The sequence below is a fragment of the Impatiens glandulifera genome, chromosome 4, assembly GCF_907164915.1.
Source record: "Impatiens glandulifera chromosome 4, dImpGla2.1, whole genome shotgun sequence".
Lineage (NCBI taxonomy): Eukaryota > Viridiplantae > Streptophyta > Magnoliopsida > Ericales > Balsaminaceae > Impatiens > Impatiens glandulifera.
Window position 1 is genome coordinate 46243010 of NC_061865.1, and position 72089 is coordinate 46315098.

General features: G+C 30.7%; 2 protein-coding genes across 3 annotated transcripts; both read left to right on the forward strand.

The window, feature by feature from the left end:
• The first annotated feature begins 10706 nt into the window (after nucleotides 1-10706).
• Nucleotides 10707-24696, forward strand: LOC124936914 (ubiquitin C-terminal hydrolase 12-like). Of its 2 annotated transcripts, none has more exons than XM_047477444.1 (32): nucleotides 10707-10855; nucleotides 11154-11220; nucleotides 11380-11524; nucleotides 11620-11777; nucleotides 13799-14064; nucleotides 14140-14358; nucleotides 14438-14546; nucleotides 14627-14742; nucleotides 15068-15166; nucleotides 15499-15608; nucleotides 16408-16482; nucleotides 16668-16746; nucleotides 16818-16964; nucleotides 17053-17133; nucleotides 17246-17365; nucleotides 17769-17891; nucleotides 19061-19138; nucleotides 19258-19346; nucleotides 19466-19574; nucleotides 19663-19731; nucleotides 19840-19947; nucleotides 20700-20755; nucleotides 20911-21088; nucleotides 21165-21266; nucleotides 21349-21420; nucleotides 21889-21954; nucleotides 22668-22733; nucleotides 23042-23128; nucleotides 23606-23725; nucleotides 23820-23894; nucleotides 24000-24083; nucleotides 24197-24696. In XM_047477444.1, the coding sequence occupies exons 1-32, from the start codon at nucleotides 10826-10828 to the stop codon at nucleotides 24236-24238; spliced, it is 3345 nt and encodes a 1114-aa protein (XP_047333400.1). In that variant the 5' UTR covers nucleotides 10707-10825; the 3' UTR covers nucleotides 24239-24696. The 2 variants fall into 2 exon arrangements, with proteins under 2 accessions (XP_047333400.1, XP_047333401.1); XM_047477445.1 differs by having other exon boundaries at nucleotides 23609-23725.
• A 19066-nt stretch (nucleotides 24697-43762) lies between these two features.
• Nucleotides 43763-54337, forward strand: LOC124933464 (steroid 5-alpha-reductase DET2-like). Its single transcript, XM_047473865.1, has 2 exons — nucleotides 43763-44148; nucleotides 53760-54337. Exons 1-2 carry the CDS (start codon nucleotides 43795-43797, stop codon nucleotides 54228-54230), a joined length of 825 nt encoding a protein of 274 aa, XP_047329821.1. The 5' UTR covers nucleotides 43763-43794; the 3' UTR covers nucleotides 54231-54337.
• Nucleotides 54338-72089: the final 17752 nt, after the last annotated feature.

Genomic DNA, 72089 nt, shown 5'->3' on the forward strand with positions numbered 1-72089 from the left:
CATTTTTAATACGTTTAACATGTTTTTCACACGTTTTGATAAGTTTAACATGTTTTTTGCACGTTTAACACGTTTTTGACATGTTTAACACGTTTAACATGTTTTTTCACACATTTGATACGTTTAACACGTTTTTGGCATGTTTTACACGTTTATAACATGTTTAACACGTTTTTGGTACGTTTAACACATTTTGACAAGTTTAACACATTTTTGGCACATTTAACACATTTTACACGTTTTTGGCATATTTAACACATTTTTGGCATATTTAACACGTTTTGAACATGTCACAAGTGTGTTAAACGGCCAAAACGTATTAAATATGTCAAAATGTGGTAAATATGTCAACATTTATCAAACGTGTTAAACATGCCAAAAATGTGTTAAACATACCAAAATGTGTTAAACGTGCCAAAAACGTGAAAAACGTGTTAAACGTGTCAAAAACGTAAAAACGTGTTAAACATATCAAAAATGTGTTAAACGTGCCAAATAAGTGAAAAACTTGTTAAACGGGTCAAAACGTGAAAAACATGTTAAACGTGTTAAAAACGTGTTAAACGTGTTAAAAACGTGTTAAACGTGTCAAAAACGTGTTAAATGTGTAAAAATGTATCAAACGCGTCAAAAACGTAAAAAAACATGTAAAACGTGTCAACAACGTGTTTAATGTGTTACAAAACGTTATAAATGGGTTAAAAACATGAGAATGTGTCAAAAACGTGTTAAACATGTCAAATATGTGAAATACTTGTTAAACGTGCCAAAACGTAAAAAATGTGTTAAACGTGTCAAAAATGTGGTAAATGTGTAAAAACGTAAAAAAAACATATTAAACGTATCAAAAATGTGTTAAACGTGCCAAAAGCATGATAAACGCGTTTAATGTGTTAAAAACGCGTTAAATGTGTCAAAAACGTGAAAACATGTTAAATGTGTCAAAAACGTGTAAATTGTGCCAAATATGTAAGAAACTTGTTAAACGTGCCAAAACGTGCAAAATATGTCAAAACGTGTTAAACGTGTCAAAATGTGGTAAACGTGTCAAAAAGGTAAAAAAATGTGTTAAACGTGTCAAAAATGTGTTAAACGTGCCAAAAACATGATAAACGTGTTTAATATGTTAAAAACGTGTTAAATGTGTCAAAAACGTATTGAACGTGTTAAAACGTGTCAAAAACGTGTTAAACGTGCCAAATATGTGAAAAGCTTGTTAAACGGGCCAAAACGTACAAAATGTGCCAAAATGTGAAAAACGTGTTAAACGTGTCAAAATGTGTTAAAAACGTGATAATCGTGAAAAACGTGTTAAACGTGTCAAAAACGTGTTAAACGTGTCAAAAACGTGTTAAACGTGTAAATGACATGAAAAAATGTATTAACTGTGTCAAAAACGTGTTAAACGTGCCAAAAACATGAAAACATGTTAAACGTGTTAAATATGTCAAAAATGTAAAAAACGTGTTAATTTGGAATTACAATTCCGACCTAAAAAGATTGGAATTGAGAACTATTAAATTACACTATATTAAATTTCATTGAAATTCTAATTCCAATTCTAAATATTAAAGTGTCTAACAAATAAAAGAATTTGAATTTGACCCTCCAATTCCAATACCAATTCTAGGGTTATCAAACACACCTAAGTGTTCTATAAGAAATATTTAAATTATAATCTCCTTACTACTGAATGTATTCATCAAAATAAATTATAAAATAATTTTATACTATTCCTTTTTTGTATTGAAAAAATTTAGAGAACAAATTTGATACTATTCTTCTATTACTTTTTTTATTGAAAATATTTATATAACAACCTGATTAGGCAACAAACATTAAAAATATGACTTAGACCCATTAAACATGTAGCCTCTCTTACTGGACATATTTTAAGTTAGTGGTACGCAATTTCTTCCATTTAAATGAGATTAAATATATGGACAGTAAAACACTTTATATATGGTAAACCAAATATAATAGGGAAAAATTATTAATGAAATTTAAACCCAAAACTTGGGCCGAGAAGGCCCATGCGCTTAGAGTTGGGCCGAAATAGGCTCATACGCAGATTGGGAAAGAAAACCCTACTATTCTATATAAATATGTTTAACTTACGCTAACTACAATCACCCACCACGGCGTTGGTTGTACACCTTAAGGTGTTGCCTACTTTTTTACCACTAGTTATCACGTTATGCTAGCGAGATTCTCAAGTATTAATGTTTGATACTTGAGGTTTCACATGTATACGGTTAGATGTATCATGGTTTTGATGATAAATCTGAGATATGATAGGTTCACGAGTTGTTTGAACACATCGCCGTTTCTTGAAAATCTATTGAAATTTAAGAGTTTATATTAAGACTACATCAAGGGATAGAAGGTATAAATTGTTATGTACTCTTTAGTTAACGTTTAAAAGATTAGTTAAGGAAAAATGAGAGTTCTATGGTTTTAATGTTGATTTTTTAATATTTTTCTATGTTAACAATTTTTCACAAATTATTGTATAATCTCAAATTTTATTTTTGATGATTTGTTACAGGTATTCTTTAGGGGATTTTGGTTTATCATGTTATAATCCTCAGTCTCCAACTTGATTCAATCAAATAAGGGTACTCCGTGTTCAACTCAATATTGTTTTTCATGTCTCGAGAATCAGCGTAGCTTAATGCAACAACTGACATACATATTTATCCCATCGAAAACTTACAAGAAATGTGTGATAGAGTAACAAATATACTAGAATTGTACCAAAATTATTATTATTATTTTATTTTTGTAATAAAAAAAAATGATATATATATATATATTATGTTATGTGCATCTCATCAAACTAGAAACTTATTAATAATTAATAATTTTTAATGAAATTTTTATTTTTAAATATATTTATTAATTTTCTATATATAATATATACTTATAAATATAAATTTTAAAATCAAACAATAAAAAAAAAGTCTCCAGTAATATAACAACTTATATAATTTTTCTTTATACTTTTTAGTAATTAATTAAAAAAACTTTTATCCAACATAATAAATTATATATTTTGGATGGGTTGTAAAAAAGTAATTATATTTTTATAAAAAAAGTTAAATTATTTAATTTAGTCCATTAATTTTTAAGTAATATTAGAATTTTTAAATATATATTTTAAAGTCAAACATTTCAAAAAAGTCTAGGCAACAACTTATATAATTATTTTTTTATACATTTTAGTATTTAATTAAAAAAAATATATTACTTAGAAATAAAGACTAAATTAAATGATTTAACTTTTTTTTCATATAAAAATATAATTACTTTTTCAAAACCCATAAAAAAAATATATAATTTATTATAATGGATGTGTTTTGAAAAAAGTATTATATTTTTATAAAAAGTTAAATCATTTAATTTAGTCTATTAAGCAATAAAAGTTTTTTTTAATTAATTACTAAAAGTATAAAAATATTATAAAAGTTCTTATAGCACAAGTTATATATAATTAGAGCTGGCCCTGAGGTTTGGGTTGCCTTAGCCTCGGTAGAAAAAGTTCGACATATTCTTTGTTGCCCTAAGTCTAGTTTTAAAAATTGATAAAAAAAAATTCGTTTTTAATGAGATTTGAACTATGGGTGTCAATTCAGGTGGGTCGGGTGGGTTCGAGTCGGGTTGAAGGAGGTGCATTATAACAAAATTTTCAACCCGAATCCGACCCAAACCTGAACCAACCTGAAAACAACAAACCCGAACCCGAACCCAGACCAACCTGACCAACCCGACTAACCCGACTAACCCAAAATAAGTTTTTTGCTTAATAATAATACTTTAATTTAAATACAAAATAATAAAATTGGCATAAACATAATAATTATGTTTAGAAAATTCAAAATTTTCAAAAAACAAATATTACACAATGAAATTATGATATCATTATAAAATTAGAGAAAGAATGTATATATTTTAGAGAAGTGAGAAAGATGGAAGAAAATGAATAGTGAGAAAGACGGAAGGAAGAAAAGGAATAAAAATTAAGGATATGAGTTAGGCCCGTTAGTGTTAGGGTTTTTTTGTATAGTAGGCAAGTTATTTTTTTTATTAATATATTAGGTGGGTCAGTTGGGTGGGTTCGGGTTGATGAGTGACCTGATTTTTTAATTCAAGTCAACCCGGGTTGACCCGAACCCAACCCAACCCAACCCAACCCAACCCAATTTTCTTTTTCAGGTTATATTTTGGGTCTGACCCAAAATGATTCAAACCCGAAAACCCCCAACCCTAACTCAATATTCTTCGTGTCGACTCGTGTTGGGTTGGCGGGTCGAGTTCATTTTTGACACCCCTAATTTGAACCCATAATCATATTTAAACTTTAAATGCATATCTTAAACCACCAAACTACAACCATTTATGTTTAAAATTACAATAAATATAACTAAATATTTTGTTATTTTTAACAAATGGACTACTCTAGCCCGAGAACTTGCCGGGCTTACCCAAAGCCGCCCTGTATATAATAGAGTTTCTATTCTTTGATACATTCACATTAATTTTTCATCTAATATATGTGACATTACAAATAAACTGGAAAAACTATATAATTTGGATGAATTTATAATATTATTTTTTTAATATTTTAATAAATTATTTAAAATTAACATACAAAAATATAAAAAAAAAGTCAAAAAATGTTGGCAATTGAATATTAAAAAATAAACTAATTAAATTTATGTTTTTTATTAGACAAGTTAAAAATGTCAAAATTTAAAATTGATAAATATTTATTTTACCTTATTATGGATGTGTTTATCAAATTTTCGTAAAATCATGAATCTTTTTGTAAAATTTTATCCTATATATCTTATCCTTTCTATTAAAAACATCAAATTAAAGTTTTCTTAACAATTTTTTTTTCCAATTTTATTACAAAAATCCAATGATCAAGTGTTTCAATGAGGTTATCACTTATCATCAAGAAACATTTAAATTTACAGAAAATTAGAAATTTTAGGATGAGAATAATGAAGGTAGAAAAGTTGAGGGACTTCCATGAAAAAAGTAATTTACAGTTTATGAGGGAAATTTGATGAAATGGCCCTCATAAGTGGCTTAATTCCAAAAAAGGCCCGCGTCTGCTAATGTTTGCAAAATGGGCCTTTTTACCATGCGAAATGTTCATTTTATCCCTGTAATTGCACTTACGCGAATTACACTTACGCGTATTACACTTACGCGAATTACACTTACGCGAATTACACTTACGCGTATTATACTTACGCGAATTACACTTACGCGTAATATGTAATATGCGTACATTGAAAGACGCATATTACATATACGCGCATGATGTAATATGCGTCTTTCATACTATATAAAGCGTCTAATTTTGATCCTCATTTTAAATCTCCAATTTTTAGGGTTCCGACTCTCTCTCAAACCCTATCCCATTCGATCCCGCTGCTCCGCTAAGGTAAGACATTCTCGTCTCAATGCCTTCTTATGTATTCTAGAATTTTGAATATTATCCAAGTGCTATTATGTTGGATGAGGATTTAGGGTTTTAAGTAAATCTTACAAGTTTATCTATGTAAATGACAATCAACAACACATGGGTTTGTACTTCATTGATCTATGGAAGTAGAAGTTAAACATTTCGACGGATATGGAAATTGAAGAGGAGAATCCGACGGAGCTTAACACTCTCAACATCGGTAGAGGATTCGCTAGCGTAGGCAGATTGATGGATGGAGTAGGCAGAAAGTCAGATTGGACGATGAATCATGAATTCAATGCTCATTTATATTAAAAACATGCTCTTTCATTTTGTCTTCCATCTTCTATTGATGATGAACCTATTCATATTTTGATCTTCTAGAAGGTGCATCCATATATTTTCTGTCAAATTTCCCTTTTGCTGCAATTAAGTAAATAACTTAACATATGGATTAATTACTATGGTACACATTTTCCATTTCCTGGTTTTTTGAAATAAATATAATTTTTAGTTTGTTTGAACATTATTTTCCATTATTGCAGGAGATTCTTGATGGAATTGAGTTTGCTAGGGGTGACTCCAAATCAACCTGGGGTTCTATGCGTGCAGTAATGGGGCACCCATAACCTTTTGACTTGAAATATGTTGCTATTCGAATCATTTACTTGAGATATCATGTTGGCTGCTCGTAGATCTGAAACATTATTTTCTGAATTTGGTCAAAATATGTCCTTCTGTAGAATTTCAACTTTTGATTTCGTTTGTATATTAAGGTTCGAGGTTTTGATTTGCTGACATAGATATATCTTTCATCTTCTTCTGGTAGTTCGGGAAGACGTCATTGATGAATCAATAAGAATCATGTGGTACCCTACATTCTGATAATGATTTCTTTTGTTGAAGTTCTTTGATGTATTTCTTTGTCTAGTGTTTTATTTATTGCTTCGACTCTGTAAGTATGTGAATCGTAAGTTTAGCAATCAGTATAAGGCTACCATTGAAGCTGATTTCCTTAGTAAAGAAGTTCAGCAATTTAAAGTTTGAAGTCAGAGCCTTCACTTTGCAGGTCAGCTTTCTTCACTATTAGATTTTGATTGGATTATTTAATTGGTATGTAATGTCAGCACTAGATTCTTTTTTTCAAGATCCTTAAACACATTAAAAAAATGTATTTGGTGGTCACAAAAGGATAATGAGGTTAAATTTTGTGCCATTTTCTTTAGGGTTTAACAACGGGATTCAAACACCTAATGATTTGCAATGAACAAAATGTTTATGTTGAATATGCCAATATGGTCCTATATACTTGATATAATGGCTAGATGATAATTTATATTCATTTTTCATTCTTTAATAAGTTGAACATGGAAATGTCAGTTTGGTGATGGACTAAATGTCTCACTTCTACTTCCAATTTTCATTACACAAGTTGTTATATATTTAATTTCTCAATATTCTTAGTATAGTAATCAATCTCTGCAGATATGGAACACAACAGGACAAGAAAGGTTCCAAAGCCTTGGCGTGGCTTTTTATCGAGGGGCTGATTGCTGAGAACGTCTATGATGTTAATGTGATGAAGTCGTTTTTGCTTCAGGTACTAACTATTTTGGTTAAAAAATTCATAAATTTACTGAACTAACTATTTTGTTAGTTTTTTGGGGTCTTTTAGGCTAGCCCACATGACCCTGAGAACTTTCCATTTGTGGTCCTATGACAACATAACTAAACTAAACCAATTATTTGATGGGGAATTCTCATTTTTCAGTGCAAATCCAAGGATTGGTTTGGTTGACTATATTTTCTTTTGAACATAGTTGCTTCATTCACTCCCAAAGAAATTCAGAAGAATAAATGGGCATATAACTTGGACAAGCTAAAAAATTGTATTTTTATATAAGAAAAAAGGAATTTTTTCGAAACCGCATAATAACAGAAGTCTACGAAAAACTAATAGATAGCTGCTTAATATTATTGTCAGGTTGAAGAGAGGCACTGTGAGATTCTTGGCCGACTAATGTGCACTGCCAAAATTGTTGCCAAGCAGGAAGGCCTTGAAGATGGCTTTAAAGTTGTGATTAATGATGGACTAGCAGAATGTAAATCAACACCTTCATGTCCATCTCCTTGGGGGGCGTCAAATGAACTGGCCACCAGGCTAAGACTTTATGAAGTTACTTATTAGCTGTGTGAACTCATAAGACACCGACCGACCAAGTAATTTCTGTCATATGATATTTGTAATAATAACATTGTTAAAAATGTTACATTAGACAATCATAATGTGTGATAATGGTCATCTGGTTTGTGATCTTTTGTTTAAAATGTTACTATGACAGTGATATCTTTTCTTTAAGCTTGTGGCTTAATTCTATTTTCTTGTTTGCCTTTATATTTTCCAGAATGACTGGTTTGAGATCATTTCTACATATTTTTTGCCTTTTAAGTGGAAGTACTAAAAGAAACCAGATTAATTTTGACCCTTAAATTAGTATGAGATATTTTTCTCAAATTCAAACATAAACAACAACCATAGAATAAAATAAACATGCATCTGTGCAGTGCAGTCCAAGAGGCACAATCAATAATAAAGAAGTCAAACATATATATAATTAATTAACTACTTTGTAGTGATCATAGTTATACATCCCCCACAATTTTATTACTGTATTTTGAGTAAGATAGATTGAGTCTTTCTCATGTTGAAAGCATTGACTGCAGTGGCGTTGTCTGATATTGTATGCAGATGGTTAAACTGATCAATTGTCAAGTCTAAACATGAAAACGGATGCGGGGAGATCGTTACATCTATTTTCGTGTCTATGTTATCAAACACACTCTGGATTGGAGCCAACTGCACATTGCAACGAACTTATATATGGGTGAAATCCTCCTTAAATCTGTTGTTCCAGATTATGTGTTCCATTATGTACCACCTTCACAAAATATGTTGACTCTTCATTGGGATCATATAAAAAAATAGAGTATCACTTTGATATAAACACCATCATTAGTGTAATAGTATTATAGTAGACAAGAGGTGCATAACTGACCATCAAATAAAACACCATCAAATAAAACATATGTACCTTTTATCATTGGAGTTAACAAACAGAGGTGCATAACTGACCATTGACACAACATCATTGCATTCAAGTATCAAAGGCGAGCAAAGAAAGGTTAAAAATCCGAAAAAGCAAAGAAGATATATAATTGCCTCCTTGTTCATTTTTTGCATATTAGTGGAAAAAAACTATATTTACATATAACCAAGTATTATCATCTATAGGCAAACTTTTAATGATATTTTTTTAGAATTATATAAAAAAAACTGTTCTTTTCTACACCAATAAGGAATCCAGCTTCAGCTAATGCTGCTAGAAGGCTTCCTTGACCAACATCTTTTCCTGTCACGGCGTATTCACTAACGAAAGCCTGAAATAATAGAGTCGGCCTCAGAACCATCTAAATGTTTCTTGCAACAGTTATCTTTTTGTTAATATATATTTATGGAATTAAGTAAATATAAGACAAGATTTAGCGCGTACCTTTGGGCCATTTCGTGATGTTTGATCAAACTTATAAGTCTTAGAGAAAACATCATCTGCATTGTTATAAATTTGTTGAGAAAATCAATCTATTAACAAAAAAAATCTAATAATAGGAAGGAAGATTGTAAGAATATTCCGTTCAAATTCTAATCTATACAAAATTACTTATCTTACATGAAAATCATAAAAATCATCTGGATGATCCAATGGTTGAGAAGAACCGTCACAGATTGTGATTATCTGGATGTCTGGATAGGCGTGTTTTATGGCAGAATAAGACTGGAGGTAATTCCCTGAAACAACATAGGTTTTCGCAATTTCAAATAAATCATGCATTTCATTTCAGAATTTTGTCATTTGATGGTTTCACATTCGCAGATCATTGAATACTAACATATTTTATTACTATTCATAAAATATGGATCTTTTTCAATAAAAAATATCATTGAATAATAACAAAGTCTTCATTCCCAATAGCAACATATTTCAAGTCAAAAGGTTATGGGTGCCCCATTGCTGCACGCATAGAACCCCATGTTGATTTGGAGTCACCCCTAGCAAACTCAATTCCATCAAGAATCTCCTGCAATAATGGAAAATAATGTTCAAACAAATTGAAAATTATGTTTATTTCAAAAAACCAGGAAATGGAAATTGTGTATCATAATAATTAATCCATATGTTAACTTATTTACTTAATTGCAGCAAAAGGAAAATTTGGCAGAAAATATATGGATGCACCTTCTAAAAGATCAAAATAGGAATAGGTTTATCATCAATGGAAGATGGAAGACAAAATGAAAGAGCATGTTTTTAATATAAATGAGCATTGAATTCATGGTTCATCGTCCATATCTGACTTTCTGCCTACTCCATCCATCAATCTGCCTACGCTAGCGAATCCTCTACCGATGTTGAGAGTGTTAAGCTCCGTCGGATTCTCCTCTTCAATTTCCATATCCGTCAAAATGTTTAACTTCTACTTCCATAGATCAATGAAGTACAAACCCATGTGTTGTTGATTGTCATTTATATAGATTAACTTGTAAGATTTACTTAAAATCCTAAATCCTCATCCAACATAATAGCACTTGGATAATATTCAAAACCCTAAAATACATAAGAATGCATTGAGATGGGAATGTCTTACCTTAGAGGAGCAGCGGGATCGAAGGGGATAGGGTTTGAGAGAGAGTCGGAACCCTAAAAATTGGAAATTTAAAATGAGGATCAAAATTAGGCGCTTTATATAGTATGAAAGACGCATATTACATAATGCGCGTATATATAATATGCGTCTTTCAATGTACGCATATTACATATTACGCGTAAGTGTAATTCGCGTAAGTGTAATACGCGTAAGTGTAATTCGCGTAAATGTAATACGCGTAAGTGTAATTCGCGTAAGTGTATTACGCGTAAGTGTAATTCGAGTAAGTGCAATTACAGGGGTAAAATGGACATTTCGCAGGGCAAAAAAGCCCATTTTGCAAACATTAGTAGGCGCGGGCCTTTTTTGAAATTAAGGCACTTATGAGGGCCATTTCATCAAATTTCTCCATGCACGTGCTATTGTAAATTTTCGTTTTTACCTTCGTAAATTTCAGCGAATTTTTTTCAACAATTTAAATATACCGAAACTGTCCTCCCTTGTTAAAACCCAAACAGTCTCTTTCATCGATCGTGCTATATACGTTGCAGAGACCCAACTTTCTCTCTCCTATAGCTAGCAATTCTCAGCGGCTTCTTCTACGATTTGCTGATCGGGAAAGAAATCAACTCAGCTTTGCAAATGACTCTAATGACTCCTCCCCCTCTAGATGTAATTACTCACTATCTCGATCATTTAGATGACATGCATCTTTTGTATCCACCCTCAAAGATGCGCGCATTCACATGTGTATCGTAGGACGGTGACTGTGCTTGTTTACAGCTTCTATTATGATTTGTGTTCAATTATGATCTTAGAGGGAATTTGATCTTGGGTTTTTTGTTTTATCATGAATCCGACTTGAATTTCGATGTTTCATGGAACTAAAGCTGATCTTTTTCTAGGGCTTTTATTTGCGATTGGGGTTCATATTTTAGATCCAAGTTCTGAATTTTACTTATGTTTGTAGCAAGAAGATGATGAGATGCTTGTGCCACACTCGGATTTAGTTGTGGAGGGTCCTCAACCCATGGAAGGTATCTCATCTCCACTTTGTTGAACCTAATTGGATCCATAATTCTTAATTCATGTTATTTGTTGGTACTAGATATGATTCAGTTGTAGGGTTTTTGTTTTTGTCTTTGTCTTTATCTTTGTCTTCTTTATTCTGATTCATTGTTTCCTATTTTTAAAAGTTGTTCCAGCAGAAACAGGTAATGCAGCTGAGGTTCAATCAGATGAAACCCCATCTGCACGGTTCACTTGGACAATTGATAACTTCACTAGGGTGAACACCAAGAAGCTGTATTCAGAGATTTTCTATGTTGGAGGATACAAGTGGTACATATTTACATCTTGGTTATTTCTCTTCCTTAATTTCTTTCTACATTTTGTCCAGTGTATTATTCTTTTTCCATTTTGTTTTATATGGACAGGCGGGCACTTATATTTCCAAAGGGGAACAATGTGGACCATTTGTCGATGTACCTAGATGTTGCAGATTCTTCTACCTTGCCATACGGATGGAGCAGACATGCTCAGTTCAATTTGGCTGTGATAAACCAAGTTCACAATAAATTCACAATAAGAAAAGGTACTGTTTTCCAGTGTATAAGATGCTGGTGTGAGAATACAAGCAAGAGTTATTTTATATTAAAACAATTTCTTGGTAATCCATTTATGCTATTGAATGCACATGTTGATGTAATGTTGGACTCTTCTGTTGTATGAAGAAGGTGTTGTGCATTTCATTATGCAGCTAATTAGCTCCCATAATTAAATTTCTTTTTCTCAGACTATCGTTTTATTTTCTTTATATAGTATAATTGAAAGTTCTGTTATGGAACAATAGAATAACTACTTGTTAGTAGTGAATTTGAATTAAATGGTAAATGTATCAGATAGTCAGATATGTGGATTAACTTTAATTAAACGGTAAGTGATACTTGATTGTACATGATTTTGGAAGTCCAAAGTAAATACAATATTGAATTTGCTTAAAGTATGAGCCTATTTGGAAACTAGTACTTTGTCACAATATGTGTCACAATCACACTCTCATTGGAAAATTGCCAAAGTTAAAATTGAAAGTGATTTTTTTCAGTCATGATCCAGATTATAATGTAATTTGGGTTGCTTCATTTGGTATACAAATGAATTTTTCTTGATAATGATTCAAATTATAGTGTTATATTTTTTGCTTCATTTGGTATAAAAAGTTTGTTTTATCAATCATGAAAAGATTAATTTTTGGATCACGATCATATTATGTTTTTGATCATTGTGATTTTGACAAACATAACAAATGTAGATTTTTCAGATCATGATCATAATGAACAAATAACTAAACAACCCTTTATGCTTATATGATCAAGGTGAACATATAAATTATAAAGATAGTTTTTTTTATATGGTTTTCTTTTGGTAATTATTTGTATCTATCTAGAATCAAAACTACAATCAGATAATATAGTAGTCTGCTGTACGGAATCTTTATGTCACTTCATAATTGTTATTTAAGTAATAGACTGAGTTTCTTGTGGACTGCATAGCATAAGTGAAATCACTTTGAAAATCTGACAATTGCAAACAAAAAACAGCAGTTGTGCTATTTTAGTGTTATGCAGTCCCCCACTGAGATCTTTATATCAAAGAACTTTTGTATGGGTCTTTCACCTTTCTTCTTCTTGCATCTTGGTATTAGGCAGATTGAAGTAGGGTAGTATCTTAATTATTTATTTCATTAACTACCATCTACCTACGTTAAGAAGATGCTCCAGTAAGGTAATTTTCATTAGTCAATATCTTATTGGCCACTCTTCCAATGAATTATTGATACTTGGTTTTGTTTCTTTCTATAACTGTTATTATCCTCGTATGATATTCCAATGTATTGGCCTTTTGCATCCTTCATTTGTCTTTTTCGTTGCTCATCAGCTCTGTGTTGTCCTTAAGTCATCACAATGACTAAATTAATCAAACAACTAGCAACATGCATGTAGGTGGTTGATTTTCAACAATTCTTGGATGCTTTAAATTTTCTTTTATCTATTAGAAAACTTGAGCATGTTTCACTTTACTCAATTGACTTGTTTCCCCCGTATGATTTTCTTAGGACATTCAATTTTAATTTCACACCTTATATGTTCAAGAATTTAGTGATTTCCAGAAATTCTCTACTATGCACTCTAATTAAAAAATATTGCATGTTTTTTTGGTGCTTCTCAATCAGAAGTGACTTAGAATCTTAAGTTGTGAGGGATATGATTCCTTTTTATCATATGGCTTGGTCATCATTTTGTTAGTTGGTTTGTGGGCTATTTCTGTCAGCCTCAGTATTTTATAGAAGAATATATTTATTTTTTGATCATTATTATCTCTTGACAAGATAAAATATTAGTTCCTTCTAATTCTTGATGCCTCACTTATTGGTATGTCCTCACTAAGACTGATGATGGCAGAAATCTGCTACACCTACACTGTCTAGTTAAAGATGAGGATGTTGAGGTCAATTTTTGAGTGTGATTATACTTGTGGAATTGTCTTACATCCCATTTGGGTGCTTGAAGTAGTGTTAAAACTTCATGTTGTTTTATCATACTTTTCTTACTGCAGATACACAACATCAATTCAATGCAAGAGAAAGTGACTGGGGTTTTACTTCTTTCATGCCACTTAGTGAATTATACGACCCAAGTAGAGGTTTTCTTGTGAATGATACTGTCATCATTGAAGCTGATGTTGCTGTGAGAAGGGTTGTTGATTACTTTTCACATGACTCAAAAAAGGAGACAGGTTATGTTGGACTAAAAAACCAGGGGGCTACTTGTTACATGAATTCTCTTCTTCAGACATTGTACCATATTCCATATTTCAGAAAAGTATGGCACTATATATACGCATTTGTTGATTATTAATTCATGAAAAATGTTCTCATTTACAATAACTGAATTCAGGCTGTGTACCATATGCCGACAACTGAGAATGATATGCCATCAGGGAGCATCCCCCTAGCCCTGCAGAGCTTATTCTATAAACTTCAGTACAGTGACTGTAGTGTAGCTACCAAAGAGTTAACTAAGTCATTTGGGTGGGATACATATGATTCTTTCATGCAGCATGATGTACAAGAGTTGAATAGAGTACTGTGTGAGAAACTTGAGGATAAAATGAAGGTATTCTGATCTAAGTATGCCAATCCAGGTTTTTCTTTTTCTTCAGGAAGAGTATTACATTATATATTTTCATGCTCAGGGTACTGTTGTTGAAGGCACGATTCAACAACTTTTTGAAGGGCACCACATGAACTATATAGAGTGCATAAATGTGGATTACAAGTCCACGAGAAAGGAATCCTTCTATGGTACTTTTCACTTAATGGACCAATTCTTCCTGAAATGTGACCAAATAATTCTTGCTAATTTAAATTTATTGTCTGTATAGATCTACAACTTGATGTTAAAGGATGTAAAGATGTTTATTCTTCCTTTGACAAGTATGTGGAAGTTGAACGCCTTGAAGGTGACAACAAATACCATGCAGAACAATACGGTTTACAGGTCAGAACCTTTGAGACCAGGTCTTCAATCCTGGACTCAATTATCTTAGTCAGATCCTATCAAAAGTGTGAATGTACAAAATACTTTGTTTCTTTACAAGCCACATCTTGTTGTTAACATGGGAATTTTTTTTCTTACACAAACACAATATCACCATGATTTGAATACCTAAGCATTGTATTAGTTTTATTCATAATACTCTTATAATTATTTGATGTATGCCATAGCTAGCTACAGAAAACACACAAGTGTTTCTATTTCTTGAGGCACGATTTTGATTTTGTGATCCACTTACTAGTAACTGCTTTTAATTTTGCCAATTCAGGATGCAAAGAAAGGTGTTTTGTTCCTTGACTTTCCTCCTGTTCTCCAACTTCAGTTAAAGCGTTTTGAATATGATTTTATGAGGGATACAATGGTTAAGGTTGGTATTTTCTTGTCTTCATTATATACGATTTTTCTTATCGTGCATGACCATGTCAGTATATTTTGTTTAGTGTCCTTTGTAAGACATAAACTAGTTACCTCATTTCTCTATACTCCTTTCTGAATTAGTATTCCTAAGTTGGACATGATTTTGGATCAAATGTTTTACGTTACGGCTCTGAACATTTACGGAAATTTGTGGCATGTGTAAGATATGATAGTAACCATATTTTCATGTATAATACAGATCTATAATAGATATGAGTTCCCATTACAACTTTACCTTGATGGCATGTGTAAGATAGTAACCTTTCATCATTTTCAATACAGATCAATGATCGATATGAGTTCCCATTACAACTTGATCTTGATAGAGATAATGGGAAGTATTTATCGCCTGAAGCAGATAAGAGTGTACGTAACCTTTATACCCTACACAGGTACTGCATATTTCAATCTATGTTGCTTGAAACAACTCTCTTCTTTGCCAAGTTATTCACAATCCTTATTTTTTTTACTCTTTGTGAAGTTCTCGTGTACTTCCCCTTGATCCTTTGTTGTATGTTAATACGAATGAGGTTTTTCTTTTTCATTTATTTTACTTTTGCAAATTTCAATAATAGACCTGTAGAATGTAAACAGTAAGACTTTTCTGTTATTGATCATGATGGATGATACATGAGAGTTACATAAATACAAAGAGAAAAGAGAGAAGAAAAGAAAGTGTGGAACTCCAAGGTGTTCAATGGCGGGGATATACATGAGGTACCAAACATCATCTTGGAGAGAGTGAAGATGACATAATGATGAGCTAGAGAGAGAGTTAGACATAATTCTACAAAACCATTTCGAGAATTGCAATACCAAACCGGATACAGACCATTATCTTTCCATGAATTTAGGCCTGATCTTCATTTCCATGTGCAATTCTCACTTTGTTTAGAGAGTTTGTATCCACAAATGGCTTGCATTTATTTCTTTAGGCATATGCAAGATATTAATGCACATATTCCTTGTAGAGAAAGCAGCACCAAAATATAATATTTGGATTAAACTACTCTTATATTGTTGCAGCTATAATACTATTAGATACAATGTATATTTGTCTCGCTATTGTATCTATATTTTCCCAAGCTAAATTTTACATGATGTGATGTATATCTTCTCTAATTCCTTTCTGCATAATATTTAAGGCAGGGGTGTCCTATAATTGTAACATATGCTTTGATTTGTTTGCAGTGTTTTGGTTCACAGTGGTGGGGTGCATGGTGGACATTACTATGCTTATATAAGACCAACTCTTTCAGATCAATGGTATGCATCACTGTTGTAAGAAATATATTTTTTATCATATTTTGCGCTTACTTGTTTATTAAATCTCAGTTCATTATGCATCTGAATGATTGGCTAAGAATATAGAAAGCATTTCCATTTATGATGGTATCATGTGCTTTAGCTTCTTTTGTTATATTCACATTCACTGTATCTGTTGCTTTCAGGTACAAATTTGATGATGAACGTGTGACAAAAGAAGATACAAGAAAGGCATTGGAAGAACAGTTTGGTGGCGAGGAGGAGGTAAACGTGTTGTATCTAATTTTTGTGTATTTAATACTACAATGCTTAATTTTTCTTCTTTTATGCAACAGTTGCCGCAGACAAATCCTGGATTCAACAACTCACCATTCAAGTTCACAAAATATTCAAATGCTTATATGCTCGTGTATATACGTGAAAGTGACAAAGACAAAATTTTATGTAATATTGAGGAAAAGGATATAGCGGAGCACCTTAGGGTACAATATTTATTTTGTTGATTTCTCTTCTTCCTAATAGTGTTATGTAAAGTTAGTTACCATGGCTATCTTCTCATCAACTTTCCAGGTTAGGCTGAAGAAAGAACAAGAAGAGAAGGAACAAAAGAGAAAAGAAAAATCGGAGGCTCATCTTTATACAGTAATAAAGGTAAAACTTTTCCGATCTTTCTCAGAATGTGCACTGATCTTATTTATTCTTTCTGAAATTTCCCGAAGGTATCATATGGTTCCATTGTTTACTTGGTTTTCCTTTCCTTAAGGTTGCTCGAGACGAGGATATTCGGATGCAGATTGGTAGGGACATATTTTTTGATCTCGTTGATCATGACAAAGTTCGCCATTTTCGCATCCAGAAACAAATGCCTTTTAGTATGTTCAAGGTATCTCTGCCGCTGTGGCACTTGTTTTGATTTGGGCCGTGACTTGTAATAGCTGCAATATGTGGTGTATAATGCCTTGTTTATTATTTGGTTGTCTTATGCCTGGCCATGAAACTTGGTTTTGATCAGCTGCTTAACGTGAAGATTCATATCTGATACTAAAGAAAATTACTTGTCTAATGGCATCAAAATTATTCTTATTCTTCTGCTTCACTTAAAGTTTCATATTTGATCGTAAAGAAATAAAACAAGTCTATTGCTGGTTTCATGCTCTCTTCTCATTGTGGTGCTAATGCAAGAAGAATTGTTTGTAATGTTGTATATTATGTAAGATATCTCCTATACCTGAAATCAGGAAGAAACCACAACTATGATTATGTTCTAATATTAAGGTTTTCTGCAGGATGAAGTTGCCAAGGAGTTTGGTATCCCTGTCCAATTTCAACGTTTTTGGTTGTGGGCAAAGCGACAAAACCATACGTATCGCCCCAATCGTCCATTGACACCTCAGGAGGAAGCTCAATCTGTAAATGACCTTTTTCCTTTGCTTTAACATTTATTGGGCTTTTTTGTCATAAAAAAAATTCATGCTGATATCGTCCAGAAAAATCTACATTTGTTATGGTTGCTAAAAATCACAATGAAGTGAAATATAATATGATTGTGATCCAAAAAATAATCTGATCAGGGTCGAGAAAGAAATCTCTATACCAAATGAAGCAAAGATTATACTATAATTTTGGATCATGATCTAGAAAGTAATCTGGATTTCCAGATAGGCTCATTGCGTGTTTCTTACAACCCATGGGTCCGGGTGCTCTGATAATTTTTGTTGCTTTCTAATAACTTATCATCTCTCCTCTTAGTTATTTTGAATAATGATTTTGACTTATGTATCACACATCATTCATATTCTCGAAAAGGGTGATTTTCGTAGTTTCCTAGAAAACCTTCAGAGAAATAAGAAAGAACTTTGACGACATGATCTGAAGCTGTACATAGAAAGGAGGATGCATGTAACAACAATCATAAAAAGTGGCATGTTCGGACTAAAATAAAATATAAACTGATGTGGTAATGAAATGAACCTATAGAACAGAGTACACTCTAGATCCCAGGGGACTACAAACCAGTAAATAGGTTTGAACTATCTCATGAATTTACAACCCTTCCGTGATAAGTTGACAGCTCAAATAAAACAGCAAACTTCAAGGGATTGATCTGGACAACAATGTAAAGCTAATAACCACTTTTAGGATCCTTTCTGGATATAACCTTCTTATTGTGTATCAAATCTCTTAAGTTTCTGAATTGAATTCTCAAACTCCTTAAGAAGGATTCTGGTTTTATATAATGGATAAGTTGCATTAAGAGTTCACTATATTTTAACTTTGCATATATGAAGGTCATGTATTATGGTGAGAGTTGTACATTGGATGAGATCGTGAAACCAATGGGAGCCGTTTGTAGGAATAATGCTCACCATATTGTTACCATTTAATTGTTTTGTTATGGAACCTTCAGAAAGATGAGAAATTGATTGCACTATCCACGAGTTTCTATGATATGGTGCCTGTGGAGCTCTTAAGCTCACATTTTTCAGTAACATGGGTTCATTCCTTATATGCAACACATACATCTTGATCTTATTATGTATGTGATATATGAAATGACATAATTTGTCCTCAACTTCAGGTTGGCCAAGTAAGAGAGGTATCTAATAAAGCAAACAATGCAGAGCTAAAGCTGTTTCTAGATGTAGAACTTGGACAGGTAATTGATTTAAATTTGACTCTTAATTTCCCTTTGGGTGTTCAACTTGATCATGATTTATGTTTATATAATTCAACGTTGATTCTTGAATTCGAACATGATCTTGCGGAACTATGCAGGGAGTGCAGCCAATTCCCCCTTCTCCAAAGACTAAAGAGGAGATTCTTCTATTTTTCAAGCTATATGATTCATTTAAAGAGGAGCTGCGGTATGTTAGTTTCTTGATGATGAAAATTCTATTTGATCGTTAGGACCTACTCTTTCTTTACCCACAATATCAAGTTTTCTTCATAGTCAGGACATTTGTTTTCCTGTTTGTTCTGTCAGATATGTAGGACGTCACTTTGTGAAGGCCAGTGAAAAGCCAGCTGACATTTTGACAAAGCTGAATGAATTAGCTGGATATGCACCTGATGAAGAAATTGAACTCTTTGAGGTCTCTAAACATTCTTACTTTATTTGTTGCTTGTCCAATGAGTATTGTGATCAGGAACATCTTTACATATTTGTCCCTTACAATGTAGGAAATAAAGTTTGAACCTAATGTGATGTGCGAACACATAGACAGGAAGCTTACTTTTCGCAGTAGTCAGGTATTATTTTTCGCTATTTTATCCTGCCAATCCTGTAATTTTCAACATTCTTAGGAATGCATATTGACCACTACAAGAAATTTTACATTAGCTTCCTATCTGATGCAGCTTGAAGATGGTGACATCATTTGCTTCCAGAAACCTCATGTTGAAAGTAGTCAGCCGTGCCGCTATCCTGATGTTCCTTCATTCTTGGAATATGTTCATAATCGTCAAGTAAGTCATGAGCACAAATGAGATATGTTAGCATCATGTGAAAACAGCTCATCTGTTGTGTATTTATATGCTATGAGCTAAGAATATCCACATATAATTCTCAAAATATTCACTGCAAATTAGAGATTGGGTAACAAGGAAGAATTTAGGGGATGAAAAGATGACAATGTAATCAAGAGACCTTAGATTGATAGGAGGATGATACAGATTTCACACTATTCAAATCATAACCAATGAGCAGTGAGCTACCACTCCTAAATAGCCTGGTCATTACAAATTAATGCCAGGTCATATAACAACTTTTAAAAGAATCTAATGAAATAGGCCAGCTGGTCCTGAGGTTGTTATGCCACAGTTACAAGAGATATAATTCTCTACACACGACCCTATATAGTAACTCTATGCATTTCTTGAATTAATCGTGACAGATTGACTCCAGGAAATGGAGAGGAAACATGTTTTTTACTGAATCATCATGCACATATACAGTAGCAATTTCTACTGTAATTAGGTTACCAAAAAAATCTACTGCTAATAATTTGATTTCTATATTATCTAATGGAAGTTTTGGATGCTTCTTATTGACATCAGTTTCTAGGGTTAAAGATATTATCCAATACATTTCAGAATATCTGTGTGACTAAGTTTAATTTTCAAATGGGGCCAGTCTAGACATCAATTGAGGATTGACGGAGATTAAAAACCATTTTTTGATGGATGTTAATAATTTCATCATGTCTCTTAATTTGCAGGTTGTCCGTTTCCGATCTTTGGAGAAACCTAAAGAGGATGAATTTTGTCTTGAGTTGTAAGTTCTTCCATTATTCATCTTATACCGTCTTCAATATTCATCCTGAATTCCTTTTTACTTCTACTTCATAAAAGAGTTTTGCATGATTTACTTATTATATGGTTCTTTGTGCGTAAAAAAATGAATCTGGTTGTGCCTATGAAAATTTGTAGGTCAAAGCTTCATACTTATGATGATGTTGTTGAAAGAGTGGCCCATCATTTGGGTGTGAATGAACAATCAAAAATAAGGCTTACATCACATAATTGCTACTCACAGCAACCTAAACCTCAGCCAACCAAGTATAGAGGAGTGGATCATCTAGTAGACATGCTAGTCCATTACAATCAGGTTTTTCCATAGCATTTCCTCATATTAAATACCATTTATAAAGTATGGTAATCTCATGGCTGATACTCCTCTACAGACTTCAGATATTCTCTACTATGAGGTGTTGGATATTCCACTACCAGAGCTTCAAGGTTTGAAAACACTAAAAGTTGCTTTCCATCACGCAACCAAGGATGAAGTTAGTTCCGAAATTATTATAGCTGTTTCAGTAGGAATCTTGTTTGTGTATTTCCCTTCACTAATATTGTCTTGAATATCAGGTAGCAGTTCATATTATTAGATTACCAAAACAAAGCACTGTTGGGGATGTCATTAATGACCTTAGGACAAAGGTACTTCTCTGATACTGTTCTTTCATACTAGGCATGTTTAAATTTATTTCTATATTGTTTCATTCTACCAGTTTGATGTTATACATACTGGGTGGGCCTATTTGTTATCAAGATCACATTTGATGTGTTTTTCTTTATCTATAAAAAATGTGGATCATGATACATCAAATAATTTGGATCTTTTATACCAAATGAAGCCTAAAATACACTATATGCTGTGTCACGATCTAAAACATATCTTGATGTAAACAATTTTACACCATACAAAAAAAAAGGGCTTTCAATTTATCTTTGTTGATTTTACAATGAGATATTGGTTGAGTCTAATTACACGTTTCCCAATAGGCTTGCTATCTAATTGTTTTCTGGATTTGCATTTTGCTTCTTGTACATATATGACGTTTCAAATAATAATTGTTTCTCACAAGTAGTGTTTCTAGCATTCAATTTTGTTATCTCATGAAACAGGTTGAGTTATCTCATCCAACTGCAGAAATCAGATTGCTTGAAGTGTTCTATCACAAAATCTACAAGGTATGAGATGAATCTGTTTTTATGGTTGCCAGTTTCTATAGTAGGGTATGTTTTGGTTTCAGTAGCCCATAATAACTCCTGATGATATCAATTTTCTAGAGTGATAAACCAAGGATGAATGTGAACAAAAGGTACATTGAAAATCTATTTAGATATTTTTTAAGAAGGTCAACTTTCACTAAAATGAAAGAATGTGAGGGGAGGTCAAGATTATATGTGGGGGTGGGGAGAAAAAACGGAAAACAAAAAGCAAAAAACAGACCTAGACTTATGTTGTCCATTATTATTATTATTTTTTGTGTCAAAGTTGCATTTCATTAATATGAAACAACCCCGTTACAGCCGATAAAGATGACCAACGGACAAGTAAACAAGAAGAGTGACCCTGTGATATATTTGAAGAAATTACAAGAATGTCATAAGAAGAGTGATAAATGCTATTATAATTTTCTGACCTTGAGACACAACAAGAATTTATCCTTAGTGGCATGTAACTAGGATTGTTGAGTCTATTGAGCATATGGATTGATGTATAGCTTGCATTTAGAAATCATTGATAGATGGACTAATCTAGCAAACAAATAATATATTGTCCCCATTTGGTACGCTTACAATTTATGTTTCCGAATCCTGATGAGATGATTTATCCATAAAATTTCTATAAACATGTAAGTGGAAGTCAATAAATTGATATTCTATTTTTTTCTTGATAGGTCTTCCCTCTTAATGAGAAAATAGAGAACATCAATGATCAATACTGGACATTACGGGCAGAAGAGGTATTTCGTCTCTGTTCTTTGCTGTTTCACATAGGTCACTTTTATGCTTCAAATGAATTAGTTTTTTAAATGGTCTGGAATGAAGAACTTCAAATGAATTTGTAAGTAGATGTCATATTGTTAACGAAAATGTAATTGCTGTTTTGTTGATCATCAAACTGAAATTTTCCTGATCTAAAGCCCCACTTTGTTAAATATCTGTTATTTCACAAGATGCAATTATTTGGACCATGCTGATTGAGAAAAAAAGTTATTTAATCATTGGGCTACTGGTAACTGTAATAGAATGTGTTTGCTTCTTGTGATAGATACCGGAAGAGGAGAAAAATATTGGTCCTCATGATCGTTTGATCCATGTCTATCATTTCATGAAAGATACTGCTCAGAACCAGGCGGTAAGTTATTCTAGGGAATATTCTGCATTTACTATGATGCGTCAACATCAAACATGTATAATGAGCCTATATGTTATCACATTTTATGATTGAGATCATTATCCGAAAAAATTCTACATTTGTATGTTAGCCAAAAATAAAAAACAATCCAGAAATTAATTTGTTCCTAATAATTTGTTGACAAAATCTTTACTCCAAATAAAGCAAAAAATACACTATAATGTGGATCATAATCTGTAAAATAATCTCTATCATGATTCAGAAAACAATGTACCAAACAAAAAGAAATAATTTTCAATTTTAACTTTGATGGTGATTTTCGATGAGATTGTTATTCTAGAGATTGTGACATATTCTTGTGCCATTTTTTCTATTATAAACCCACAAAATTGAGATTTGTTCACGAGATGTTCTTTTTAATTTACATTATTTATTTCATATATACATATATATATATATTTATTTTCTCATCCCCAGCAGCAAGTCCAAAATTTTGGAGATCCATTTTTTTTGGTTATCCATGAGGGTGAAACATTGGCTGAAGTTAAATTAAGAATTCAAAAGAAATTGCAGCTCCAAGATGAGGAATTCTCTAAGGTACATATAGTATTTTCTTTCCCCTTAGGTGGTGATAATACTTCGATAGGCAACCTCTTGCATTTCTGAAATATTTTATCCCCCTTTTTTTCAGTGGAAGTTTGCATTTTTATCATTGGGCCGCCCAGAATACCTTCAAGATTCCGACATTGTTGGAAGTCGATTTCAGGTATTTCATCCTCCATTCATTTTCTGTTATCCATCTTATTCAGTTAATAACCAACCAACCAACCCCTTTTCAATTTACTTAATTTTATTTTTTCCTTTTTCATAGAGAAATGTTTATGGTGCCTGGGAACAGTACCTTGGGTTAGAGCATGCTGACAGTGCTCCTAAGAGATCATATGCAGCTAATCAGGTACATCCTGACCACCCCCAATGTTTCATTTATTGTTTCAAAGTTAAAATCATCATCTGTTTCAAAAGTCTTCATTGTGCGATAAACTTGAGACAAGTATTAATCATTTGTAGAACCGACATACATTTGAGAAACCTGTGAAAATCTACAATTAGAAGATCCGTCCTAGAAGAATCATTTGTTTTGTCGGGGATATAATTTTATATCGATGGAGGAGCTTCTCTACTATACAAGGCAACAACAGTAAAAGAGAAATTGGCTCTTCCACACTCTCACAGACATTGTTATTTCCAGTAGTGTAATTCTTGATCAAAGGGAGTGGTGACTTGAAGTGTGTTAAGTTAAGTTATTTGCCAAGGAAAAATAGATCTCGATTTTCCATTCCGATCATCGTGTGGCAAATATGATCTGTAGCATGAGCCATTTTTTATTTTATTTTCAAGGAGTGATGCTTCTTCTTCTCTTTCAACTTGAAAAATTAATTGCATTTCATGTAGTATATTATATTATGTTATATAAATGAGATTTTGGTGAGAGTGGTGTATAGAGGGTGTTGTATAGGTTGTATTTGTGGTTTTCCAGTATTTGTTATTTATATTATTGTCTTTATACATGTTCAATTCTCTATTTCCCCATCTCATCATATAATAATACCTCAAACAACATATGGACACAAGAGGAACCTGTGTAATGTTTGCTTAGTTATTGCTTTCTTCCTTTTCCCTTAATTATGAACTTCATTTCATTATCTATCATCTTTTTAATAATTCCATTCTACATTACTTTTTATGGAACTTGTGATTTAGAATTACATTGTTATATAAGGAAAATTCCAATGTCTATAATAGGGTACAGAGGGATAGTTTTTTTTTTTTAAAGTAACACTGTTTGGCGTTCACTTTCTTAAATTAAAACCTAATTTGTTGATTTATTCTCAAACTAATTTAATTTACTATTCAATTTTTTTTTAATATTTAAAATTCATTATATATAAATTAAATTATTTAAATTTTGATATATATTTTAAATTATTATTTATATAAACTAAATTATTTATATTTTGATATAAATTTTAAATTATTATTTATATAAATTAAATTATTTATATTTTGATATATATTTTAAATTATTATTTGTATAAACTAAATTTTTTTATATAGTGTAATAAATATTTCCTTTAGCATTTTAATAAATAATTTATAAATATTAATAAATTTAAAATATTTTAACTATAATAATATAATAATTAAATATTTATAAAAATATTTTTAATTATTAATTATTTATTAAATATAATAATATTTTTAATTAAATATAATAACAAGTTTATTATATTTTAATCATAGAAATATGGTAATTTTGTTATTATATTTAATAAATAATTAATAAATTTAAAAAAAATTATGAATATTTAATTATTATATTGTTATGTTTAAAATATTTTAAAATTATTAATATTTATTAATTATTTATTAAAATGCTAAAGGAATATTTATTATATTATATAAATAATTTAGTTTATACAAATAATAATTTAAAATATATATCAAAATATAAATAATTACAAGTTATAAAATAAACTAACAAAAGAGTTTGAATATGAGGAGGTAATACATTTGAGAAATTATAATATATGAATGGGGATTTATGATGACATATATGGGTTTATGAGTTTATTTTGATTTTTTATATATTTTTTAATGTGAATTTAACATGATATTTAATTAATATTTTTTTTATAATTGAGAATGAGTTTCAAAGAGTGAAGTGTTATTAATAAATTATATCAATTTTTTCTTCAAAATGTTAGTATTTTATTTATAAATAAATTTTATAGTTTTAAAAATAAAAATTTAAAATAGATGCATTGATTGGCACAAGCATATTATAAATAAATTATTAATGGTTAATGAGAGTTATCTAGTCATACGGTCACAACTATTTGAATATTCATGTTAGTGTAAACGAGGTATGAGAACACATAAGTCAATATACGGATCAATCCTTGTATACTAAAAGCTTACAAAATATACATCTATACATAAAATTGAAAAAGGATAGATAACGAGAAAATTGACAAGAATAATGTTTTATTTATTGAGTGGATTAAAAATTAAAAAAATCTCTCTCTTCTTTTATATATATATTTAATTCAATATATAATTGGTTGATACCAACATATAAATCATGTTATTGTGTTAAATAACCAGTTATTTTATTTTATTTTGTGTTTATTAAAACTCATGTATTTAAGAGACATATTTAAGAAATTACATAAGAGTTGACCATTTTTTTATCTTTTATTTTGTAAGGAATGCTTTTTTTTAATTAAAAAAAGTTAGCATGACTCCTTATAGTTATGATCAAAATTCAACTTAAAACATTTTAATTATGAATCAAAACCGTGTCATTTGATCTATATATGACTCTCGACACTTAAGTTATCTTAATGAGTGTTTATTCTAAGAGAATATAAATAGCTTTCGATAACAATTTTGTGATAAGGTCATATAAGCCATGATATATAGTTAAATAACAAGTTTACAATTTTATATTTATAAAAATTAGTGTATTTTAAAGATATTATTAAGAAAATGGTATAAGGGTTGATCAAAACTTTTATCTATTATTTTAGAAGATTACAATTAACTCTCGACAATCATTTATGTCCTATTGTAATTTTTTTTTCTAGATACTAGTTTTTTATAGCCATATTATTGACGTCTTAAGACATATGTATCATTATAATACTTTATAATATTACTCACCAATGTAGTCTAGTAGTAAAAGTTAGTTTAAGAGACCAAAATATAACAGGTTCGATTCTATATGAAAGCGCTTTGAGTTGAAACGGGGGCATGACTATGGGGTGTCATGCTAGTTATTCTTAATTAAAAAGACTTTATAATATTAATTTTGTAAGTTGAGGTTTTATATAAACTAACATCAATCCCGTGCATTTGTACAAGTAAAAATATAAAGAAAATATTATTTATCTATAAATAATTTAAATAAAATTAATATTATTCAAATTTAATTTAAAATTAGTTTTAGTTTGTAAAAATTAAGTTCATTTAAAATTTTAATGTTAACATATATTTTAAAATTCAATAAATATCTAAATTTCAAAAAAAAAAAAATTTTGAGTTTGAAAAACACTTAAAAGAAAGGTAGATTTCTTCTTTGTAAGAATCAAGTCAACCCCATTTATCTTGTTAGTTATTATAAATCGATCTAAAGATTTTACTTAAAGTTGTGTCATACAGTTTGCTTTGATCTAAAGTAATATTAAATGTGCATTACAGTATTACCGACCTCTTATCCATTACCACGACACGTCTTACCACCACTTCGACAAACCAACCACCAATCACACAATTCACATCTCATATCGTGACCTCATACACTTTCACAAATCCATTATTACTCGTCAAATCAACCACCATTCTCAATCGACCTCTCATATCATGACCTCAAATTTTTCAAATGCCTCTTATCACACTCGATCTCTAGTATAACGAGCTCACACATTTTCACATTTTGGTCAATCAAAATTTCACTTATATTATTTTTAACCACCGATATCTCCTTTATTATCGGTCTCTTATCCCCACAAATCCCACCTCTCATATCATAATTTTTACCCTTACCGCGACCTCTTTTACCACCAATCGATCACTTATCTTGTGACTCACACTTTTTTCATATTCCTCTTTATCAACTCGAAAATCATCCATAAATCCCAATCAACCTTTAATCTCGTGACCTCACACACTTTTACAATTTCATTAATCAATATCTCATTCATATATTTAACCATTAATATCTCATTTATTACCATCCTCTTTTATATTACCGCGACCTCTTTTTTTACCCCCACTTCGATAAACCAATCACCAAATTTCAATCGACATCTCATCTCGTGACCTTACACACTTTCACACACCTCCTATCATCGTCAAACCAACACCAATCCCTCAATCGACCTCTCATCTTGTGACTCACACTTTTTTCATATATCTCTTTGTCCCATCGATAAATAATTCACAAATCACAATTGACATCTGTTAAGAACAATGGGTCAATATTGTATAGTATTTATATTTTAGGGTTCTTAGTATGTGTTAATTATATATTAGATCTCATATATTAAGGACCTCATTAGGGTTTAGGGTTTCTTATCTATATATAGTTGTTTCCAACTATTAGAGAGGTAGAAAATTTGAAATCCTTTTATTAGTAACTTGGTATCAGAGCATAGAACTAGGGTTATGGTTTCTTTTCTATTTTTTTCCTTCCTCTCTGATTTTTATTGGGATTATTCTAAAGGTTTCTTGCACTAATTTGTCATGTCTGAAGGAGGTCAACCCAGTTCCAAAGATAGTGATAATATTGCTAGTCAGGGATATCATTTAAACTCATCCCTCGTTCTTAGCCCCATTAAATGGGATGGGTCAAATAATTTTTCATGGTCGCAAGTTGTTTACTTTCAGTTCAAGCCAATAGAATGCATAAATTCATTAACGGACAATCTAAGAAACCCAAGGATAATGATCCGAAATTGGATGATTGGGAATCAGACAATTCCATGGTAAAAACATGGCTCTTTAATTCTATAAAACCAAATATTCGGAAGAACTATCTATTTATTGCCACTACTCAAGAAATTTGGAGCTTGATAACTAAAACATAATCTAATTCTAGAATTTGTTCTAAGGTTTATGAGATTCGAAAGATAGTTTAGGAGACAATATAGGGTAACAAGACACTAGAGGAGTACTATTCTGAGTTGATAGGGTTATGGACGGAGCTAGATCATTATCGCATCCTTAGAGCAGAATGTACGAAAGATGTAGAGGCCTATCAAAGGATTGTAGAAGAAGACTGTTAGATTGAATTCCTAGCTGGCCTAAATAACTACTATGATCCCATTAAGGCATAATTGATTGGGAAAGTTCCACTCCCTAATGTTCTGAATGCCCATGCTCGTATTCAGGGGTAGGAGACTCGACGACATATTATGGTTCCTCAATCATAACACTCTGATCGGTCCTCTCTTGTTGTTACCCCAGTTCTTGCTACCGCCCTATCAGTAATTCTTTCCTTCGTTGATAAGAGTCCATCTCTGTATGATCATTGCTAGAAGACATGACATACTCGTGATAGGTGCTTCCTCATACATCCTCACCTTCGTGACCAAGCTTGGTTGTGGTCGTGGCCGAAGTCATGGCTGTGGAAGATATCATCAGCATAGTGCTTACCTATTAGTGGAGACACAAACTTCTGGTATGGATACTCCTTCACCTGTAGTAGAGACTCCTTTGACGAATTCTGAGACGAGTGCTCTTCGCAACTTGCTAACCAACATTTCTACTCCTTCCACATCCTCTCATTTTCGTATGCTTCCGCCTTAACATTCACACAGTCTTCTTCTATTTCTTGGATCATCAATTCAGAAGTCTCTAACCATATGACAAATTATTCTAGCTTGTTTAGCTCTTATTTGTCTCAGCAAAATACTATTCGGGTTGTAGATGGATCCCTTGTACCTATTTTAGAAAAATGGTCTATTCAATTTTCTTCCAAATTACCTTTGAACTCTGTCTTACATGTTCCATCATTCACTTCAAATTTGTTATCTATTAAATGTATTACAGACTCTCTCAATTATTCGGTAACATTCTTCCTTTCTTATTGTGTTTTTCATGACATAGCAACCGGTCAGACGATTGGTGGGGGGTAAAGTTTTCAATGAATTATATGTCTTGGAGAATGTGAATACTTCTTCACCGATGGTCCACCAGGTATCAACTAGCTCCCCGTTAGAGTCTTTGCATTCATGGCATAGATGTTGTGGTCATCCCTCATTTGGTGCATTAAAACATCTTTTTCCTACTTTAACTAGACAATATAGTAGGTCTGACTTTATTTGTGAACCATGTGAACTTACGAAACACAAACGTTCCATTTATCCTATTAGTAATCAAAGGAGAATGACTCCATTTTTTGTTATTCATTTTTATGTTTGGGTCCCATCTTGGGTTACTGGTTGTTCCGATTATAGATGGTTTGTTACTTTTATTGATTGTCATACTCGTACTCGCCTCACTTGGATTTACTTACTTCATCACAAAAATAAAGTATTAAAATGTTTTAAATTATTTCATGCTATGATTCATACACAATTCCAAGCCGTTATACAAATCATACGGGACCGACAATAGTACACAATATATTGAAAGGGGTTTTGAGTCTTACTTATCCTCTCATGGCATTATTCCTCTTACAACATATGTCAAAACTTCTAAGAAAAATGGGATAGCAAAGAGAAAGAATGGTAATCTTTTAGAGGTTGCTAGGTCTCTTATGTTTATTATACATGTTCCTAATTTTCTATGGGGAGATGCAATTTTGATTGCATCATACTTAATTAATCGTCTTCCCTCAAACTCTGCTCCATTGCGTGGAAAGTTAGATCCCCAAGCTCTAAATATGTCTTTATCGGTTATTCTCCAACTCATAAAGGGTACAAATGTTATTATATTCCCACTAAACGGGTGTTTGTTAGGCATGATGTCACTTTTTGGGAGTCGACTCCTTATTACACCTCGAACTCATGTTTATCTCTTCACGGGGAGAGTTTAGAAAAAGAAGAAATAAATATGGAGGCTTCTTTGATTCCCATCTTTATCACCTATGGGGAACATAAAGAGTTAGACCCTCTTCCTTTTTCAAGACAGGAGGAGAAGGAATCACCTTCTAGTGAAGAATCAAGTTTGACACTCGTTAGACTTGATGGACCGAATTTGTTGACATACACACGCAAATAACATGGAGATGCTATATTTCCCCCCTCATTTGTCTGTCTGGAAGTTAGTTCCACAGTTTCCCCTTCCTCCTGTACAAATGGTAATCCTGCTCTTTCTGACCATGATCATCCCATAACTGCTAGAAAAAAGGTTCTAGAAAAAAGATTCTAGAAAATGTACTCCACATCCTTTCTGACCATGATCATATTCTTCAATGTTGGTTGGATGCTATACTTGAACCAAAGTGGAGAGGTGCTATGGGTGAAGAGATGAATGCTCTTAAGAAGAAAGGCACATGGGATGTTGTGACTCTTCCAATTGGAAAGAAAACAATTGGATATAAATGGGTGTTCACGATAAAATATAAGCTAAATGGAATAGTTGAAAAGTACAAGGAGAGACTAGTTGCGAAGGGGCACATATACACTTGAGATTGACTATCAGGAGACGTTTGCTCCCATTGCGAAGATGAACTTCATTCAGATCCAAATTTCTTGTGCTGCCAATCTATAATTTAGAGAAAGATGATTATAATTATTTGTATGAATGATTAAATTAGTATATTGTTATGGTTAAGATAATTTAAAATTTATTAGTATTTATTAGAGTAAATATTTTTTATATTATATATATAATAATTGAAATGTAAGTATATATATATATATATATATATATATATATATATATATATATATATATATATATATATATATATATATATATATTAAAATATAAATAATTAAATTTATAAAAAATAATAATTTAAAATATATATCAAAATATAAATAATCAAATTTATAAAATTTATAATTTAATTATATTTATATATCAAAATATAAATAATCAAATTTATAAAAATAATAATTTAAATATATATTTAAAAATATAAATAATCAAACTTATAAAAGAATAATAATTTAAATATATATATCAAAATTATAAAAAATAATATATATTTATATGTATATATATATCAAAATATAAATAATCAAATTTATAAAAATAATAATTTAATTTTTTAAATAAAAATAATAATTTGAATATATATATATAATTAATAATGAGTTTAAATGTAAATAAATAAATTTAAAAAATAATAATAACCGAATTTGAATAAAAAAAAAGGTATATTAGTTTGAGAATAAATCTAAGTTAGGTTGAAATGTTGAATGATAAACAAAGTTACTCTATAAATTAGTTCTATCTGTATATACATGTTGAAATATAATTTGCAAGGCTTGAGCTTAAGCCACTATATCCCTAGAGTTCTCTGCTTCACACGTTTGATTTTATCAATCTTTACTTTTTTGTGATCGGTCTTTGTTTGTTAGATCCCACCAAACTTGCTCGTTAACTCCACTCTTTCTATTCCAGCAAATTTTACTTAATTATATGCAATTAAACTTGACTAGTTATTATTTTTTTAACATAATTAATAAATATAATCAATATAATATATTAAAAATATAATATAAAAATATATTTTTTAATATAAATAATAAATATAATCAATATAATATATTGAAAATATAATATATAGAGATATAATATCGATATATTATTTTTATATTATATTTTTAATATATTATATTGATTATATTTTTAATATATTAACTCAGACAGTTAGGTAAAGCATAGTATTTATTCTGTCCACATGATTAGGAATCTGGCAGTGTCACGTTCATCTCTACTCATTATGAATCTGGCAGTGTCACATTTATCCATTACAGCTCTTTTCTATTATATTTTTGGGTCTTTTTAGTTTAATGTTCTGAAATGTTTTGGAAATATTATATATAAATTTGTGACAAATATTATTATTGAATTATAATAGTTTTTTTAATGGAATACCTAATTTATTTATGAAGAGGGATATGAGAAGGAAATTGGGAGAGAAACGAGAGATGTAATGATATGGTAATAGGCTGGAAAAATAAAAGTAAAATGTGAGCAAAGATAAGTACATTTTATTATTTTTTTTTCAGGCAATTCATTTGTTCTCTCCCAAAAATTCTGCATGTAATCTCTTTATTTAACTTGTTGCAATTTTTTATTTTTTAAAAACAAATAATATTTATTAGACAATAGTTTGAAATATATATATATATATATATATATATTATAACTAAATCAAAAGTGAGTCTATACATGAATGAGTTTCCCGTTCACTTTCTCAATTCTCAAACTAACCTAGTTTGTTCTTTCATTCATAAACTAACCTAGTTTACTATTCAAATTCAGTTTTTTTTTTTTTTTTTACATTTAAAATTCATTATATATAAACTAAATTATTTATATTTTGATATATAATTTAAATTATTATTTATATAAATTTAATTATTTATATTTTGATATATAATTTAAATTTAATTATTTTTTATAAATTTAATTATTTATATTTTAATATATATATATATATATTTACATTTCAGTTATTATTTATATATATAATAAATATTCTCTTTAGCATTCTAATAAATAATTGATAAATACTAATAAAATTTAAAATATTTTAACTATAATAATATAATAATTATATAATCGTAAAAACTTTTTTAAATTTATCAATTATTTATTAAATATAATAACATTTTTAATTAATATTTTAACCCTAAAAATATGATAATCTTGTTATTATATTTAATAAATAATTGATAAATTTAAAAACGCAAATATTTAATTATTATATTGTTATGGTTAAAATATTTTAAATTTATTAGTATTCATCAATTATTTATTAGAATTATTTAATATTTATTACACAATATAAATAATAATTGAAATGTAAATATATATATATATATATTAAAATATAAATAATCAAATTTTTAAAAAATAATTATATTTAAATTATATATCAAAATATAAATAATCTAATTTATAAAAATAATAATTTAAAATATATATCAAAAATATAAATAATTTAGTTTATATAAATAATAATTTAAAATATATATCAAAATATAAATTTTATATATAATAAATTTTAAATGTAAAAATAAAATAAAATAAATAAATAAAACTGAGTTTGAATAGTAAACTAAGTTAATTTGGGAATAAATGAACAAATAGGTTAGGTTGAGAAAGTGAACACAAACAAGGTTACTTTAAGAAACCGTCCTCTATACATGGTATATTTAAATAAAAATAAATTCAATTTTATATACAATATATACACATACATAAAATTATAAAATAATTTTAACAATTATACATAAAATTATAAAATAATTTTAACAATTATAAATGGTGTAATGGTTAAAATATTCACATTTTAAATTTGAGATTAAGGTTCAAATTCCTAAGATGAATTTTAAAGGGATGTGATATATGAGTGTGAGTTATGTTGGTAAGGGTTTGGGTGTGAATTTGAGGGATTAAATGAATGATCGATAAAAATGCTACGAATTATTGATGGTATATGTGACTAATAATGATGAATTTGTCAGGTATATAGACATTGTTTTAGTTATGGGTTTTTAAAAAATAAGAGAGAGAAAAAAAATGGATGATAGATGATAATTTTGAGAAGATAATGATTAATTTTGGTAAAAAGACTTAAAGAGTATTGATATATATAAATAAAATATAAAATAATAATTTAAACTATAGGATATTTTAGTATTTTGTTCGATTAAATAAGTGATGTGATTGGTGAGAAGTGATTGATTGTAAAATTGATTTGGTAAGATTAAAAAATAAACTTGTAGAAAACAAGGTAATAATGTTTAAAATGAGGATAAACTTAGTGAGTGAATAAATATATTTCCATTGGCCATTTTTGAATAGTAGAGAAAAATAATAAATATATTTAGATAATATTATTTTAATTTTTTCATTCATGTTTATTAGATATGTCATTATATTAATTTTTTTTTCATTTTAAATTTTATTCTTATATTTTTTTCTACTTGAATTATTTTAATAAATAATTATATATATATATGAATAATTCTATTTTTATTAATTATTTTATACTATATAATTAAATATTAAATTTTAAAAATATTCTTACCTCTTTATTTAAAATTTTCAAATAATTTATTAAAAAAATATATTTTTTATATATTCGAGTTTATATACAAAATATAGACTTACACAAAATTATAAATTGAATTTAATAATCACGAATGGTGTATTCACATTTCAAACTCGATATTATGTTTTGTGTCTTAGTTGATGCGCATTTTAAATTGTGTATTATAAAAATTAAAATGATAATAACGATGGTATATGTGAGTATAAATTTGAGAGATTAAAAAATTATCAGATTTTAGATGAGATGAGTAAGAATTTGAGGGATTAAAAGAATGGTGTTTCGAATTGAATCAAATACACAAAAATGTGAGTATAATATGATCAATAATGACGAATTAGTTAAAAAAAATGTCCAAAGTGAATGTAAATATTGGTCTATAATATGATATGATGAGGCAAAATGTTAGTATTTGGTGTCCAATTTTTTTGGGTTGAAATTACACCATACTTAAATGTTCATTTAATAATTTCTCTTTTATAATGGTGACTTTATTTGGAAATAATTTCATTTTGAATAACAATTTTTTTTAATGTTATTATTTTTTAAATATTTCATTTTAATTTAATTGAATTGATGGTGTAGAATAAACTTTAATTATATATATTAACATTTTTAATACTATTTTTTCGTTTAAATAAAATTTTAGTTTTATCTATGCTGAATATACAGATTCATATAAAATTAACCAATTTAGTAAAAAAAATGTGTTTTACTAAAACATATTATTTTAATTATTAATTCTAAAATATCTTTATAAACTTTAATACTTATAATAACAATACCGTTTGATATGGCTAATTTTTAATTTAATATATTTAATCAATTTTTATAAATTTAACATATTTAATCAAGGATTTATAATAGTTAAATAAAAAATCTGTTAAAGTAATGAAAACTTATCAATAGAAAGAATAATTAATTGTACATAATTATAAAATTCAAGTTAATTTGTACATTTAAAAACACTAAAGGGGTTTATTAACATTTATTCAAAAGTCCTTTTCTCATTTTCTGTATAAAGTATAAACAGATCGACTAATAATAATAATAATAAATGTTATCTTATTCTTATCCCATTAGAGAAAGAAGAAGCAACGGTCGAAATGAGTCTGAGCTCTTCCGTCATGCAAATTCTATATCCACCGCCAGATTCGGCGCTGATAACGGCTATGTCGGTGATGGGAATAGCTGGGTTTACTAACGGCTCTGATAACTGATAACGACTATATTGTTTGGTTTTTTGTTTTTCGTAGTCTACGAGGAAAAGCTCAGCAAATAGGCCTATCTTGGGCCCCACTAATTCACTTATTTGGGAGCAATATATAAAAAGGGAAAAAGCTTCTTTTGCAGAAATAAGAGCAATAAAAAAGAGAGAAAAATCAAGAAAGAAAAGAGGGAAAAACTTCAAGTTTCAGCAGCCTTAGTATTTTGATGATCACCGGAGTTTCACCGTTGGATTGTCCTAATTTTTGGACAGCAGCTTCACAACTTCTGGGCCAACATTCTGGACGGTGGAGATCGGATTCTGAGATCTGGAGGTCGGGATTTCATTGCCGGAACACTAGAAGTTATTTTTGGTGATATTCTTCCTTTCTTGTTATTTGATTGTTTTTATATCCTTGGGCCTTGTTCGGTTCTGGGTTTTTTAAAAAACCAAGAGAGAGAAAATTTAGATGATAAGTGATAATTTTGAGAAAGTAATGATTATTTTTGGTAAAAAGATTTAAAGGGTATTGATATTTATAAATAAAATATAAAATAATAATTTAAAATAGATGGTATTTTTGTATTTTGGTTAATGATATGAGTGATGTGATGGATGAGAAGTGATTGATTGGAAAATGGATTTTGTGTGAGTTTTTTAAATAACCTAAAGAGAACAAGGCCTTGATGTGCATGTTTTCAAGGGTATTATGAATTTGTATGCCTCTACTATTGTCTAGAGAAGACTTTTGTATTGCTCTCTTGCTGGTGATAGTGGATTTTAAGCGGCATTAGGTGTCCCGTGGTTTTTATCCATTGAGGGGTTTTCCACGCTAAAATTTTGTGTTGTTTGTGTGTGCTTGCTTGGTGTGTTACTCACTGTTTTAAGGCTGTGTTGATTGCATTTTGCATACCTATTTGTTAGCTTCCTCATAGGTTTAAACGGTTTGGGAAAGTGTTGTCAAACGAAGGATAAATTCCGCATTTTGTTGTTTACCGTTGTGGTGTATTTCCTTCAAAGTGGTATTAGAGCCTTGGTTTCTTATTTGTGAATTGAACTGTTTGAACGATGGAAAGGGAAGTATACTAGCAACTCTGGTAAAGGGAAGTATACTAGCAACTCTGGTAAAGGGAAGTATACTAATGTTGAGTGTTACTATTTTGGTAAAAGGGGGCACAGAGTAAAGTTCAGCAGACAGTCAAAGAAAGAGAACAAGAAGAAAAGGTACAACAACCAAAACAACAATCAAAGGAAAGATGATGATGGCAGTGACAAGGTTGAAGTGAATACTATCACTAATGATTTCTTTGTTTGTTGTGATGATAATTTGGTGAACTTTGCACATGATGAGGCGAGTTGGGTTATTGACAGTGGAGCTTCGTGTCATGTTACATCACGAAGAGATTTTTATTCATCTTACACTCCAGGTGATTTTGGGAATGTCAAGATGGGTAATAGTGGGCTATCAAAGGTTGTTGGCATTGGAGAAGTCTGTTTGAAATTTGATAATGGGATGGAGTTGGTTTTACAAAATGTAAAACATGTCCCGGATATGAGATTAAATTTGATTTCTACATGTTTACTTGATGATGATGGGTACATCAACTACTTTGGTAATGGTTTGTGGAAACTCACTCGTGGTTCTTTGATCGTGGAAAAAGGTAAAAGCTGCTCAAAGTTGTATGTGGTACAACCGAAGATCTTCAAGAGCATTGTTAATACTGTAGAGAATGCTGACATGACTGAGATATGGCATAAGAGACTTGACCATATGAGTGAAAAAGGCATTGCTTTATTGTCAAAGAAGGAAGTGTTATCAGGTGTAAATGATGTCCAGTTGAAGAGGTGTTCTCATTGTCTTGCAGGTAAACAAAACAGAGTTTTCTTCAAGAGCCATCCTCCCTACAGAAGAGATAACATACTTGATCTTGTTCATTCCGATGTTTTTGGTCCTATGAAGACAAAAACACTTGGTGGTTTCTCATATTTTGTCACATTCATTGATGATCACTCTCAGAAGGTATGGTTTTATACTTTGAAGTCTAAAGATCAAGTTTTAGATGTGTTTAAGCAGTTTCATGCCTCAGTTGAGAGAGAGACTGGAAAAAAACTCAAGTGTATTCGGACATACAATGGAGGTGAATACATTGGTTCATTTGATGCTTACTATAGAGAGCATGGTATTCGGCATCAAAAGACTCCTCCAAAGACACCGCAGTTGAATGGCTTAGCAGAGTGGATGAACAGAACATTGGTTGAGAGAGTCAGATGTTTGCTTTCACATTCAGAGTTGCCGCGTTCCTTTTGGGGTGAAGCGTTGAACACGGCGGTACATGTTATTAATCTAACCCCTTGTGTTCCTTTGCAGTTTGATGTTCCTAACAGGGTTTGGAGCGACAAAGATGTTTCTTACAATCACTTGCGAGTCTTTGGATGCAAGGCATTTGTGCATATTCCCAAAGATGAAAGGTCAAAGCTTGATGTGAAGTCTAAGCTTTGCGCATTCCTCGGCTATGGCGATGATGAGTTTGGATACAAGCTTTATGATCTAGTTCAGAAGAAGCTTGTTCGAAGCCGGGATGTTGTGTTTATTGAAGATCAGATTTTGAAGGATGTTGAGAAGATAGAGACAGTTCCTCGACATAGTGATGATCTTATTGATTTGGGTCCAGTTCCTCTACAATATGTTGACACACAGGTTGGAGATGATGTTCCTATTGATAACCATGGTGCTGATGATGTTGATGCTCAAGAGCAAGATGTAGATGAAGCTGTTCATCTAGAGTTACCAGTTCCAGACATGCCACCATGTGTTCCACTCAGACGATCTACGAGAGATCGTCATCCTTCTGTACATTATTCTACAAATGAGTATGTTCTTCTCAGTGATGAGGGGGAGCCTGAGTGTTATGCAGAAGCTATAGAAGATGAGCACAAGAAAGAATGGGCTGAAGCATGCAAGATGAGATGGATTCCTTGTATAAGAACAATACTTATGAGTTGGTGAAGTTGCCTAAAGGCAAGAGAGCATTGAAAAACAAGTGGGTTTATAAGGTGAAGACCGATGAGTTTACCTCACAACCCAGATACAAAGCTAGATTGGTGGTCAAATGATTCAGCCAGAAAAGGGTATTGATTTCGATGAGATTTTCTCTCCGGTTGTGAAGATGGGTTCTATTCGGGTGGTTCTCGGTGTAGCGGTCAGTCTTGATCTTGAGGTTAAGAAATTTCATGTCAAGACTACTTTCCTTCACGGTGAATTGGATAAAGAAATCTATATGGAGCAGCCGGAAGGGTTTCAGGTAGAAGGTAAAGAAGACTATGTGTGTAGACTTCAGAAAAGTCTATATGGGCTAAAGCAGGCACCGAGAGAGTGGTATAAGAAGTTTGAGTTTGTTATGGGGGAGCAAGGCTACCGAAAGACTACTTCAGATCATTGCGTTTTTTTAGAGGTTTGGTGATGATGATTTCATCATTTTATTGCTTTATGTTGATGACATGCTTATCGTTGGCAAGAATGCAAGAAGAATTGCTAAGTTGAAACAGTAGTTGAGCAAGTCTTTTGCAATGAAAGACTTGGGGCCAGTGAAACAGATTCTTGGGGTACGGATCACTCGAGATAGATCTGCCAATAAGTTGCACATGTCACAAGAGCGATACATTGAGAAGGTGCTTTGTAGGTTCAACATGGACAAAGCTAAAGTGGTTAGTTCTCCTCTTACTACCAACTTTAAGCTAACATGTAAAGATTGTCCTACTTCAAAGGAGGACATTGAAGATATGGATAAGGTTCTATATGCCTCAGCGGTCGGTAGCTTGATGTATGCTATGGTGTGTACAAGGCCAGATTTAGCTCATGCAGTTGGTGTTGTTAGTCGATTTATGTCAAATCCTGGTAGAAAGCATTGAAAGCAGTTAAATGGATTCTCAGATATTTGTGCGGTACTTCCAAATTGGGTATCACATTTGGAAATGAAAAGTCGGTGCTTATGGGATACACATATTCTGATATGGCTGGAAATAAGGATAACATGAAATCCACTTCTGGATATTTGGTGACATTTGCAGGGGGAGCTGTTTCATGGCAATCAAGATTGCAAAAGTGTGTGGCCTTATCGACAACAGAGGCTGAGTATATGGCAGCAATGGAAGCTTGCAAAGAACTATTTTGGTTGAAAAGATTTTTGCAGGAGCTTGGCTTCAAGCAACAGTGCTACGTGGTTCTTTGTGATAATCAAAGTGCAATACACCTTGCTACGAATTCCATGTTTCATAAGAGAACGAAACATATTGATGTGCGATATCATTGGATCAGTGAATCTCTTGAAGATGGGTTGTTTGAACTTGATAAAGTTCACACTGATGATAATGGTTCTGATATGTTGACAAAGACATTGACAAGGGAAAAGTTGAAGGTGTGTTTTTCGATCGCCGGGATGGCGAACTCTTCCTCATAGTCAGGAAAATGGGGAGATTTGTTGGGTTTTTGTTTTCCTTAGTCCATGAGGAAAAGTCCAGAAAATAAGTCCATCTTGGGCCCCCACTAATTCACTTATTTGGGAGCAATATAAAAGGGGAGAAAACTTCTTTTGCAAGAAATAAGAGAAAGAGAGAGAAAAATCAAGAAAGAAAAGAGGGAAAAACTTCAAATTTCAGCAGCCTTAGTATTTTGATGATCTCCGGAGTTTGCACCGTTGGATCGTCCTAATTTTTGGACAGCAACTTCACAACTTCTAGGCTAACATTCTGGACGGTGGAGATCTAATTCTGAGGTCTGGAGGTTGAGGTTTCATTGCCGGAACAGTAGAAGTTATTTTTGGTGATATTCTTCCTTTCTTGTTCTTTGATTGTTTCTATATCCTTAATGTGCATGTTTCCAAGGGTATTATGAATTTGTATGCCTCTAGTATTGTCTAGAGAAGACTTTTGTATTGCTCTCTTACTGGTGATAGTGGATTTTAAGCGGCACTAGGTGTCCCGTGGTTTTTACCCATTGAGGGGTTTTCCAAGCTAAAATTCTGTGTTGTTTGTGTGTGCTTGCTTGGTGTGTTACTCGCTGTTTTAGGGCTGTGTTGATTGCATTTTGCATAAATATTTGTTAGCTTCCTCATAGGTTTAAACGGTTTGGAAAAGTGTAGCCAAATGAATGATAAATTCCGCATTTTGTTGTTTACCGTTGTGGTGCATTTCCTTCATATATATATATATATATAAATTATAATTTTTTAAAATTTGTTTATTCATATTTTTGATATATATTATAAATTTGATTATTTATATTTTAATATATATATATATATATTTACATTTCAATTATTATTTTATATAACTTTTAATTTTTTATAAAAAAATCCTTAAATATTATATAAATGAGAATCGTTTAATTTATATATAATGACAAAAATATTACAAAAACACGATAGACACATAACGAGATTAAGAATTTGAGAAATAATAATAAAAATATAAGCGACAAATATTCATCGACGAACAACCCTAACATATAATAGTGTAAACGATTTCAGAAATGCTTTAAAAAATTTGAGAAAGAAGAAAAACCAATGAGTTCAAAGTCAGCGTATTCAAACTAAGATATAGATAACTCACGAAAGACTATAATTTGTGGGAGATATGACAAAATAAAAGTCATACAAGACTTAGTCAATAATTTCTTGATCAACAAAATCATCAATAATTTAGAGAAGAATGATTGTAATCATTTTTAGGAATGATTAATTTTGTATATTGTTATGGTTAAGATGATTTTAAATTTATTAGTGTTTTTCAATTGAGTATGGTAGAATAAATATTTTTTATATTATATAAATAATAATTGAAATATATATATATATATATATATTAAAATATAAATAATTAAATTTATAAAAAAATAATTTTAAATATATATTAAAATATAAATAATCAAATTTATAAAAATTATAATTTAAATATATTTATATATCAAAATATAAACAATCAAATTTATAAAAATAATAATTTAAATATATATATATAAATATAAATAGTCAAAATTATAAAAAATTAATTTAAATATATATATCAAAATATAAATAATAAAATTATAACAAATTATAATTTAAATATATTTATATATATTTCAAAATATAAATAATTAAATTTATGAAAATAATAATTAATTCTTTTTAATAAAAAAAATAATTTATATATATAAATATATATATTTAATAATGAGTTTAAATGTAAATAAATAATTTTGAATAAATAGGTAAGTTAATAAATTAGGTTAGTTTGTAATGTTGAACTGTAAACAAATTATTTTATGAATTATTTATATATATGAATTAGTTATTTTATGAATTATATATATATATATATATATATTTCTCTGCTTCACACATTTGATTTTATCGAGTTTCAACGATCTTAATTATTTTTATAAATGATTAAATTAATTTATTGTTATCGTTAAGACAATTTTAAATTTAATATTATTTATTCATTGAGAATGGTAGGATAAATATTTTATATATTATATAAATAATAATTAATATATATATATATATTAAAATATAAATAATTAAATTTATACAAAATTAATAATTTAAAATATATATCAAAATATAAATAATCAAATTTATAAAATTTATAATTTAAATATATATTTCAAAATATAAATAATCAAATTTATAAAAAAATAATAATTTAAATATATATATATAATTTATAGGCTTGAGCTTAAGCCACCGTATCTCTAGAGTTCTCTGCTTCACACGTTTGATTTTACCGATCTTCACTCTTTTTTGTTCGTTCATGAGCCAACTCCACTCTTTCGATTCCACCAATTTTTACTTAATTATTTGCGATCAAACTTGACTTGTTAATTCGACAAATTATTAATTTTTTTTTTGTACATAGTATCCTTCACTTAAATTGTGTATAGACAGTAAGGAAAATATTATCAATGTCATAGTATTTATTCTGTCCACATGATTAGGATTGGCATTGTTTGTATTTATTCTGTCCACGTGATTAGGATTGGCATTGTTTGTATTTATTCTGTCCACTTGATTTGGAATCTGACATTGTTTGTATTTATTTTGTCCACACATGATTAGGAATCTGGCAATGTCAAATTCATCCCTACTTATTATGATTCTTTTGACATATTGTAGAATTAGTGCTCTTTCCAGTTAAAGGTTTTTTTTGTTTGTGTCTTTTCTTTAAATTTGTGACAGGTATTAGAAAAAATGGGAAAAAAATAGTAAATTTAATGATTAAGTATATATAGTTCGTAAACATACTTAATCATACTTAATCATTTAAATATTAAATATGTGCAGAATAGTTGTGACAAGTATTATTATTATTATTATTGTATTACAAAAGTTTTTGTCAATGCAAAACTTAATTTATTAGACAATGGTTTGAATTAATTATGATCATTATAAAACAAATAAAATAAAACTGTTTTAGTAAAGAAAACTTATCAATAGTAAGAATAATTAATTGTACATATTTATAAAATTCAAGATAATTTGTCCATTTCAAAACACTAAAGGGGTTTATTAACATTTATTCAAAAGTCCTTTTCTCATTTGCTGTATAAACCGATCAACTAATAATAATAAATCTTATCTTATTCTTATCTCGTTATAGAAAGAAGAAGCAACGGTCGAAATGAGTCTGAGCTCTTCCGTCATGCAAATTCTATATCCACCGCCAGATTCGGCGCTGATAACGGCTATGTCGGTGATGGGAATAGCTGCGTTTACTAACGTCGCCATATCTGAGATAAAAGGGAAGAATATGAAATATTCCAAGTTCTGTAGTACTGATGAAGACGACGATGAGAAACATAAAAAGAAAAGAAAATTAGTAATTCCTTCCAAAAGAGGCATGCTACTTTGTTATGCTCCTGCTTTTGTTGCCGCTGCCGGAGCTGCTTCTTTAACCATTTTTTCCGGCGATGGATTAAGGTTCTTTATTGTCACTTCTGCTTTGACCATCCATTACTTAAAGAGACTACTTGAGGTATGTAGTCTTTCTATAAACTAATTGAAGGAAATTAATGGGTTTGCATTCGATTTTTATTGGATTGGCAAATTTTCAATCCTAATTTTAGTTGTTGTTGCTGCCTAGAATTTTGTGTTTTTAATATGATAATGGATCCTATTTAATTAGAATTACTCAGGGTTAGATAATTTAAAGAATTCATGTTAGACAAGAATTATTGGAGTTATATTAAATGTTATGGCATGATTCTTATTTTTAATTTAGAAAACTCAACTCTTACTCTTTAGTAATTAATAGGATGACCTCCCATGATTTTCAATTTAAATTATATTGTTTGACCCAATCAATAGTTTGTTAGAAATTAAATTTAGGGAAAGAACTTTTGAGGAATTGTGATTTATATGTAAACTCTTAGAATAGTGGGGTTACATTCCTATTTATACTTATATGCCTAATTTATTTTTAGAACTCTCTTTAAAGCTTTATATTTATTTACAATATTTAGAACTTTTTAGAACTCTATAAAACCTTCTAATTCTAGATAAGATTTTTCTAAAATCTTATCTTATGTAATCCTAATGAGACCATACTAATACTAACTCAAAACATCAAATTCAAATTTTATTTCAACATTCTCCCTTAAAATTTGATTGCACTCCTAGCATGCTTTTTATCTTAACAAATGTTTCTTGCTTCAATAGTTTCGTAAATATGTCAGTTATTTGATCTTGAGACTTTACGTATTTCAGTTTGATTTCTTTTCTTTCGATACACTCCCAAATATAGTGGTAGCGAGTGTTTATGTATTTGCTCCTTTCATGTAAGACAAGATTGCGTGTTAGTTAATACAGATCTCCATAGACTCTTGACATGAGATCTTCAATTCATTCATCAAATTCCTAAGCCAAATTGCGGGGCATACACAAGATGTAGCTGCGACAAATTCAGCTTTACATGTACACAATGTGATGATTGGTTGCTTCTTGGACATCCACCTAAAAGATTTCCTTCCATGCATAATATAAACCCAATAGTACTCTTTTGATCATCCAAATCTCCACTCCAATCGCTATCAATATAACCAACAATCTCATAATTGTTAGAAGAGAGGAATACATACCAAATTTGATTGTACTTTTGATGTATTGGAGGATTCTCTCTATAGCTTTGAAATGTGTGCCCATTTGAGCTTCCATATAACGACTAATGACTCCAACACTGTAGGGAATATTTGGTCTTGTATAAGTCATATATTATAAACTTCCAACGAGACTTCTGTAGAGAGTTGGATATACATTTTCCCCTTTGTCATCTTTGCTCAAGTTTATGCCATATTCCATTTGGTGAACCAACTGGATTAGCATTCTTCATCTTATCTTCTTGGAACTTTAGCATAACTTTCTTGAGTGATGAATATTCCTTCATTTTCTTTCATCACTTCTAACCCAAGATATTATTTCATTTATTTGACCAATATCTGTCCTCTTAAATTTTTTGGTGACATCCCTTTTGAATTCGTCTATCATCCTTGAATTATTTCCAATAAAGATCAAGTCGTCCCATATAAGTACACAATCAATATATCATCACCTTGAGTATTGATATTGACTACATGCTCATATGGAGACTTGATGAAATTATTGTCTTGAAAGCATTAGTCAACTCGAACATTTTAAGCTTTCGGTGTTTGCTTTAGATCGTACAATACATTTTTTAACTTTAATATTTTCTCTTCAAGGCCTACCACTTTATAGCCAATGGTTTCTTTTTTTTGGGAAAATAGTTAAAACCATTTCATTAAAATCCCAAAAGTGGGAGGGTCAAGAATCAAAGCTAGACAAACCCTAGCGATGATTAAAATATGACAATCAAACGACCCTAAAGAAACTGATTAGTAGTCATCAAACATACAAAAAAACAAAAATTACAAACAAAGATTACAAATTATATCAAATCCTAATTATCTCAATCAACATTTTTGTTTCTATACCAACCTGATATTTCAACAAGTTGTCTTCCTCTTCCTCTTGTAATGAAAGAGGGGTGAACTAAAGATGATGATGACTAACCCGACTAACCCGAAATAATTTTTTTGCTTAATAATAATACTTTAATTTAAATACAAAATAATAAATGCACGTTTTTTATTTGCATCTAAATTTGCCATAGATGAACCCTCCACACTATCCTCCTCAAGATCAAGATTAATTTCTGAACTCATTTTATTGCTGGATACTAGCGGAGTTAAAGAGATTAAAAAAGATAAAAATTAAGAAGGAATGTATATTGAAGAGAAGTGAGAAAGATGGAAGAAAAGGAATAGTGAGAAAGACGGAAGGAAGAAAAGGAATAGAAATTAAGATTATGGGTTAGGCCCGTTAGGGTTAGGGTTTTTTGTAAGGTAGGCAAGTTATTTTTTTATTAATATATTAGGTGGGTCGGGTTGGGTGGGTGGGTTCGGGTTGATGAGTGACCTGATTTTTTAATTCAGGTCAACCCGGGTTGACCCGAACCCAACCCAACCCAATTTTCTTTTTCAGGTTATATTTTGGGTCTGACCCGAAATGATTCAAACCCGAAAACCCCCAACCCTAACCCAATATTCTTCGGGTCGACTCGTGTCGGGTTGGAGGGTCGAGTTCATTTTTGACACCCCTAATGATGAGTACTGTCTATTCTCATTTTGATTTTTTTCCTTTATATGAACCTGTTCTAATTTGATAAAAAAAAATTATTCTTCAATAATTCTGAACTCTTCACCTTGTTGTTCTTAACTTGAATTTCAAGATCATTGTCTTTATTTTTCTTCAGTTTCAGCTTTAGAATCCTCAACAACTTTTGATTCCTCTATATCAACCTTAGAATTTTCTTCTTCCTCTTGATTAGCCTGAGTATCTTCCTCTCTATTTTCATCAGAAACTACTTCAACATGATTGGATTGAGAATCCTCAACTATCTCTTCAATATAATTAGGTTGAGGTTCCACCTCCTTCATCGTACTTCTTTCTTCTTGTACATAATTTTCTTTATCTTCTGTTTCCTAATCTTTAACCACATTTTTCTCTTTGATAATAGGCACATATGTTTCATTTTCCTGCATCTTTACTTTCTGGCCTTTATGAATTTTTTGATCTTCTTCCTTAGCCAAATTACAATTTAGGCTTGCATGTTGGAAGATATTGCAGAAAGTGCATATGTATGACCTCCACTCATAAGTGATTTCCATGAAAGTATGTTTTCTTTTTCTGTCTACTACTGTCTTACTATTTGGCAGTGTGCTTCTAGGATGCACCTCAATGCTAATTCTAGGAAATGATAGGTGCTCTCCTCCTTCAGTAATTGGGTCCATGTATAATGGCGTACCCAATAAACCTGCAAAATGACTAAGAGATTTTACATTATACATGTGTGTAGGGTTATTCCAAAGTTTGAACCATATCTGACCTATTTCTTTAGGCTTGCTTAATAGGTTCAAATCTTCAGACCATCTTTCTAACTTCATATAGTTGGATCCAATGTATGTATGTCTATTTTCCAAAATTTCATCCATATTTGATCCCTTCTTAAATTTTAGAAAGTAGATATCATGTACATTCGTTGAAATTTTCTCCAATCCTTTTTCCTCCCATTACTTCATAAGTGCCTCTTTGGTGACTATGAAAGAAACTCTATTATTTCCTATGTAGTTTCCCACCACTACATTTTCCCAATCCCTAACACAATTTTCTTTTACTATAGTAGGCGATTTAAATTCAAAAGGAGAATTCAGTACCTCCACTTTTGTCTGTACATTGCCCAAGTAAAATTTTCCTTTGTATGCATGACCTTCACCCTTTTTCCCAATATTGTTTTTCTAGACTTCATTGATTTTCCATGTAGAATTACTTCTGATAATATAGGTCTTTGATTTAGGAGCATTCATTAACTCCTTCATTGTAGCAAAATACCATTTTACTATCACTTCATATTCATCATTTTGAGTAAATTCCAGTTTTGAAGATAGTGAATGTTAAGTTGGACGGTTTGTATTTTCTCCTTACTGAGTACAATCTCTCATTTCTTAGCATGCATCAAGAGTTTGGTGATTTAGTTTTTTAGTCCAAATAAATTTTCCCTTTGATTATAACCTACCATCCAAACTCCTTATTTCTTCTCCTTGATTCCTACATTATTTTTAAAATGCTTTTGGGTAGCAATTGGGTCTTTGTTGATTTCCTGCATTTTTTCGTTAATAACTTTTTCAGCTATTTTGTTCATTTCCTTCTTTACAGTTTCTTTGACTCCTTTAAAAACAAAGTGCTGCACTTGTATGACCTTGACTCCTTTAAAAACAAAATTCTCTACTTCTTTTGCCCTGTTTTCCTTTTACCCATATTCTAATAAGACTTCAGAATAGGGGATTAAATTCAGAACAATAATCTTGAAACAACCTTATTCAAACCCTATACAATTTTTTCCGATGTGCCGAACATGTGCCGAACGTGCCAGACGTACCTGTCGTGCCGATCGTTCCAGACGTGCCGACGATCTTTACTCCGACCACGTTTCCCGTAACCGACTACCAAATCAACTAAATCGCGCGACCGAACAACTATGCCGACCGTGTCGACTGTGCCGATCGTGCCGATTGTGCCAAACGTGCCGACGATCTTGATTTTGACGCGATTCTTGATTGAATATGAGAATGTGCACGTATTTAGAGAAGAAATTCAAGATTCCATCGCTAGAAAATTCTCGCCCAATGGTTTCTTAATATAGACTTCTTCATCGAGGAAGCAATTCAAAAATGTCAACTTAACATCCATTTAGTAAAAATTCCATCAACATTGGGCTGTCAAATAAATTATTAGTCTAATAGTTTCAAGACGAGAAATATTAGCAAATTCATCATCATAGTAATGCTTTTCCTTTGACTACAGTCTTTTGTTACTAATCTTGATTTATATCTCATCACTTCTCTTTTAACATTCTTCTTTGTTTTTGTAGCTATTTAACTGTAATTTCCTTGTGTCCTTGTGAAAGTGTAGCAAGTTCCCATGTCTCATTCTTCATGATTGACTTGATTTCTTCATCTATGGAAACTGTTCACTTTTGGCTTTCCAACTTAGAGTTTCATAATCACCAAAAAGACAAAATAGAGTGATGTCAATTTTATTTTTGATTGACTTGATTTCTTCATCTATGGAAACTGTCCACTTTTGGCTTTCCAACTTAGAGTTTCATAATCACCAAAAAGACAAAATAGAGTGATGTCAATTTTATTTTTGATTAAGTCACAAAGTTCTTCAATGCTTCTGTATCGTGGTGTTCTCTCACTTGAGTTTGCTTCAGACAAATTTGGCGTCGGTAAGATAGGTGGAGTAGACTTTTGAAGCTCCTCTATCCTTAAATGGTGTATTTTACCTCCTCCTTCAAAGTAAGTACTCGTCTTCTTGATTATTCTAATCTCAAGTATCTTCTTCATCAAACTCCGTATCGCGACTTATGATAATTTTTTCATTGTTTGGATGATAGAGTTTATAGCCTTTGGAATTTGAGTCATAACCTACGAACATGATTTTCCTTCTTTTATCATCAAGTTTTGTTCATTGTTCACCTGACAATTGACACATGAGCATATGCAATGCTTCCAAAAACTCTAAGATGAAAGATCATAGACTTTCTTCCATTTCATGCTTTTTGTGGTGTTTTATCTTGCACACTTCTTGTTGGGGAACGATTCATTAAATAAACAGCGCAAGCCATAACATTAACCCAAAACTCATTAGGCATATGTTTGCTCTTGAGCATGCATTGAGCCATGTTCAATATAGTTCAACTTTTCCTCTCAACTACTCTATTTTGTTGAGGGGATCTTGGAACTGTCAATGAACGACGAATTCTATGGTCATCATCGTACTTATTGAACTCCTTTGATGTAAACTCTCTTCCACGATCAGTTTTGATGGCCTTAATAGAAATATCGTTTTCTTTCTCTACAAGAGCTTTGAACTTCTTGAAATTCTCAAACACCCCTAACTTTTCTTTCAAAAAATATACCCACATTTTCTTTGAAAAAACATCTATTAAGTGAAGAAGTTATTTATTCACACTGAAAGAACTCGGATTGATTGGTCCACATGCATCGGTGTGTATGAGTTCAAGTGGATTTTTAACTCTTGACTCTTTTGGAAAATTCTTCCGGAACTGCTTTCTAAATAGGCATCCTTCACACAGCTAGTCCGGATTGTGAATGAAAATTAGGCCTTTCACCATCTTCTTATTATCTAGAAGTTCAAGATTGTCAAAGTTGAGATGCCCGAATAGTTGATGCCATAGCCATGATGGTTCTCTATAGATTGTTTTGAGACACTTTGCAACATCATTTTGAATATTCAAAAGAAACATTATATTATGTCTCAGGCGCTGCAAAATAAGGCTAAAAAAAGTGTCTATATTTTTTGACATAGGCATTTTGATAATTAATTTATTTATATCATCTCTTATGTATATGTTATGTTCCTTCAAGTGGATGTCTTAACCTTTTTTCAATAATTGTCCCAAACTAAGAATATTATTTTTCATGTTGGGCACATAATAAAATATTTAAGATGAATTGATGACTTCTATTATTCAAGTGTAGGAGAATTTTACCTATTCCTAACGCTATCTTTGACTCATCTCCAAAGGAAACATTTTCACATACTGACTCATTTAGCTCCCTGAACGTGCTCCGATCTCCACACATATGGTTGTTTGCATCAGTGTCAATGTACCATATGTTTGTTTGGTCTTTAATATTATCTTGGCACGTGAGTAATAGAGTCTCTACTTGTATAGCTTTTTCTTTTACAAGATTGGTCATTTCTTATAACTTGATTGGGTATCTACACTCATATGCATAATGACCAAACTTGTTACAATTATAGAACTTGACATTAGATTTTTCACACATTACCCACGAGTTACCTCTTTCACTCCCTCTTGTAGCTTGTGAAATTTGACTCGTTCTCCATTGTTGAAGTTGTTGTTGTGACTAGTTATTCCTTCTCTTTCTTGTCCTCGCCCTCTACGAGCTTGACCACGACCTCGTCCTCTTTGACTTCCATGAACATTATCTTCTTTTATATTTAACTTTAGTAATTGCTTCATGGCCTCTTTTTGTTTTTGCTTCCTCTTTTGCTTTTCCATAAAGATTTGTAGAGAGTCCATGAGATGCTCAATAGTCATAGCACTCAAATTCTTATTCTCTTCGATGTTTTTAACAATAAAATCGAATCTTGAATTTAAAGTATTGAAAATTTTCTCGTGACTTTGAATTCACCAATATCTTCGTCATTTCTTTGTAATTGATTTAACCACAGTCAATACTCTAGAGAAGTAATCCATAAACAACAATTCAAACGTACCTCTAAGAGTTTGAAAACGAATCTTTTTAACTTAATCACCTCATTTGTTGCATTTTGAAGCTTATCCCACACTTCCTTAGCTGTAGATGCATTTGAAATCTTCTCAAATGCATTTTCATGATATCGATTGATAGATGAGGGAGAGAGATTTCTTGTCTTTCTTTCTTAACTCCTTCAATATCTGAATTTGAGATTGACTTAGCGTGATTTAATCTTGCTCTTAGAAGCCTTTCTCGACAACATCTCATGTATCTTGAGCTCCTAGTAACGCCTTCATCTTTAAGCTCTAATTGTCGTAGTTGGTCTTGTTGAGCATTGGAATTTGAATGGGGAATCTTCCATTTTCCATTTTTGAGTAGGAGCTCCTAGCTTTGATACCACTTTGTTAATTAAAAATTAAATTTAAGGAGAGAAGTTTTAAAGAGGGATTGTGATTTAAAAGGAAACTCTTTCTTATTTTATTTCTGTATAGTACTCTTACAATAGTGGGGTTACATCTTTATTAATACTCATACTCCTAGTTTCTAAAACTCTCTTTAAATTTCTATATCTATTTACAATATTTAGAAATTTCTAAAACTTTATGAAATCTTATAAAGTGTTATATATAAGATTTCTCTAGAATTTTTAGAAAATATATATTATATTTGTGACTATGTAATACTAATGAGTTCAAACTATTACTAACTCAAAATATCAAAATCCAAGTCAAGTTTATATGTTGATCGGTCAAGATGATATTTGTGTTTACCATCTAAAATACTAATAAACATAATTAAATATATAAAATAATTAATATATTTATTTACTCTTCATATTTTATACAAGAATTATACTTTTTTTTATGATTATATAAAATGAGGGTATTCATCGAAACCGAAAGGATGGATGATAATACACAAAATCTAGCAAGAAAGGATGAGAATGGCATGTCCATTTCCCGCCCAATCTGCCCAATTGTCATTTCTATTCATTACCTCCACTTAAACTTAAATGCTTTAGTAGAAAAAAAATTGAGATTTTTTTATCTTTACCAACTACCTTATTGTTTTGTTTTTGTCCTTTTATCATAATTTCAATTAGAATAAAATTACTTATAATTATTGTCAAGGTTACTGTAATATAATAATAATATGGATACAAGTAATCAATGCCATTATAATTTAAATCATTATTGAGAACATGATCTCTGTACAAATTATTTATAAATAAAGTTTGATGAAAATATTATTTTAAATAACTATAGAAAAATGTTAGATCACGATGTTGAAAATAATTTAAAACATTAGCTTTGTTATAATCTTGGTAGAAACTAATATTTTGTTATGGTTAGTATTATAATTATAATTACTTTTTTTTTTGATAATTATCAAAAAAATAAAAATAGTGATTTTGTTTTTATTTAGTAAAAAGGATATAATTGAATTGGATGTAACTTTTTTAGGTGAAATATGAATGAAAAAATTAATTTTTTGATAAATATTTATATCATGTTACAAGAAAAACATTTGATAATTTTTATTTTATACCAGATGGTCCTGTACGTTTTGTTATGAATTAAAAAAAAGTAAGAAAACTTACCAACCAAATAAGAAAATGTGAAATTAAGTAAGAACCAGAAAACATAGACAAAAGTGGAGAATTTGGAAAGAGGATTCCCATTTCTTTGTATCAATTAAAAAACTGTTATCTAAAAAATTATATCAAATTAAAAAACTCATTTTATATTATAATTTAGTTAATTTTCTAATGAAAAATGATAAACTGGCATTCTAGTAATACAATTAAAATAATGAGACATTATAATAAATAGTAATGAGTTAATTTCCTTATCATTTCTTTTCTATGGTGGGTACATTTTTAATTATTTCATTTTTTATCAATGCATCCTTCTTGGTTGTACAACAAGTTGTCTAATCATTTGGACAAAAGAAAATAAGCTGTCCAAAAGAAAATAAGCTGTTATTGATAATTCAAGTGATATTAATTATTCCACCCACCTCTTATTTTCTTCAAGAATTACATCTTATGTTTTGAGTACATTTTATATTTCTTCAACATACACTGGCAATATCATGTTGTTATTATTGTTTTGTAATTATGGTCCCCTCAAACTTTCTTTCATGTAGCCAAGACCTTAACAAACTCAAGGATTAATGAAACATTTGTACCCAACAAAAAAAAGAATTTAAAAAAGAAACTAAATCTTAAATAAAAGTTTTGTTTTTGGTTCTTTCACAGGTATTGTTCATTCATAGGTATAGTGGAGGGATGACTATTGATGCTTCAATAACGATCTCAATCAGCTACTTCATCTACACGGCAACAATGATTTATTCACAATATCTATGTATAGGACATCAAGAGCCATCGATAAATCTAACGTATATGGGGGTGGCGTTGTTTGTGGTTGGTCTATTGGGCAACTTGTACCACCACATTATACTTTCAACGTTGAGGAAGGAAGGTGAAAAGGTGTACAAAATTCCTGAAGGGGGTCTATTTGGTGTGGTTGTGTGCCCACATTATCTCTTTGAGATCTTAGGGTTTTGGGGTTTATCATGCATGTCCCAAACAATTTATGGATTATTGTCTACTTTGGGCACAACTATACTATTGATAGGGAGGAGCTATGCAACTAGGAAGTGGTACATTTCAAAGTTTGAAGACTTTCCCAAGAATTCCAAGGCTCTTATTCCATTTCTATTTTAGGACTTAGAAGAGTATTATTGTGTTCAATGATTTTCTATACTTTCCCTTGAGTTATAATTTAATATTGTGAAATTGTTTAGGGTTGATTTATAATCCATTATTAACTTTTTAAACTAATCAGCTTATAGACGTTTCATTTTAAAAAGGAAGAAGATGCATTCTAAAGAAATTAGAAAATCTCGCCGAAAGAATATATTAATGAAAGATGCATATCGATAGCTAAAGTATTAAAACATGATCAGGCAAGGACATTGAGATTCATGTACAATTAGTTCTTTCGAGAATCTCGACCATTCAATGACATATGCTCATTTTATGTTTGTTTGTTCTTTTCATTGTTGTTATATTTCCATTAAATTTGTTAGTTGTGACAATATATACTTGTCTTGAGAACCATGACCTTATGGATTTATGCTTTTTTCATTTATGTCTTTTTTCTTATGTTTGTTTGTTCTTTTGTTGTTTTAATGTTATTGTACCTTGATTAAACTTGTGATAATATATACATGTCATAACTAAGCTTGTATATAATTTATTACTTAATAAATACATCCCACAGAACTTAGATGTTTCTCTTCAACTAAAGTGGATTAAAATAGACTTTGACATTATAAATGGAACTATTAAGCTTGATTTTGAATCAGTTAATGTATTTCTCTATAGATAGCATAATGGAATTTAGATGTTCTTTTCTCTTCAACTTAGATGTGCTTTGTCCAATGATGTATTTCTCTATGTATTTCCCATGAGTTATAGTTTTGGAGCTCAGACACCTCATAAAACAAAATTATAAAATGTTCATGTTAAACTAAGATAAAGTCAACACTTAAATGAGCCTTGGTTTGTGGAAGAAGCACTATTGATGCAAGCTTCGTTGCCAGTGAACTTATTGATGCAATTTAGAGTTGAAACAAGCATAATTGCAATCAAAATCGATGAAAAATGCCTAGTTGATTGGAAACTATATTTGTTGATAAAATGCAATTAAGAATTCAAACATTAGGAGCTTCTTCTACTTATGGTCAGACTGAAAGTTGAGATAGTGCATTAGTAGATTGTGGTGGCATTTGATTTGGAACAAGTAACTCATAGCTAATTCTGTTATATATTGTGGGACTTATGCTTGTCGATGATGACGCGGAAATGTCTAATAAAAGAAGCTAATATAAAAGATAATGTCATCCATTCTAGAAAGTTTGTGGGAGCATCGCTCTTTATAAAATATTCCGTGCACGTTAATATTTTGGTATTCGTGACTTACTATACGTTGCTCTTCTGATTGTTTTAAAGATTTTAATTTTTCTCATATCATATTAAATTCGAATTTTATTTTATGATTTTTCATGTTTATTTTAAAAAAAGTATATAAATAAATAAATAAATAAATAAATAAGAGATTACTCAAAATGATGCTGCTGCTGCAGCGTCCTCAAATTTTTTTTTATTAATTTGATTCTCTTTGCACTTTACTCCGTGAATTATTTTTCATGAGATGAGAATTTTTGTCCTCCAATATTAGTATATATTCACAAGTTTGCTCATCTATGATTATGTTCTTAATGAATTAAATTAATTAGTAAAGGTAGATTCCTTATAACTAATCTGTCTGATTAAAGTTTATGTGAATTTTGATGTACAAATATTTAGGCAACAAGATTGTATTTAAATATTTGGCTAACTGGTTATATGAATTTCTTGAATTAGATATCTTGACGGATGATTTTCATTAAAGGTAGTCAAATTTTGATGGTCTCATATTATAAATGATAGATGAATGGATTAATTCGGCAAATTTCAAGAGAGATAAGTGTGCCTTGTGAAATTAGATATTGAAAAATTCAGTGGCGGACCCAGAAATGTTTTTTCAAAGGGCCCAAATACATAGTAACGTAGCATTTTTTTGGCGATCAAATAAATGCATTTTCTAAGTAAAATTTACTTGGTAATTACATAAAAATACTAACAAACACAATTACAAAATACTAATAAGCACAATTACTAAATTATTCTTGTTCATTAGTCGGTACAAAAGAAGACAAATTTATTCTACGAGATTCCATTTGTTGAAAATATTGTTATATTGGCTCATTTTCAATTGTTAAGAAAATATCTTTCTCAACATATACAACTAAACTATCATTCATCCATTCATCTTCCATTCGATTACGCAAATCAGTCTTCGCGGTCTTCATTGCAGAAAAAACTCTTTCAACGGATGCAGTTGCAACTAGTAAAACTAAAGTCAACTCTATCAATCGATAAACCAATGGAAAGAATATATATATGTTTTTTTCTGTTGCAACCAATTTCTAAGCAAAAATTCGCAAGTCTTCAATTGAAGAAAATTGAGGATCATCCCGCAAATTAAATAAGTAAGCCCGAAGTTGTTGTTCCAAAAATAAGTAATCACTGCCTGTGAAATCTTCGGAATAAAGTTTGGCAAGACGAATGAGTTTACGAATATCAAATTTGGAGAATGAATTTCTGGGATGAAGACATGATATGCAACCAAATAATTCTGTATTAACTTCTGAAAAATGATTATTCATTTCTTGCATAATCAAGTCAACAACTTAGTATTAAATAATAAATAATAACTATTAATAAATGATAGATAATAAATAATAACTATTAATAGATAAGAAATAATATTTATTATACCTGACAAAAGATTTCCACACGATAATGATGAAGATTAGTGATGAGTTCCCTTTTAACTCTTCGCCTACCATTGTTATCAATTATCATACGCTCATTTATATCAAGTATTGAGATCGAGTGTAATTGACAAAAACTGTTAACTTGGTTCAAAATATCATGCCATCCATCTTCTCTAAATTTTTGTAATTGATTTTTAGAACTCGCAATCAATGACATGGCTTGAACTATATTTTGATCTCCTCTTTGTAGGCAAAGTGATAACTCACTTGTAATTCCCAAAAAAATTTCATCAAATGCAACACAAAAATAAATTCATAAAAAACTAACTATATAAAAAAATATGAAAATCTAATTTAATAGATTTCAGCCTAATTTTATGAGAATATAAAAAAATATAAAAAATATAAATATGAGATTTCAGCCTAGGTTTATATTGAAATTATTTAAAAAAAATTAGAGTGAAAAAAATAATTGTTATGATTTTAAAGTGTTAATATTATTTTTTGTAAAAAATTTAAACAGTATTAATATATATAAATAAAATAAATAATAATAATAATAAATAAATAAATAAATATTTTACTTAATGATTTGAGTGTTTTTTTTTTGTGAGAATGGGACAACGAATTAAGTATATATGTTACCAAACTCAAGAACGTAGAGTTAGTATCCACATCTTATTGTCGTTAAGCTAGAAGAAAGGAACATTGTTTTAATATATATGAAGGAGAGTGAAGAGGAGTGAAATGTTATTTGATTTTGTTTAGTTATTTAAAAAATCCAAACTGGAGAAGGCATTGATAAAGGCTGCTCTTCATGAGAATCAAGAATATGCCTTTGATCAATCAATGAAGTAGTTGTTCTGAACAAATAATAATCAAAGGTCATCTACCTTTGATTAAATCAGAATTTGTCTAATATTGCCTTTGATTATTAGCATCAAGAAAAGAAAGGTTGATGCCTGGACTTACCCCATCTGCTTTAGGGATTGCCTGTTACTAAAAACATCTGCTCCTCTATTCTTTCTTATGAGGCAAAAGAAGTGTAATTATAATTTATTTATTTAATTTTTTTTTTAAATGTCTGTTTTACCTCTCTATGTGAAATGGGGAACATGTGATTTTTAATAGCAGAGGATCTAATAGAATATCTACATGATTTAGGATCAAAGGAAAAAGAGAGGATACAGTAGATGAAATCAAATCAAAGAACTTGTTCGGATTAGTGTAGAAAAAAATAATAATTATTGATGATTTTGAAGATATGATAATTATTTTGGTAAAAAAACTTAAAAAATATTAATATATATAAATAAAATAAAAAATAATAAAATAAATAATATTTTAATTAATAAAATAAGTAATATGATTGTTAAAAAGTAATTAATTGAAAAAAGGATTTTGTATGAATTATTTTAAAAACAAAAAAACAAGGACAAAGAGTAAAGTTTGATTGTCTTCTAAATTCCAAAGACTTACTCAAAAAAGATGTTTCAGCATAGGCTTGATTTTTTGATAAGGATTTTCACCTCCTTTCATAATTATCAATAATTTTGTATGAATTATTTTAAAAACAAAAAAAAACAAGGACAAAGAGTAAAGTTTGATTGTCTTCTAAATTTCAAAGACTTAATCAAAAAAGATGTTTCAGCATAGGCTTGATTTTTTGATAAGGATTTTCACCTCCTTTCATAATTATCAATAATTCAGGACATTTATTTTAATATTTTAAAATTAAAAATATATATATATCCAGGATTAGAATAAAAATTAGATAAATAAAATGTGAAATTTAATTCTTTAAAAATAGTTAAAATTTAATGAATAAGAGACTTTTTTTCTATGTATAGTATGAAAATAATTTTTCGAATATTACCGAATATTGAACTCAAAAAATATCTGATTAAATATACGTTTATATATATATATATATGTTTATATATATATATATATATAAGATTTTAAACTAAAAATAAATTGACAACTCTTTCATTAATTAATTTAAAATACATATTTTTTTAATCAAATTATTACTTAATATTTTTTTGAACAAAATTTATTATTTGATTATTTTAAATCTAAAAACTTATTTAGAACTATTATAAAAAGTTAATTATTATAATAATTAATTTTAAATATCAAAATATACTTTTGTATAAATCTTTTAAATAATGTTTTATTAAAAAAATTTAAATACGCAATTGAGGTTTAAATTTTGAACATTTTGGAAAAAAAAAAATTCCTCTGTTATAGTATCTAATTTACTTTTACCCTCTATGTTTTGATTTGGGGAAGATGATTATATAGATTATTTTTTCATGTTAAATTAATATCCTACACTATGTTTTTTAATTAGTTGGTGAGTTAAATAATAATTTTTTTTAGCAAATCAAAACTAGTATAGCAGCAAATATTAGTGTGAAAAACTTCAAAGGTATCTAGATTTTATTTGGGGAAGACTGTTTTTATTTGAGAAAGGGGATTAACATAGCCTATTTTTCATGTTAAATCATATAGTTTTTAATTAGTCGATTAGTTAAGGAATATATTACACGATGAGATCAATGCTATTATATATACAATAGCAAACTACTCATAGTAAAAAAAATCTGAAAGATATCTAGATTTAATTTTTTTACGATAATATTTAAGTTCCTAATCAAAATTATATAGTAGATTCGTTGCTTTTATTTGCTGGAGGAGATTACGTAATCAATGTTGAAAAATTATATAGTTGAAAAATTGTCTCGAAGCAGAACCTTTTTACATGTAAGATTCAATGTTGCTGTTGCTAATTAGCATTAAAGAGTGTGCTATTTAATATTCGAACTATTTGCAGAGATTATAACAACGAGTCCAGTGGAGAAACGTTTGCCGCATATTTCAAGCATCGAGTGAGTAAATTACAAACCATATATCCTAACTCTTTTTATTCATATTAACAACTTCATTTCGGATACATATATAGGTCGCCCATTTAGCAGAAATTAACGACATATCAAGAGACCTCAAGATCTTAGGAGAAGGTCCAAGTATGTACTCGTCTATGTATGTTTGGTGTAAAATAAACGGATTCAAATTCTGTACAGAAAAACACGACGAAGGTTTGACAACTCAAAATAGTGGGGTGGTTGTTGAGGGGTACAACGGATCTGAAACTATGTCATACTACGGAGTTTTGACGGATATAATCGAAGTACAATACTATTCTCACAAACGAGTTGTTTTATTCAAGTGTAAGTGGTTTGATACACTCTCGGGGAACTAGGAGTGAAAGTGGATAAATATGGCTTCGTAAGTGTAAATGTAAACCGAATTTTGAAAACCCAAAGTCAAGACCCGTATATATTGGCGAGTCAAGCAAAACAAGTATTCTACGCCCCTGATATGTCAGCCCGACCCGGTTGGAAGATTGTGACAAAAATAAAACCGCGGTTTAGAAACATATAGTTCAGATTAATTAATTAGGTAGATTTATGTTTTTATCTTTATATTCATTTTTATTACTACTTTATTTCAATTATTCACTCAATTTTATTAATGGTGTGAATTAAGAATGTCTGAAGGTCCTAAAACAACTTGGAAGAGTATGAGGAAGACACCCAAGAAATTGGATAAAAGCTACCAAAACCTACTTGCCCAATCCGAGTCGTTAAAGCTTCGAGGATCGTCTTCTAGAGACCAACCACCGATTGCTGTGGTCCCGATAGCTACTGCGCCTCCCCGAACAGACGAGGCTGAAGACGATGATGAGCTCCAAGAGTTTATAGAGAGCACATTCGCTGATATGGTGCCTAGCGATGAGGCTGAAGACGAGGGTCTTGAGGAGCCTATCGAGGAGCAGGATGACGAGGAGGAGCACGGGACCACTCCCGACCCATCATCGACAGGTATTTCGTTTACAAATTAGTTAGTGTTTCAATTGATTGACATATTTAATTATGATTTTGATAATTTTGAAGAATCTTCTGCCCGTAAGAGACGGGGGAAGAACAAGAATATTGCGCTGTCTAAGAGGGTAGCGGGGACGAGGATCCCTCTAACGTTTAGAGAGAAGGATGGGAGGCCAGGCGGTACACACGTGGGAAGAACACGGTGGTCTAGACATGTGGGGTCGATTATCCGTGACCCCGCAGCCGTCTCACACCGTCTTCTCAAGTGGAAGGCTTTAAGTGCAGACCAATTGGATTCACTGTGGACTGGTATCAAGGTAATACTTATTACTTGATTATACATTACGTCATTAAATAATTATTTTTAACATTTGGATGTTATTTTTTTCAGGATCCGTTCGAAGCGACTAATGGTGACATTGAGTATTTTCGAAAGACCGGGTTGGGACACGCCAATCAGATATGGGATAGATGGCGGTCGGATTTGAACAAGAATTATATCCGCGTCCACAAAGGAGACGAGGCGGCGGTACTGGCTAATCCTCCACCAGACTACGATCGAGATGATTGGGAGTTTGTGTGTCGCAACTATTTCTTCACAGAAACGTGTAAGGTACAGTTTCATAATTCAAATAAAAGTTGATATTAATAAATCTAACTTCATTTGTTATTTCAAATACAGAGACACAGTTCTACAAATATTAAGAACCGGAAGAATTTGAAATTCCCGCATCGAACGGGAAGTAGACCGTTTGCACAAATTGAAGACGAGTTGGTAAGTACATTATTTGTAATAACTTAATATAAAGATTGTTATTAATTATATAAATTATTTATTTCAACAGGCGATTGAAATGGGACGACCACCGTCTGTAATTGAAATATTCAAGAGGACCCGTACACCAAAACCGACACAAGAAAACCCAACACCCGTCCCGGACGAACACGTGCAAGAGAAAATTGTAAGTGAATTGAATATGCCTAGTTTTTTATTATAGAAATGATATTTTATTTGAATTGTGCAGGCTGAGATGGAGGAGGTTGTTAGTAACGAACCGGGAATATCGGATTTTGAATTGACGGAGAGGGTGTTCGGACAACAAAAACACGGGGTAGTGTTCGGAATGGGATCAGGCGTCCGGCCCACACACTTTCGTGAGGATCGTCGTAGTGGAAACAGTTCACAGCGAAAAAATGAGCGATTGTTAGAAGAGAATCAAATAATGAAGCTCAAGCTGGAGGAACTGGAGAAGAGGGATGAAGAAAGAAGGCGCAGAATGGAAGAAATGCAATCGGAAAAGGAAGAAATTGTGGAATGAATGGAGAGGGAGAAGTTAGAGATTACAGCAAAAATGGAGAGGGAGAAGTCAAAGATGAACGCAAGAATGGAGAGAATCGAATTGTATATGAGGAAACAACCACCTCCTCCCCCCACAAGCTAAGGTTGTTTCAATTCAAAACATTTTTTCATTAGTGGTTGAATTTAGAACAGATTGTTCAGAATATTAGTTTGGTTTCGAATTTTGTAATGTTCATGATCAATTAATGTGATCGTTTAATGTATGTTGCATTTCTTTTATCATTAATATATTGGTTTGGCTGAACAGGTTTTGGTTGCGAGCAAAATAATCCGCACATTTTAAAAAATTTACGGGAAAAAACCGAAAGTAATATTGAAATCTCTCGGTTTTTCTCTTTGTGGAAAAACTGAGAGATATTAGAAAACTCTCGGTTTTTAGCCAAAGAGAAAACCGAGAGTTATATGACAAACCCTCGGTTTTTACCCAAAAGAGGAAAACCGAGAGTTATTACAAAACTTTCGGTTTTCCTCTTCGGGTAAAAACCGAGAGTTTTCATATAACTTTCGGTTTTTTCTCTTTGTGGGAAAACCGAGAGTTATTACAAAACTCTCGGTTTTCTTAAGAATGAGAAAACTGAGAGTTATTGGAAAACTCTCGGTTTTTACCCGAAGAGGAAAACCGAAAGTTTTGTAATAACTCTCGGTTTTCCCACAAAGAGAAAAACCGAAAGTTGTTTGCAAAACCCTCGGTTTTTCCACACAGAGAAAAACCGAGAGATATTTGTAAAACCCTCGGTTTTTCCACAAAGAGAAAAACCGAAAGGTCTTTGTAAAACCCTCGGTTTTTCCAAAAGAGAAAAACCGAAAGTTATTTGTAAAACCCTCGGTTTTTCCACAAAGAGAAAAACCGAAAGGTCTTTGTAAAACCCTTGGTTTTTCCAAAAGAGAAAAATCCGAAAGTTTTCATATACCTCTCGGTTTTTCTCTTTGTGGAAATCCCGAGAGAGTCAATACCGAGGGATAGCGAGAGTAACTAAAACCTTCGGTAAGGTGTCTTCAACGAAAGTTATAGGGTCAAAACCGAGAGTTTTAACTCTCGATTTTGACCACTTTTTCACCTGTGTACGTTCATAAAATAACTTATATTTTAATGTTAAAATCATATAGTGCTAAATATTTGGGTCAATCATAATAAATGATCTCTATCAAAATAATTCTTCATTATCATTATTTGTAATTATACAAATATTAAGCCTTATTTTTATGGTTGAAGGATGACATTTCATTTTATTGTAGTTTTTTTCTACACAAGATAGAGAAGTATATGTCAAGAATAATTGAGTTATTAATTAAAATCATATAACACTTAATGTTTTTATTTGGGGAAGAGGAATATGTTTGTAACATCAGCGGGTGATGGGTGGGCTGTACGTAGCCCAAGTAAGATTTTTAAAATTATATATATATATATATATATATATATATATATATATATATATATATATATATATATATATATTAATGTTTTTAAATAATGTTTTTAAAGATATATGTATATAATAAATATATATATATTTGTTATTTTAATTATTATTTTTAGCAAGATGTTTTTAAAATTAAATTATTTTCAAACCCTTCAATTAGGCTAATTTTGTGGTTTATAATTATCTCTTTTATTTTTGTTTTCCGTATATTTCTACCAAACTAAAATGAAATCAACTAAACTACACTCTCATATTTTTTCATATTCTTTTTATTTATATAGTTAGACTTCACTTATTTAAAACTTAATTAATTTAATTTCTCAAATTTCCTTAATCTAATTTTTCTAATTTTTCTTCGACTACGTACTATCTTTCCTCTCTCTCGAACCTCTCGGATAAAAACACAAATCTCTTTATATTATAAGTAACATGAATCTAGTTTCAACTACTAAATCACTACTTTTCAATTTAAAAGAATAAGATTTCTTCATTACGGGCAAATGGTTTGCACACAACATTACATTGAAATTCCATATTTAAGTGTTTCTTACAAAAATGTAACATGACGTTCATGCTAACAAAAAAATTCTTTGATAATTCGTAACTATCGTTTCAATATCTTCAATTCAGTGATAGATTTTTAATAAAAAATAGTTGAATTCCATATTTCTTGATGAAGTAGTAAAGTTCCTTATATTTAGTTCTACTTTAGACCATAAAGATCATTTTAAATCATTTAAAGTTGAAAATATTTTCAAATTGGCTGAAAAGTACTATCTAGAAGACTTTAGTAAACAAGAAATGTATTATTTGAGATCCCTACTCCAACATTATAAAATTGACGTTTCTCGTAATGAAAATTTTCAAAATATGTTTTTTTTTTCAATGAATAAATTGACGTTTCTCGTAATGAAAATTTTCAAAATATGTTTTTTTTTCAATGAATTGTGTCGCAAATTAGTTAAAACAAACTAGTCACAAAATTATAATTTGATTGATAGATTAATTTAAATTATTTTTACTTATCTAGTTTTTTACGGCCACTATAGAAAGATCATTTTCAACTATAAAACATATGAAAACTGTTCAACGTAATAAAATGTAGAAAAAAAGTTTTTGTAGATAATATGATTATTTATATTGAACGAGAGTTTGTTAAAGATATTAATTCAGATTCTATAATAGATTAATTTTATTCTATAAAGAATACAATTTGCAACTTAAGTAATATGTAAAAGTTTGTTAAATTTCATAAAAAAAAATTTGTCTTATTTTTATATTTTTAATAACATGAGATCAAATTATAACTATATAAATTTGCTATTTAAATTAGGTATTCCCATCACTTTTAGATTTCGTATATTTATTTTATTTTAGTAGGGGTATTCGTGGATAGTTCAATTAATATGCTTAATATGTTTTACTTCTTACCTGTAATAGTGTAACTTGTTTTTTTGGGGAAAACGGTTTAACACCATTTCATTAAAAAGCCCGAAAGTGGCAGGGGTCAATAATCAAAACTAGACAAACCCTAGTTTTGATTGTAAGATGACAAACAAAAGACCTAAAAGTTTCTGAATGGTGACAGTCAAATCACATTATAAAACACAGATTAAAATGAATAAAGACTACAATCTAGTTATCCCAACCTATGTTGTCTCCATATCCCCCTTTTGACCATATTGCCTTTTTCCACGTCACAATCTTCTCGCGTTCTTCATAAAGGGAGATTGAATTGAAGCAAATGATAATGTATGTCTGCTATTATTGTTTAATCTTCCTCTATATGAACTCGTACTAACATGATAAAATGTATTCTTTTTTAGGATTTCAAGGTTTTTATCACTACTTTTCTCTACTTTAGTTTTTCGTGTTTGAGGATCAACAACCTTAGTTTCCTTCTCCTCTATTGTATCTTTGCTTTCATCTTCTGCATCTTCCTCTTTCTTGCATTTAGGTTTATCTTCTTCAGAATCCCTTGTTTCATCAATTTCCTTTCCTTTCTTACTTCCCTCTTCTTGAGTTTGATTTCCTTTTGTTCATTCACCCGAATTCTGAACATCTTTCCCTTTGACACTGCTTTCTTTTGGTGCTTGTTTTTCCACAACTATTTCATTTATACTATGAACCTTTTGTTGTTTGACTTCTCCATTCTGCATTTGTTGTTCCTGGTTTACTTTCTAGTTTACCAATAATTTAGGGCATCTCATTATAGAATGTTTAAAGGTATTGTAGTTCACGCATCTGTACGGTCGTCATTCATAGTGTATGTCCATCTTGGTAGCATTTCTCTTTCGATCCACCACTGTAATTTTGTCGGAGAGAACGCTTATGGGTTGAACTTCAACGTTCATCCTAGCATATGTGAGATTTTCGCTTTCCTTAGTGATTTTGTCCATGTATAGCGGATTTCTTAGAAGGCTAGCGAAATGGATTAAGGCTTCCATGTTGTACATGTGGGGAGGGATATTTCGCAACTTGAACCAGATTTACACTATTTCTTTTCAAATATTGTCATAGCTCGTACCCTCCTTCCATTTTTCGAGCTTCATGCATTCTTTTCCCACGTGTGTATGTCCGAACTCTAAAATATTCTCAAGATTAGCCTCTTGATTGAATTTCAGGAAATACATGCCGTGACTGTTAGAGGTGACCTTCATTGGAACTTTTTTCCCATTGCTTCATGAGTTCTTCCTTGATGGCATCAAAAGTGGCAGGTTCTTTCCCAATATAATTACCCACTATCACATGTTCCCATGATCAAACGCATTTTTCTTCCACGTCTGATGGTAGCTTGAACTCAAAAGGATTTTCGAGTTTTTCCACCTTTGCTTTGAACGCACCCAGAAAAATCTGTCCCTTTTCTGAGATTTTGTTTTCATTTTCTTTTGTTAAGTTTTGACCCTACTTTGTGTCTGGATTCTTCTTCCAGACTTGATCAACCTGTCAATTTGGGTTCTTCTTCAGAGTATAAACCTTTGTCTTGGTACATTTTGCCAACTCTTTCATTGTGTTGATGGACCAACTAACAATAATGTCATAATACTCTTTTTTTAGAAGGTTCTAATCTTGGAGGTAGTGCGGTTTTACCTGAATAGTGATTTGTTGAGCCATTTCTTTATTGAGAATCATTTCTCCATTCTTAGTTTGCATCAGCATCCTTAAAATTTGGTTTCTCGACCCTTTGAGATTTTCCCTCTCATTAAAACCAACCCTCCATTTGTCTTTTGCCTTCTCTTTGGTTTCCTTTGTTTCCCCTGCTTTCTAGTTTACTGCATTATTCTGACATTTGTTTTCAACCCTAATTTCTTCCAGAGCAACACTATTTTCCTTTTGTTCCCCTATACTTTCCTTCTTCTTGTTGGCCGCCTCTGTTTTATTTTGCTTTCCTTTTTTCCTCTGTGACTTACCAATTTTATCGGATTGATTCTGATTCCCAAAAGAATCAACAACAAATTCATTTGAAAAAATTTGTTTATTTGGGCAATCAGTATGTATTTCATTTTTGCCCTTATCTCTGTTGACATTCATCTTAATAGAATTATCGAAGGCTATAGTGAAAGAAGGCATAACTAGAACTTTTCCAGAGTTGACATTGATGCTCTTGCTCACGAATTCAGGGGTGCCATCTTTTCCTTCTTTAGCCAAAGTGTCTTTGTTTTTATGAGACGTAATGGGGTATGTGCCCCTATTTCCTTCCTGTTGGTTATCTGCATCATGGACTTTCTTTGGGTGAGTGGAGCAGGAATTTGATACCTCAGGCGCCTGTTTAAGAGAATTGGCTAGGCTTGAGTCAATGGTTGACAAAGAAGAAAGATTCCCTATTGTAGAAGCTTTCATGTTTCCTGATGTTGATTCGAAGTGGCAAAAGCAGACAGATTCAAACAACGGCGTTTATCGCGATGCACGATTAGAACGGTTGAAACCCTATCGGCGCTTGTCAATGATCCAATCGGGGTTTTCGCGACACTGTCGATCGTATCGTTTGTGGCGATCAAGTCGTTTGTGCCGATCTTGACTTCAATTGTGCGGTATTGACCGTGTTGCTTGTGCCGCGGCGAATACAACGAAGCGTGATCCGTACAATTGAAACCCTAGTAGCGCTTGCGAAATAGGGGATTCTCCAGCTATGTCGATCTTGCCGTTCGCTGTGATCTTATTGTTCGTGTTTCTCGTGTCAATCGTGCTGCTCGTGTCGATCGTGCCGATTGTGTCGATCGTGCCGATTGTGTCGATCGTGCCGATTGTGTCGATCGTGCCCGCTGTTATTCAATTTTTTTTGCACGTCTATGATACAATAATAGTGTAACTTATTACTGATAATAGTTTGATACATATAATACTTATAGCTTAGAAAAAATATCATGGATAGTATCTTATTTTGCATGTTAAAATCATATACAACACTTTACTTTTAATTAGCTAGTCAGTACGTGAGTTGATCAAAGCTAAATATAGCATCAACTACTAATAGTGGGAAGAACCTTAAATTATTTTTTAGATTTTACTTTTTTTAATACTTGAGTTACTAATAAAAATCATATCGAATACTCTATATTTTTATTTGGGGAAGGCTATAATTTTATTTGGGGAAGAGGATTACGTTCATAACTTAACATAGTTTTTATGTTAAAATTATATAGCACACCCTATATTTTAGTTAGATTTAATTAGATAATTAGTGCAGGATTACTTCTCCTTACATATTTTAGATTATTGATCACTACACTACACTGTATTTGTTTTTATTTATTTATTAAGTTTTACCTTTTTGTCTCAACCAATACCTAAATAGAATGACTGAAACTGTTATTATGCAAGTATGAATATATAATATGACAATGGACATTAAATAATCTTTTCTAATTAGATTGTACAATGTTTTGATTAGAGCCCCTATATTATCAAAATAATAAAAACTCTTCATATATATTTTTTTAATAAAATTAATTTTAGTATAATTAAATACAATATTTGTAGGACTTCTAATTTCTAATAGATAGATATTCATACAAATTAGTTATCCATTGAATTTATCAATGATTGAAAAATTAATATATGAATATTACATGATAGGACATTATTAACCTACATTTGTTTGTTTTAGGTATTTGTAACCTCGGAAAACTCTTATCCCAGAAAAGCTCGAGGTTTGACAAGTTTCAAACTCGGTTTGCATGTTAAAAATATTTTCAACATAATAAAATATCTTAAACAAATCCTAACGGTTTGAAATTTTTTAAATTAATTTAGGTACAAGTTTTAATAATATTTTAGATTTGAAATAATCAAATTAAAATTTGAATTTTTGAAGACTGTATTTAAATTAATTGAAAATATTATTTATTTGAAACAGAATCGCCAATTGATTTTCAGTTTTAAAATCAATAAAGGCATACAAATAGTTTCGTTTGGTTCGTATTTTGGTGATACTCGGAAAAGGGCTTTCGCGATTTATCATCCGTACCCATTTTGAAAACGAGCTCTACTTTATAAAATCTTGACTTTTGAAAGGTTGTATAACGTTTTATCTTAAGCAATTATTATTACAGTCCCAGTCATGCACAAGCTTTTGTGTATTTAAAATTGTAACAACAATATTTAATTGTTGATACATGTTGTCGATGATAATCACTAGGGAGGAAAGTACCTGAAAAACATCATTATTAAAAGGAATTAAGGTTTAAAAATAAATCCCAAACGAATAATAAAATATATTTTTGTGAAAATATCCTATTAATATTTTGAAATCATTTTATATTTTTTTAGGATTTTTAGAAAGGTTTGAGGTTCCAAAATTACAAAATTAATTTTGGAAAATAAAAAGTGCAACCAAACAAGGTCGAGGACCGGTGTCCTCGTTCGGGGGCTAAGACCCTCGGTCTTGGCTTAGAGTTCTCGGTCGAGGTGCTAAAGCTCCCTAGTCCTTGGCTAGAATTCTCGATTGGGTGCAAAAGCATCCCGGTCCTTGGCTAGAATTCTCAGTTAGGTGCAAAAGCTTCCCGATCCTTGGCTAGAATTCTCGGTCAGGTGCGATAACTCTCGGTCGGGTGCGAGAATTCTCGGTCGGACATCTAGGTCAGACTTCTCGGTCCTAGGTTCGAAGATCCTCGGTCGAATGTCAAAAATTCTCGGTTGGCCTTCTCGGTCCTGGTTGAAAACCTTGGTCCTAGTCGAAAAATCTTGGTCGGACCTCTCGGTCATAGTCAAAAAACCCCGGTCACACCTCCAGGTCTTCAATAACATCAAAAACTATATGTTTTGCAGTTTTGATTGAGGCTCGAATTCTTTGATCTAGGGTCCTGGAAAAGCTACCAGAACATTATGAACATCATCTTAAGGTTTGATTCAACTTGGATGATGTTTGATTTCATCAAAACAATTTTTAGACCAATATCAGGTTTTAGGTTTTTTATCTGTAATGAAGTATAAGGAGCTTGAAAATAACTTCCTTATACTTTATATGAATGATTGGTACCCAAAACATGAATACTGTTTGTTCATTTGAACCAATTCAAGAACTTGAAATTTTCAATTTTTATGAAAATTTTAATTTTGATCAAACATGATCGGAATAGATCAAACATGACCCAAATAGGTTCCCAACATCTTTATAAACATGTTGGAAAGTTTTTGGGGATGACATTCTTAAGGATAAGCTCTAGTACAGAAAACCCGATTTTGAGAATTTCCAAATTCAAATTTGGGTTTTTTGTTTAAGATCGATTGATCGGTTTTAACTTCAATAAAAAGATTTGAAGAGATCATAAGATCATTTTCCAATCAAGAAATCCAACAAATAGACAATATACAAATTTATGAAAACTAAAATATAAAATTTCAATTTCAAATTGAAAGATTGAATTAGAGGGTGATTACAAGTTTACCAAGAATTAGAGAACACTCCTTAGACTCTAGGGATTTTAGGGATGCCTTGATCCGAGCTTTAAGGCCTTACACAAAAATTCCAAAAATCTATAAGTTTGATGTTTCTATGGCGGATTTTCTAAAAATTCTTATTGGAGGCTTGGGAGTTGATCTCTTGCCTACAAATTGATCAAGGGAGGCTATTTATAGCTTCCTAAGGTCGGTTCATCGACCAAGTGGGGTTGGATTAAGTCAAACAACTATGATATTGTTTTGTTTGTTTTCCAGCCAATTGTCGACACAAGCCAAAATGATGGACCTAGGTGTAGGGTGATCATTTCAATTTTTGAATAGGGTCAAACGATCACGAAACAACAAGATTCCATCTTTGAAAAATCAAAGATGGCTGTGTATGTCTATCCTCCTGTCGCGATGAAACAACGTCGTTTTAGGCGAAAAACGGACGCGAGATGCTCCATTAGCGTTCCGTCCGCGCTTGGGTGTTTTGTCGCATTTTAGCTAACAATGTTGGAGCATACGTTAACTGATCCTATGCTTCGCGGAAGCGCGCTTCTTTCGTGGATGAAAATCTAGCGCCTACCCGATGACTATGGTTTCAGCTGCAATAATCCTTCTGGATTTTGGCTACATCCGATATAAAATTTATTTTTTATTTTAACCTTAAAGGTTTATTTGAAATTGATTTTTCTTTTACCCTTTTGGCTTTATTTTTTAATTTTTTAAAAATATACAAAATATTTAAAATAAATATGTGTAACCCATGGAAAACCCCTAGGTTTCGTGGAAAGCTCGAGTTTCGAGAATTTTAACCTCAATTTTTAATTTAGGAATCTTTTCAAAATAAAACATTATTTTAAAATTTTTTAGATAATCCTGACGGCGTTTTGAAATTAATTATAAAAATAATTAATTTGGGTTCAAGTTAAAATAATCTTTAGATTGGTTATAATAAATTAAAATTTGATTATTTGAAATCATGTGTTTAATTATTTAAAAATAAATAATTTAAAAGATTATTAAGTTGAAACAGAATCCCCAATTATAATTTATTTTTGAAAATCAATAAAAAAAAATCATACGTATACAAACATATTTTTAGCTAGACTTTCTTTCATTTCATAGTTTGGCGATACTCTCAAAAGGGATTTCGCGCTTTATCCTCCATACCCGTTTTAAAAACAGTCTTTACTTATAAATTTGGATTTTGAAAATCGATTGTAAAATATTTTATTTTAACTGATTATTTTCTAGTCCCAGACATTCATATGTTTCTGTGTATTTATAGAATTGTAACAACAATTATGTAAATGGCGGTACCCGTTGCGGATGACCTTGAATAGAGAGAAAAATACTTGAAGAACATCAATTTTTAAAGGCATTAGGGTTTAAACATAAATTCCAAATGAGCCTTTATCAAAATATTTTTTGGTAGAAAAATCCCAAAATATTTTGAAATCATTTTCTAATTTTCAGGATTTTTAGAAGGGTTTGAGATTCTAAAACTATAAAAACAATTTTGGAAATTTAAAAGAGGAACCAAATAGGCTTTAGGACTAGTGTCCAAGGTCCTGGGTTTGTTTTATCGGTTAGGGATAATTAAACCTCGGTTCTAGTTGTGAACCCTTTATTCTGGG

Bases quoted from the DNA above. Each gene is read 5' to 3' on its own strand.
- LOC124936914 (XM_047477444.1), top strand. From the start codon at position 10,826: ATGACTCTAATGACTCCTCCCCCTCTAGAT. The intron at 14,547-14,626 runs GTACTTTTCACT...TTGTCTGTATAG, and splicing joins GAGAAAGGAATCCTTCTATG to ATCTACAACTTGATGTTAAA. The intron at 15,167-15,498 runs GTTGGTATTTTC...TTTTCAATACAG, and splicing joins TGAGGGATACAATGGTTAAG to ATCAATGATCGATATGAGTT.
- LOC124933464 (XM_047473865.1), top strand. From the start codon at position 43,795: ATGAGTCTGAGCTCTTCCGTCATGCAAATTCTATATCCACCGCCAGAT. The intron at 44,149-53,759 runs GTATGTAGTCTT...GTTCTTTCACAG, and splicing joins ACTTAAAGAGACTACTTGAG to GTATTGTTCATTCATAGGTA.